The 72,089-nt window shown below is 42.1% G+C and overlaps 2 protein-coding genes and 4 non-coding genes across 6 annotated transcripts; 2 read left to right on the forward strand and 4 right to left on the reverse strand.

Moving 5' to 3' along the window:
• Positions 1 to 21,107: 21,107 nt before the first annotated feature.
• trnae-uuc (transfer RNA glutamic acid (anticodon UUC)) lies at positions 21,108 to 21,179 on the reverse strand. Its single transcript has one exon. It is a non-coding gene; the product is annotated as a tRNA-Glu (tRNA).
• A 2,953-nt stretch (positions 21,180 to 24,132) lies between these two features.
• Positions 24,133 to 24,204, reverse strand: trnaa-cgc (transfer RNA alanine (anticodon CGC)). The gene has a single exon. It is a non-coding gene; the product is annotated as a tRNA-Ala (tRNA).
• A 798-nt stretch (positions 24,205 to 25,002) lies between these two features.
• Positions 25,003 to 25,074, forward strand: trnae-cuc (transfer RNA glutamic acid (anticodon CUC)). Its single transcript has one exon. It is a non-coding gene; the product is annotated as a tRNA-Glu (tRNA).
• A 1,395-nt stretch (positions 25,075 to 26,469) lies between these two features.
• LOC147270328 (uncharacterized) lies at positions 26,470 to 29,304 on the reverse strand. The gene has a single exon (XM_086180477.1). The coding sequence runs from the start codon at positions 29,012 to 29,014 to the stop codon at positions 28,019 to 28,021; it is 996 nt and encodes a 331-aa protein (XP_086036603.1). The 5' UTR covers positions 29,015 to 29,304; the 3' UTR covers positions 26,470 to 28,018.
• A 256-nt stretch (positions 29,305 to 29,560) lies between these two features.
• On the reverse strand, positions 29,561 to 32,409 carry LOC147270329 (uncharacterized; the record flags this gene model as incomplete). The annotated part of the gene is made up of 2 exons (XM_086205184.1): positions 31,927 to 32,409; positions 29,561 to 29,709 (listed from the first exon to the last, which is right to left on the reverse strand). Coding segments are annotated over exons 1-2 (414 nt in total), but the record flags the coding sequence as incomplete, so codon positions are not given.
• An 18,280-nt stretch (positions 32,410 to 50,689) lies between these two features.
• Positions 50,690 to 50,761, forward strand: trnae-uuc (transfer RNA glutamic acid (anticodon UUC)). Its single transcript has one exon. It is a non-coding gene; the product is annotated as a tRNA-Glu (tRNA).
• Positions 50,762 to 72,089: the final 21,328 nt, after the last annotated feature.

The following is a 72,089-nucleotide window of genomic DNA, read 5'->3' on the forward strand; positions in this document are numbered from 1 at the left end:
CTGTTAGCATCATTTTGAGTTCATTAGCAATTCTTCCGACATCACTGTCGCAATATTTTGAGGTTCGTAGCAACTTTTACTACATTACTGTCGCATTATTTTGAGGTTCGTAGCAACTCTTACTACATGACTGTCAGCATCTCTTTGAGGTTATTCGAAACTTTCACTCCATTACTGTTAGCATCATTTTGAGTTCACTAGCAATTCTTACTACATCACTGTCGCATCATTTTCAGATCATTAACAATTCTTCTGACATCACTGTCACATTATTTTGAGGTTCGTAGCAACTCTTACTACATGACTGTCAGCATCACTTTGAGGTTGTTCGAAACACTTAATACATTACTGTCAGCATCACTGAGTTGATTAGCAACTATCACTTCATTACTGTTAGCATCATTTTGAGTTCATTAGCAGTTCTTCCGACATCACTGTCGCAATATTTTGAGGTTCGTATTAACTTTTACGACATGACTGTCGCAATATTTTGAGGTTCGTAGCAACTTTTACTACATTATTGTTGCATTATTTTGAGGTTCGTAGCAACTTTTACTACATTACTGTTAGCATCATCTTGAGTTCATGAGCGATTCTTCCGACATCACGGTCGCAATATTTTGAGGTTCGTAGCAACTTTTACTACATTACTGTCGCATTATTTTGAGGTTTGTAGCAACACTTACTCCATGACTGTCAGCATCATTTTGAGGTTTTTCGAAAGTTTCACTCCATCACTGTCGCATCATTTTCAGATCATTAACAATTCTGATGACATCACTGTCGCATCATTTTGAGATCATTAGCAATTCTTCTGACATCACCGTCACATTATTTTAAGGTTCGTAGCAACTCTTACTACATGACTGTCAGCATCACTTTGAGTTTATTAGCAACTATCACTACATTACTGTTCGCATCATTTTGAGTTTATGAGCAATTCTCACGACATCACTGTAGCATTGAATTGAGTTCATTAGCAACTCTTACTACATTATTGTTGCATTATTTTAAGGTTCGTAGCAACTCTTACTACATTACTGTCAGCATCACTTTGAGTTTATTAGCAACTATCACTACATTACTGTTCGCATTATTTTGAGTTCATGAGCAATTCTCACGACATCACTGTAGCATTGAATTGAGTTCATTAGCAACTCTTACTAAATGACTGTCAGCATCACTTTGAGGTTGTTCGAAACTCTTACTACATTACTGTAAGCATCACTGAGTTTCTTAGCAACTTTCACTACATTACTGTTAGCATCATCTTGAGTTCATGAGCGATTCTTCCGACATCACGGTCGCAATATTTTGAGGTTCGTAGCAACTTTTACTACATTACTGTCGCATTATTTTGAGGTTTGTAGCAACACTTACTCCATGACTGTCAGCATCATTTTGAGGTTTTTCGAAAGTTTCACTCCATTACTGTTAGCATCATTTTGAGTTCATTAGCAATTCTTACTACATCACTGTCGCATCATTTTGAGATCATTAGCAATTCTTCCGACATCACTGTCGCATTATTTTGAGGTTCGTAGCAACTCTTAGTACATGACTGTCAGCATCACTTTGAGGATATTCGAAAGTTTCACTCCATTGCTGTTAGCATCATCTTGAGTTCATTCGCAATTCTTCCGACATCACTGTCGGAATATTTTAAGGTTCGTAGCAACTCTTACTACATTACTGTCAACATCACTTTGAGTTTATTAGCAACTATCACTACATTACTGTTAGCATTATTTTGAGTTTTTGAGCAATTCCCACGACATCACTGTAGCATTGAACTGAGTTCATTAGCAACTGTTACTGAATGACTGTCAGCATCACTTTGAGGTTGTTCGAAACTCTTACTACATTATTTTAAGCATCACTTAGTTTCTTAGCAACTATCACTACATTACTGTTAGCATCATCTTGAGTTCATTAGCAATTCTTCCGACATCACTGTCGCATCATTTTGAGATCATTACCAATTCTTCTGATATCACTGTCACATTATTTTGAGGTTCGTAGCAACTCTTACTACATAACTGTAAGTATCACTTTGAGGTTATTCGAAAGTTTCACTCCATTACTGTTAGCATCATTTTGAGTTCATTAGCAATTCTTACGACATCACTGTTGCATCATTTTGAGATCATTAGCAATTCTTCCGACATCACTGTCGCAATATTTTGAGGTTCGTAGCAACTCTTACTACATTACTGCAAGCATCACTGAGTTTCTTATAAACTATAACTACATTACTGTTTGCATCATTTTGAGTTAATGAGCAATTCTCACGACATCACTGTAGCAATATTTTGAGGTTCGTAGCAACTCTTACTACATTACTGTCAGCATCACTTTGAGTTCATTAGAAACTATCACTACATTACTGTTAGCATCATTTTCAGTTAATGATTAATTCTCACGACATCACTGTAGCATTAAATTGAGTTCATTAGCAACTCTTACTAAATGACTGTCAGCATCACTTTGAGGTTGTTCGAAACTCTTACTACATTACTGTAATCATCACTGAGTTTCTTAGCAACTATCACTACATTACTGTTAACATCATCTTGAGTTCATGAGCAATTCTTACTATATCACTGTCGCATCATTTTAAGATCTTCAGCAATTCTTCTGACATCACTGTCGCATTATTTTGAGGTTCGTAGCAACTCTTACTAAATGACTGTCAGCATCACTTTGAGGTTATTCGAAACACTTACTACATTACTGTAAGCATCACTGACTTGATTAGCAACTATCACTACATTACTGTTAGCATCATTTTGAGTTCATTAGCAATTCTTCCGACATCACTGTCGCAATATTTTGAGGTTCGTAGCAACTTTTACTACATTACTGTTGCATTATTTTGAGGTTCGTAGCAACTCTTACTACATGACTGTCAGCATCACTTTGAGGTTATTGGAAACTTTCACTCCATTACTTTTAGCATCATTTTGAGTTCATTAGCAATTCTTACTAAATCACTGTCGCATCATTTTAAGATCATTAGCAATTCTTCTGACATCACTGTCACATTATTTTGAGGTTCGTAGCAACTCTAACTACATTACTTTTGCTTTATTTAAAGGTTCGTAGCAACTCTTACTACATTACTGTCAGCATTACTTTGAGTTTATTAGCAACTATCACTACATTACTTTTAGCATCATTTTGAGTTCATGAGCAATTCTCACGACATCACTGTAGCATTGATTTGAGTTCATTAGCAACTCTTATTAAATGACTGTCAGCATCACTTTGAGGTTGTTCGAAACTCTGACTACATTACTGTCAGCATCACTGAGTTTCTTAGCAACTATCACTACATTACTGTTAGCATCATTTTGAGTTCATTGGCAATCCTTCCGACATCACTGTCCCATTATTTTGAGGTTCGTAGCAACTCTTACTACATGACTGTCAGCATCACTTTGAGGTTGTTCGAATCTCTTACTACATTACTGTAAGCATCACTGACTTGATTAGCAACTACCACTACATTACTGTTAGCATCATCTTGAGTTCATTAGCAATTCTTCCGACATCACTGTCGCAATATTTTGAGGTTCGTAGCAACTTTTACTACATTACTTTCGCATTATTTTGAGGTTCGTAGCAACTTTTACTACATTACTTTCGCATTATTTTGAGTTTATTAGCAACTATCACTACATTACTGTTAGCATCATTTTGAGTTTATGAGCAATTCTCACGACATCACTGTAGCATTGAACTGAGTTCATTCGCAACTCTTACTAAATGACTGTCAGCATCACTTTGAGGTTATTCGAAACTCTTACTACATTACTGTAAGCATCACTGAGTTTCTTAGCAACTATCACTACATTGCTGTTAGCATCATCTTGAGTTCATGAACAATTCTTCCGACATCACTGTCGCAATATTTTGAGGTTCGTAGCAACTTTTACTACATTACTTTCGCATTATTTTGAGGTTTGTAGCAACACTTACTACATGACTGTCAGCATCACTTTGAGGTTATTCGAAAGTTTGACTCCATTACTGTTAGCATCATTTTGAGTGCATTTGCAATTCTTACTACATCACTGTCGCATCATTTTGAGATCATTAGCAATTCTTCCGACATCACTGTCGCAATATTTTGAGGTTCGTAGCAACTTTACTACATTACTTTCGCATTATTTTGAGGTTTGTAGCAACACTTACTACATGACTGTCAGCATCACTTTGAGGTTATTCGAAAGTTTCACTCCATTACTGTTAGCATCATTTTGAGTTCATTAGCAATTCTTACTACATCACTGTCGCATCATTTTGAGATCATTAGCAATTCTTCTGACATCACTGTCACATTATTTTGAGGTTCGTAGCAACTCTTAGTACATTATTGTTGCATTATTTTAAGGTTCGTAGCAACTCTTACTACATTACTGTCATCATCACTTTGAGTTTATTAGCAACTGTCACTACATTACTGTCGCATCATTTTGAGTTTATGAGCAATTCTCACGACATCACTGTAGCATTGAATTGAGTTCATTAGCAACTCTTACTAAATGACTGTCAGCATCACTTTGAGGTTGTTCGAAACTCTTCCTACATTACTGTAAGCATCACTGAGCTGATTAGCAACTATCAGTACATTACTGTTAGCATCATTTTGAGTTCATTAGCAATTCTTCCGACATCACTGTCGCAATATTTTGAGGTTCGTAGCAACTTTTACTACATTACTGTCGCATTATTTTGAGGTTCGTAGCAACACTTACTACATTACTGTCAACATCACTTTGAGTTTCTTAGCAACTATCACTACATTACTGTTAGCATCATTTTAAGTTCATTAGCAATTCTTACTACATCACTGTCACATCATTTTGAGATCATTAGCAGTTCTTCCGACATCACTGTAGCATTAAATTGAGTTCATTAGCAACTCTTACTAAATGACTGTCAGCATCACTTTGAGGTTGTTCGAAACTCTTACTACATTACTGTAAGCATCACTGAGTTTCTTAGCAACTATCCCTACATTACTGTTAGCATCATCTTGAGTTCATGAGCAATTGTTACTAAATCACCGTCGCATCATTTTACGATCTTTAGCAATTCTTCTGACATCACTGTCGCATTATTTTAAGGTTCATAGCAACTCTTTCTACATGACTGTCAGCATCACTTTGAGGTTGTTCGAAACACTTATTACATCACTGTAAGCATCACTGAGTTAATTAGCAACTACCACTACATTACTGTTAGCATCATCTTGAGTTCATTGGCAATTCTTCCGACATCACTGTCGCAATATTTTGAGGTTCGTAGCAACTTTTACTACATTACTGTCAGCATCACTTTGAGTTTATTAGAAACTATCACGACATTACTGTTAGCATCATTTTGAGTTAATGAGCAATTCTCACGACATCACTGTAGCATTAAATTGAGTTCATTAGCAACTGTTACTAAATGACTGTCAGCATCACTTTGAGGGTGTTCGAAACTCTTACTACATTACTGTAAGCATCACTGAGTTTCTTAGCAACTATCACTACATTACTGTTAGCATCATCTTGAGTTCATTAGCAATTCTTACTAAATCACTGTCGCATCATTTTAAGATCTTGAGCAATTCTTCTGACATCACTGTCGCATTATTTTGAGGTTCGTAGCAACTCTTAGTACAAGACTGTCAGCATCACTTTGAGGTTATTCGAAACGTTCAAGCCATTACTGTTCGCATCATTTTCAGTTCATGAGCAATTCTTACGACATCACTGTCGCATCATTTTGAGTTCATTAGCAATTCTTCCGACATCACTGTCGCATCATTTTGAGATCATGACCAATTCTTCTGACATCACTGTCACATTATTTTGAGGTTAGTAGCAACTCTTACTACATTATTGTTGCATTATTTTAAGGTTCGTAGCAACTCTTACTACATTACTGTCAGCTTCACTTTGAGTTTATTAGCAACTATCACTACATTACTGTTAGCATCATTTTGAGTTGTTGAGCAATTCTCAAGACATCACTGTAGCATTGAACTGAGTTCATTAGCAACTCTCACTAAATGACTGTCAGCATCACTTTGAGGTTATTCGAAACTCTTACTACATTACTGTAAGCATCACTGAGTTTCTTAGCAACTATCACTACATTGCTGTTAGCATCATCTTGAGTTCATTAGCAATTCTTCCGACATCACTGTCGCAATATTTTGAGGTTCGTAGCAACTTTTACTACATTACTTTCGCATTATTTTGAGGTTTGTAACAACACTTACTACATGACTGTCAGCATCACTTTGAGGTTATTCGAAAGTTTCACTCCATTACTGTGAGCATCATTTTGAGTTCATTAGCAATTCTTACTATATCACTGTCGCATCATTTTGAGATCATTAGCAATTCTTCCGACATCACTGTCGCAATATTTTGAGGTTCGTAACAACTTTTACTACATTACTTTCGCATTATTTTGAGGTTTTTAGCAACACTTACTACATGACTGTCAGCATCACTTTGAGGTTATTCGAAAGTTTCACTCCATTACTGTTTGCATCATTTTGAGTTCATTAGCAATTCTTACTACATCACTACATCACCTCATATTTTGAGGTTCGTAGCAACTTTTACTACATTACTGTCGCATTATTTGGAGGTTCGTAGCAACACTTACTACATAACTGTCAGCATCACTTTGAGGTTATTCGAAAGTTTCACTCCATTATTGTTAGCATCATTTTGAGTTCATTTGCAATTCTTCCGACATCACTGTCGCAATATTTTGACGTTCGTAGCAACTCTTTCTACATTACTGCAAGCATCACTGAGTTTCTTCGCAACCATCACTACATTACTGTTAGCATCATTTTAAGTTCATTAGCAATTCTTACTACATCACTGTCACATCATTTTGAGATCATTAGCAGTTCTTCCGACATCACTGTCGCAATATTTTGAGGTTCGTAGCAACTCTTACTACATTACTGTCAGCATCACTTTGAGTTAATGAGCAATTCTCACGACATCACTGTAGCATTAAATTGAGTTCATTAGCAACTGTTACTAAATGACTGTCAGCATCACTTTGAGGTTGTTTGAAACTCTTACTACATTACTGTAAGCATCACTGAGTTTCTTAGCAACTATCACTACATTACTGTTAGCATCATCTTGAGTTCATTAGCAATTCTTACTAAATCACTGTCGCATCATTTTAAGATCTTTAGCAATTCTTCTGACATCACTGTCGCATTATTTTGAGGTTCGTAGCAACTCTTACTACATGACTGTCAGCATCACTTTGAGGTTATTCGAAACACTTACTACATTACTGTAAGCATCACTGACTTGATTAGCAACTATCACTACATTACTGTTAGCATCATTTTGAGTTCATTAGCAATTCTTCTGACATCACTGTCGCAATATTTTGAGGTTCGTAGCAACTTTTACTACATTACTGTCGCATTGTTTTGAGGTTCGTAGCAACTCTCACTACATGACTGTCAGCATCACTTTGAGGTTATTGGAAACTTTCACTCCATTACTTTTAGCATCATTTTGAGTTCATGAGCAATTCTTACTACATCACTGTCGCATCATTTTGAGATCATGAGCAATTCTTCTGACATCACTGTCACATTATTTTGAGGTTCGTAGCAACTTTTCCTACATTACTTTCGCGTTATTTTGAGGTTCGTATAAACTCCTACTACATGACTGTCAGCATCACTTTGAGGTTATTTGAAAGTTTCACTGCATTACTGTTAGCATCACTGACTTGATTAGCAACTACCACTACATTACTGTTTGCATCATTTTGAGTTCATGAGCAATTCTTCTGACATCACTGTCACATTATTTTGAGGTTCGTAGCAACTCTTAGTACGTGACTGTCAGCATCACTTTGAGGTTATTCGAAACGTTCACTCCATTACTGTTAGCATCATTTTGAGTTCATTAGCAATTCTTACTAAATCACTGTCGCATCATTTTGAGATCATTAGCAATTCTTCTGACATCACTGTCACATTATTTTGAGGTTCGTAGCAACTCTTACTACATTATTGTTGCATTATTTTAAGGTTCGTAGCAACTCTTACTACATTACTGTCAGCATCACTTTGAGTTTATTAGCAACTATCACTACATTACTGTGAGCATCATTTTGAGTTCATGAGCAATTCTCACGACATCACTGTAGCATTGAATTGAGTTCATTAGCAACTCTTACTAAATGACTGTCAGCATCACTTTGAGGTTGTTCGAAACTCTGACTACATTACTGTAAGCATCACTGAGTTTCTTAGCAACTATCACTACATGACTGTTAGCATCATCTTGAGTTCATTAGCAATTCTTTCGACATCACTGTCGTATTTATTTTTAGGTTCGTAGCAACTTTAACTACATTACTGTCTTATTATTTTGAGGTTCGTAGCAACTCTTAGTACATGACTGTCAGCATCACTTTGAGGTTGTTCGAAACTCTTACTACATTACTGTAAGCATCACTGAGTTTCTTAGCAACTATCACTACCTTACTGTTAGCATCATCTTGAGTTCATTAGCAATTCTTCCGACATCACTGTCGCAATATTTTGACGTTCGTAGCAACTCTTACTACATGACTGTCAGCATCACTTTGAGGTTATTCGAAACACTCACTACATTACTGTAAGCATCACTGAGTTGATTAGCAAGTATCACTACATTACTGTTAGCATCATTTTGAGTTCATTAGCAATTCTTCCGACATCACTGTCGCAATATTTTGAGGTTCGTAGCAACACTTACTACATGACTGTCAGCATCACTTTGAGGTTATTCGAAAGTTTCACTCCATTACTGTTAGCATCATTTTGAGTTCATTAGCAATTCTTTCTACATCACTGTCGCATCATTTTGAGACCATTAGCAATTCTTCCGACATCACTGTCGCAATATTTTGAGGTTCGTAGCAACTCTTAATACATTACTGTTGCATTATTTTGAGGTTCGTAGCAACTCTTACTACATTAATGTTGCATTATTTTGAGGTTCGTAGCAACTCTTACTACATTACTGTCAGCATCACTTTGAGTTTATTAGCAACTATCACTACATTACTGTTAGCATCATTTTGAGTTGTTGAGAAATTCTCACGACATCACTGTAGCATTAAATTGAGTTCATTAGCAACTCTTACTAAAAGGCTGTCAGCATCACTTTGAGGTTATTCGAAAGTTTCACTCCATTACTGTTAGCATCATCTTGAGTTCATTAGCAATTCTTCCGACATCACTGTCGCAATATTTTGAGGTTCGTAGCAACTTTTACTACATTACTGTCGCATTATTTTTAGATTCGTAGCAACTCTTAGTACATGACTGTCAGCATGACTTTGAGGTTATTCGAAACTTTCACTCCATCACTGTCGCATCATTTTTAGATCTTTAGCAATTCTTCCGACATCACTGTAGTATTATTTTGTGGTAAGTAGCAACTCTTACTACATGACTGTCAGCATCACTTTGAGGTTGTTCGAAACACCTACTACATTTCTGTCAGCATCACTCTGAGATCATGAGCAACTATCACTACATTACTTTTAGCATCATTTTGAGTTTATTAGCAATTCTTACTCCATCACTGTCGCAACATTTTGAGATCATTAGCAATTCTTCCAACATCACTGTCGCATTATTTACGTTCGAAGCAACTCTCACTACATGACTGTCAGCATCACTGATTTTATTAGCAACTATCACTACATTACTCTTAGCATCATTTTGAGTTCATTAGCAATTCTTATGACATCACTGTAGCATCATTTTGAGATCATTAGCAATTCTTCCGACATTACTTTCGCATTATTTTGAGTTCATTAGCAATTCCTACGACATCACTGTAGCATTATTTTGAGGTTATTAGTAACTCTTACTACATTACTGTCAGCATCACTGAGTTTATTAGCAACTCTCACTACATTACTGTTAGCATCATTTTGAGTTCATCAGCAATTCTTCCGACATCACTGTCGCAATATTTTGAGGTTCGTAGCAACACTTACTACATGACTGTCAGCATCACTTTGAGGTTATTCAAAAGTTTCACTCCATTACTGTTAACATCATTTTGAGTTCATTAGCAATTCTTACTACATCACTGTCGCATCATTTTGAGACCATTAGCAATTCTTCCGACATCACTGTCGCAATATTTTGAGGTTCGTAGCAACTCTTACTACATTACTGTTGCATTATTTTGAGGTTCGTAGCAACTCTTACTACATTACTGTCAGCATCACTTTGAGTTTATTAGCAACTATCACTACATTACTGTTAGCATCATTTTGAGTTGTTGAGAAATTCTCACGACATCACTGTAGCATTAAATTGAGTTCATTAGCAACTCTTACTAAAAGGCTGTCAGCATCACTTTGAGGTTATTCGAAAGTTTCACTCCATTACTGTTAGCATCATCTTGAGTTCATTAGCAATTCTTTCGACATCACTGTCGTATTTATTTTTAGGTTCGTAGCAACTTTAACTACATTAATGTCGCATTATTTTGAGGTTCGTAGCAACTCTTAGTACATGACTGTCAGCATCACTTTGAGGTTATTCGAAACGTTCACTCCATTACTGTTAGCATCATTTTGAGTTCATTAGCAATTCTTACTAAATCACTGTCGCATCATTTTGAGATCATTAGCAATTCTTCCGACATCACTGTAGTATTATTTTGTGGTAAGTAGCAACTCTTACTACATGACTGTCAGCATCACTTTGAGGTTGTTCGAAACACTTTCTACATTTCTGTCAGCATCACTTTGAGATCATGAGCAACTATCACTACATTACTTTTAGCATCATTTTGAGTTTATTAGCAATTCTTACTCCATCACTGTCGCAACATTTTGAGATCATTAGCAATTCTTCCAACATCACTGTCGCATTATTTACGTTCGAAGCAACTCTCACGACATGACTGTCAGCATCACTGATTTTATTAGCAACTATCACTACATTACTCTTAGCATCATTTTGAGTTCATTAGCAATTCTTGTGACATCACTGTAGCATCATTTTGAGATCATTAGCAATTCTTCCGACATTACTTTCGCATTATTTTGAGGTTCGTAGCAACTCTTACTACATTACTGTTGCATTATTTTGAGGTTTGTAGCAACTCTTACTACATTACTGTCAGCATCACTTTGAGTTTATTAGCAACTATCACTACATTACTGTTAGCATCATTTTGAGTTGTTGAGAAATTCTCACGACATCACTGTAGCATTAAATTGAGTTCATTAGCAACTCTTACTAAAAGGCTGTCAGCATCACTTTGAGGTTATTCGAAAGTTTCACTCCATTACTGTTAGCATCATCTTGAGTTCATTAGCAATTCTTTCGACATCACTGTCGTATTTATTTTTAGGTTCGTAGCAACTTTAACTACATTACTGTCGCATTATTTTGAGGTTCGTAGCAACTCTTAGTACATGACTGTCAGCATCACTTTGAGGTTATTCGAAACGTTCACTCCATTACTGTTAGCATCATTTTGAGTTCATTAGCAATTCTTACTAAATCACTGTCGCATCATTTTGAGATCATTAGCAATTCTTCTGACATCACTGTCAAATTATTTTGAGGTTCGTAGCAAGTCTTACTACATTATTGTTGCATTATTTTAAGGTTCGTAGCAACTCTTACTACATTACTGTAAGCATCACTGAGTTTCTTAGCAACTATCACTACATGACTGTTAGCATCATCTTGAGTTCATTAGCAATTCTTCCGACATCACTGTCGTATTTATTTTTAGGTTCGTAGCAACTTTAACTACATTACTGTCTTATTATTTTGAGGTTCGTAGCAACTCTTAGTACATGACTGTCAGCATCACTTTGAGGTTGTTCGAAACTCTTACTACAATACTGTAAGCATCACTGAGTTTCTTAGCAACTATCACTACCTTACTGTTAGCATCATCTTGAGTTCATTAGCAATTCTTCCGACATCACTGTCGCAATATTTTGAGGTTCGTAGCAACTCTTACTACATGACTGTCAGCATCACTTTGAGGTTATTCGAAACACTCACTACATTACTGTAAGCATCACTGAGTTGATTAGCAAGTATCACTACATTACTGTTAGCATCAGTTTGAGTTCATTAGCAATTCTTCCGACATCACTGTCGCAATATTTTGAGGTTCGTCGCAACACTTACTACATGACTGTCAGCATCACTTTGAGGTTATTCGAAAGTTTCACTCCATTACTGTTAGCATCATTTTGAGTTCATTAGCAATTCTTTCTACATCACTGTCGCATCATTTTGAGACCATGAGCAATTCTTCCGACATCACTGTCGCAATATTTTGAGGTTCGTAGCAACTCTTACTACATTACTGTTGCATTATTTTGAGGTTCGTAGCAACTCTTACTACATTACTGTTGCATTATTTTGAGGTTCGTAGCAACTCTTACTACATTACTTTCAGCATCACTTTGAGTTTTTTAGCAACTATCACTACATTACTGTTAGCATCATTTTGAGTTGTTGAGCAATTCTCACGACATCACTGTAGCATTAAATTGAGTTCATTAGCAACTCATACTAAAAGGCTGTCAGCATCACTTTGAGGTTATTCGAAAGTTTCACTCCATTACTGTTAGCATCATCTTGAGTTCATTAGCAATTCTTCCGACATCACTGTCGCAATATTTTGAGGTTCGTAGCAACTTTTACTACATTACTGTCGCATTATTTTTAGATTCGTAGCAACTCTTAGTACATGACTGTCAGCATGACTTTGAGGTTATTCGAAACTTTCACTCCATCACTGTCGCATCATTTTGAGATCTTTAGCAATTCTTCCGACATCACTGTAGTATTATTTTGTGGTAAGTAGCAACTCTTACTACATGACTGTCAGCATCACTTTGAGGTTGTTCGAAACACTTACTACATTTCTGTCAGCATCACTTTGAGATCATGAGCAACTATCACTACATTACTGTTAGCATCATTTTGAGTTTATTAGCAATTCTTACTCCATCACTGTCGCAACATTTTGAGATCATTAGCAATTCTTCCAACATCACTGTCGCATTATTTACGTTCGAAGCAACTCTCACTACATGACTGTCAGCATCACTGATTTTATTAGCAACTATCACTACATTACTCTTAGCATCATTTTGAGTTCATTAGCAATTCTTATGACATCACTGTAGCATCATTTTGAGATCATTAGCAATTCTTCCGACATTACTTTCGCATTATTTTGAGTTCATTAGCAACTCCTACGACATCACTGTAGCATTATTTTGAGGTTATTAGTAACTCTTACTACATTACTGTCAGCATCACTGAGTTTATTAGCAACTCTCACTACATTACTGTTAGCATCATTTTGAGTTCATTAGCAATTCTTCCGACATCACTGTCGCAATATTTTGAGGTTCGTAGCAACACTTACTACATGACTGTCAGCATCACTTTGAGGTTATTCGAAAGTTTCACTCCATTACTGTTAGCATCATTTTGAGTTCATTAGCAATTCTTCCGACATCACTGTCGCAATATTTTGAGGTTCGTAGCAACTCTTACTACATTACTGTTGCATTATTTTGAGGTTCGTAGCAACTCTTACTACATTACTGTTGCATTATTTTGAGGTTCGTAGCAACTCTGACTACATTACTGTCAGCATCACTTTGAGTTTATTAGCAACTATCACTACATTACTGTTAGCATCATTTTGAGTTGTTGAGAAATTCTCACGACATCACTGTAGCATTAAATTGAGTTCATTAGCAACTCTTACTAAAAGGCTGTCAGCATCACTTTGAGGTTATTCGAAAGTTTCACTCCATTACTGTTAGCATCATCTTGAGTTCATTAGCAATTCTTCCGACATCACTGTCGCAATATTTTGAGGTTCGTAGCAACTTTTACTACATTACTGTCGCATTATTTTTAGATTCGTAGCAACTCTTAGTACCTGACTGTCAGCATGACTTTGAGGTTATTCGAAACTTTCACTCCATCACTGTTGCATCATCTTGAGTTCATTAGCAATTCTTTCGACATCACTGTCGTATTTATTTTTAGGTTCGTAGCAACTTTAACTACATTACTGTCGCATTATTTTTCGGTTCGTAGCAACTCTTAGTACATGACTGTCAGCATCACTTTGAGGTTATTCGAAACGTTCACTCCATTACTGTTAGCATCATTTTGAGTTCATTAGCAATTCTTACTAAATCACTGTCGCATCATTTTGAGATCATTAGCAATTCTTCTGACATCACTGTCACATTATTTTGAGGTTCGTAGCAACTCTTACTACATTACTGTTGCATTATTTTAAGGTTCGTAGCAACTCTTACTACATTACTGTAAGCATCACTGAGTTTCTTAGCAACTATCACTACATGACTGTTAGCATCATCTTGAGTTCATTAGCAATTCTTCCGACATCACTGTCGTATTTATTTTTAGGTTCGTAGCAACTTTAACTACATTACTGTCTTATTATTTTGAGGTTCGTCGCAACTCTTAGTACATGACTGTCAGCATCACTTTGAGGTTGTTCGAAACTCTTACTACATTACTGTAAGCATCACTGAGTTTCTTAGCAACTATCACTACCTTACTGTTAGCATCATCTTGAGTTCATTAGCAATTCTTCCGACATCACTGTCGCAATATTTTGAGGTTCGTAGCAACTCTTACTACATGACTGTCAGCATCACTTTGAGGTTATTCGAAACACTCACTACATTACTGTAAGCATCACTGAGTTGATTAGCAAGTATCACTACATTACTGTTAGCATCATTTTGAGTTCATTAGCAATTCTTCCGACATCACTGTCGCAATATTTTGAGGTTCGTAGCAACTCTTACTACATGACTGTCAGCATCACTTTGAGGTTATTCGAAAGTTTCACTCCATTACTGTTAGCATCATTTTGAGTTCATTAGCAATTCTTTCTACATCACTGTCGCATCATTTTGAGACCATTAGCAATTCTTCCGACATCACTGTCGCAATATTTTGAGGTTCGTAGCAACTCTTACTACATTACTGTTGCATTATTTTGAGGTTCGTAGCAACTCTTACTACATTACTGTTGCATTATTTTGAGGTTCGTAGCAACTCTTACTACATTACTGTCAGCATCACTTTGAGTTTATTAGCAACTATCACTACATTACTGTTAGCATCATTTTGAGTTGTTGAGAAATTCTCACGACATCACTGTAGCATTAAATTGAGTTCATTAGCAACTCTTACTAAAAGGCTGTCAGCATCACTTTGAGGTTATTCGAAAGTTTCACTCCATTACTGTTAGCATCATCTTGAGTTCATTGGCAATTCTTCCGACATCACTGTCGCAATATTTTGAGGTTCGTAGCAACTTTTACTACATTACTGTCGCATTATTTTTAGATTCGTAGCAACTCTTAGTACATGACTGTCAGCATGACTTTGAGGTTATTCGAAACTTTCACTCCATCACTGTCGCATCATTTTGAGATCTTTAGCAATTCTTCCGACATCACTGTAGTATTATTTTGTGGTAAGTTGCAACTCTTACTACATGACTGTCAGCATCACTTTGAGGTTGTTCGAAACACTTACTACATTTCTGTCAGCATCACTTTGAGATCATGAGCAACTATCACTACATTACTGTTAGCATCATTTTGAGTTTATTAGCAATTCTTACTCCATCACTGTCGCAACATTTTGAGATCATTAGCAATTCTTCCAACATCACTGTCGCATTATTTACGTTCGAAGCAACTCTCACTACATGACTGTCAGCATCACTGATTTTATTAGCAACTATCACTACATTACTCTTAGCATCATTTTGAGTTCATTAGCAATTCTTATGACATCACTGTAGCATCATTTTGAGATCATTAGCAATTCTTCCGACATTACTTTCGCATTATTTTGAGTTCATTAGCAATTCCTACGACATCACTGTAGCATTATTTTGAGGTTATTAGTAACTCTTACTACATTACTGTCAGCATCACTGAGTTTATTAGCAACTCTCACTACATTACTGTTAGCATCATTTTGAGTTCATTAGCAATTCTTCCGACATCACTGTCGCAATATTTTGAGGTTCGTAGCAACACTTACTACATGACTGTCAGTATCACTTTGAGGTTATTCGAAAGTTTCACTCCATTACTGTTAGCATCATCTTGAGTTCATTAGCAATTCTTCCGACATCACTGTCGCAATATTTTGAGGTTCGTAGCAACTCTTACTACATTACTGTTGCATTATTTTGAGGTTCGTAGCAACTCTTACTTCATTACTGTCAGCATCACTTTGAGTTTATTAGCAACTATCACTACATTACTGTTAGCATCATTTTGAGTTGTTGAGAAATTCTCACGACATCACTGTAGCATTAAATTGAGTTCATTAGCAACTCTTACTAAAAGGCTGTCAGCATCACTTTGAGGTTATTCGAAAGTTTCACTCCATTACTGTTAGCATCATCTTGAGTTCATTAGCAATTCTTCCGACATCACTGTCGCAATATTTTGAGGTTCATAGCAACTTTTACTACATTACTGTCGCATTATTTTTAGATTCGTAGCAACTCTTAGTACATGACTGTCAGCATGACTTTGAGGTTATTCGAAACTTTCACTCCATCACTGTCGCATCATTTTGAGATCTTTAGCAATTCTTCCGACATCACTGTAGTATTATTTTGTGGTAAGTAGCAACTCTTACTACATGACTGTCAGCATCACTTATAGGTTGTTCGAAACACTTACTACATTTCTTTCAGCATCACTTTGAGATCATGAGCAACTATCACTACATTACTGTGAGCATCATTTTGAGTTTATTCGCAATTCTTACTCCATCACTGTCGCAACATTTTGAGATCATTAGCAATTCTTCCAACATCACTGTCGCATTATTTACGTTCGAAGCAACTCTCACTACATGACTGTCAGCATCACTGATTTTATTAGCAACTATCACTACATTACTCTTAGCATCATTTTGAGTTCATTAGCAATTCTTATGACATCACTGTAGCATCATTTTGAGATCATTAGCAATTCTTCCGACATTACTTTCGCATTATTTTGAGTTCATTAGCAATTCCTACGACATCACTGTAGCATTATTTTGAGGTTATTAGTAACTCTTACTACATTACTGTCAGCATCACTGAGTTTATTAGCAACTCTCACTACATTACTGTTAGCATCATTTTGAGTTCATTAGCAATTCTTCCGACATCACTGTCGCAATATTTTGAGTTTCGTAGCAACACTTACTACATGACTGTCAACATCACTTTGAGGTTATTCGAAAGTTTCACTCCATTACTGTTAGCATCATTTTGAGTTCATTAGCAATTCTTACTACATCACTGTCGCATCATTTTGAGATCATTAGCAATTCTTCCGACATCACTGTCGCAATATTTTGAGGTTCGTAGCAACTCTTACTACATTACTGTCAGCATCACTTTGAGTTTATTAGCAACTATCACTACATTACTGTTAGCATAATTTTGAGTTGTTGAGCAATTCTCACAACATCACTGTAGCATTAAATTGAGTTCATTAGCAACTCTTACTAAATGACTGTCGCATTTTTTGGAGCTTCGTAGCAACTGTTACTACATCACTGTCAGCATTACTTTGAGGTTATTCGAAACTTTCACTACATTACTGTTCGCATCATTTTGAGTTCATTAGCAATTCTTCCGACATCACTGTATCATTATTTCGTGGTTAGTAGCAACTCTTACCACATGACTGTCAGCATCACTTTGAGGTTGTTCGAAACTTTCACTTCATTACTGAAAGAATCACTGAGTTTATTAGCAACTATCACTACATTACTTTTAGCATCATTTTGAGTTCATTAGTAATTCTTACTACATCACTGTCGCATCATTTTGAGATCATTGGCAATGTTTCCAACATCACTGTCGCATTATTTTGAGGTTCGTAGCAACTCTTACTACATCACTGTCAGCATTACTTTGAGGTTATTCGAAACTTTCACTACATTACTTTTAGCATCATTTTGAGTTCATTAGCAATTTTTACAACATCATTGTAGCATTATTTTGAGTTCATTAGCAACTCTTTCTCCATTACTGTCGCATCATTTTGAGATCATGAGCAATTCTTCCGACATCACTGTTTTGAGGTTTTGAGGTACCTTTGTTTGTAACCTCGTCCCCACTGATCCTGGATCTGCTCGAGGTTCCTGCCTGTTAAAAGGAAGGTTTTTATCACCACTGTTGCAGGATGTGCTGCTGATGGAGAATTGTTGGCTATAAACTCATTGAACTCACTCCAAGTCAATAGTTTTGAGCAAACTCATGACTCCTGATGTTTAACTCAATTGTTTGTTAAACACAGAGATCCAGGTGTAGTCCCTCTATGTTCATCCACTAAACTAGAATAGAGTTCTCCTCTTTCCATGGTGGAACAAAGAAGGGGGAGGGTCAATAAGAATATGATCTTTGGACGTTACAGCATCTAAAGACTCAAATCCATATTTCAGGATACATATTTGAGAGGGAGGAAACAGTGATGGGAGGCTGGAGGCTTGAAGGGCTTGATTTTTAGCGGCCAGTGAAGCCACCTTTTGCTGGCTGAGTTCCAGAGACTCATGGAGGCTCTTTGTGGAGGATTTCCACGAGAGAGTCCAGCATCGAAACTTGTTAGTTTCCTGTCAACTGAGTCCAGGATGTCCCCGAGGTCCTTATTGGGTGATGAGGGTGCGCTGGACGGTCGGCTTCTTTTGGGAAGTGGGGTCACCACGTTACCGGTCCTCCCCATGACGGGTCGGTGGCAGCACTCGTCTACGTTCTCCTGCAGACTTTCTGCGGTTCCTTCTTCCAGATTTTATTGATGAGGATTGTTGTGGATGAGAGAATTGAAAATTCTTACTGCAGTTTGAGGTTTTGATGATTCAAACTGTGTAGATTGGCGTTAAGAAGTTAGCTAGTTTGGATAAATTCAGGTGTGAGCCACCACACTGAATCAGGCACAGGTAGGACGTTCACCCTGACATAGAACATCAACAGTTTAACGTTGCTGGCAGGACTCCAACCTGAGCAGGGACACCCCAATGGATTTCTAGTCCATCGCCTTCACCACTCAGCCACAACGACCACATTCACACACACATTTGAAGAGGATGGATATTCACAAAATGATCTTAATTTCTGTCACAAGCCCATTTGTGTGAGGTCCTATTTTCTCTTTTTCAGCATTCCTTTGTTTCCAGGTCTCTAATAAGTGCAGAATTACAAAGACAAGCAAGCTGGATCCATCCTGGGCAGGTGATAGGAGCCATTGACCACTGGCCAGAGACCCTGGCACAGACGTTGGGGGTGGTGAGAGAGAGCATTTCTACAATTATATTCTACATTTATAGAAGTCTACAATCCTACAATTTCATTGAGCAGACGCTTTTGTCCACAGCCACGTACGTACATCACATGTATAGAATATATATGTTCCTCTTTCATCTACTGATTAACCACTAAATGCAGTCAAATGCCAGTAAATTCTGAGCATTTATTCATTATTCATGATTATTCATTATTTTTGAATCCATTTTCACTGTCACTCTTCTGTTCATTTTCAGTTTGATTCATAAAAATGAACAAACTTTGACGTGTTTTCTTCTCTTGTGTGTCAACAACTTTGGATTGAATCTCCTGACAAACAGACCACATGACCAGGAGGAAGTGTTGTTGGTGAGTTTGGCCCCTGAGCTCAAGACAGTTGGGACCAATAAAGGACAGCTTCCAATGCAGCTGTGAAGCCTCGTTGTCAGCTGGGAGGAACGACAGGTGTCTCCCTCTAGTGGCTCCTCACAGCAACACCAGCCTCATTTCATTCACATGCATCCACCACCTCACTACCAAAGGCCAGTTGGGCCTCCACAGACAGGAGAGTTTCAAGTGTTGGACAAAGGTCTTTAAGATGTTCTTATTAATTCTATAACATCTGAGATTAAAATCTAGGGAATTACAACCAACAAGCAGCCAAACACCTGATCAGATGCTCCTTCATGAGGCTGAGAAGAATCAATCTAAACTGGGATGAAGAAAATTAACTGAGAGGAGAAACCTCCTGATTGGATGACATGGACCCACCTGATCCATGTCAGCCTTGTTGGAGCAGAAAGAGGTGGATCAGAGGAATCAGTGGATCAAGACTCAGGTGGCAGATGAAGAATCTCTTTATTCACAATGGAGTCAGAGAAATCTTCCAACGTGAGAGAACGTGACAGACCATTTTATACTGAAGACAGGCTGTGTGTGTGTGTGTGTGTGCGTGTGCGTGTGCGTGTGCGTGTGTGTGTGTGTGTGTGTGTGTGTGTGTGTGTGTGTGTGTGTTTATGTGCAGACTTTTCCCTGGAACAACGTTTTTTATTTGAAGCAAGAAAGCAAGAGCCTCCAGATCAAAGTCAGAATTGATGATGATGTCATCAGGGCTTTGATAGTGTATTTATTTGTACCTAGAATTCTGTCTTTGATCTCAGGAGGATGTGAGAGAAACTCAACTTTAAAAAGTATATGAGAGCATTCAGCTTGGTTAGAAAACATTTTGACTGTTCAACAGTAGAGGTTGTTAGAAACAGTTTACAACACTCAGAATTAAATTGAAGATACAAAAACCTTCCACACTTAAATCCTGTCTCTAACTTCAAACTGGGGATGAACATTTTTATAATCAATCTGTCTCTATGTGATGGCCCTGCCATGGACTGGTGACCTGTCCAGGATAATCCCCGCCCCTCACCTGAGGGATAGGCTCCACCCCCACAAACCATTGCAGATCATCAATAACCAAAGCTACTAAGGAGGATTACAGAGTTTGGGAGTCAGTGACTTAATAGAGTCTAACAAAGGGTTGGACCTGAATGAGACAGTCACCCTTCAACATGGGGCCATGGCAGAGTGAACCAAGAACACTACAATGGGGGTGAGAGTGGAGCCATGATGGACTCACAGTTCATCACCTCCACCATCATGTGGACCACCTGATCACCTCTCCCTCAACCTCTAAATAACTCATTCCCTGACCGGGAATCGAACCCGGGCCGCGGCGGTGAAAGCGCCGAATCCTAGCCACTAGACCATCAGGGACCACACTGAGCTCTCCAACAACAGAGACTATAGACAATGACTCAAGAACACAGGACTCTGTGGTCTCAGCTTGAGATGCAGAAGGTCCACCAAGACCACCAGACACCTCAGCCCCCTAAAGACAGTCCACCCCCAGGATCCTGCCCCCTCTGCTCCAACTCAGCCCTCCATTCATAACGTGACTTTCGCTACGTCCGAACTGCCAAGTACCAACCTACGTTCTCCTGCTACGACCTGAACATGGCGGCACCACTCAGACACCCGAGAAGATTGGTGGGGAAGCACGACCTCTGCTGGCAGAGCACAGACACCGCAATTAGGTAGACAGCACCAACGAAAGCCCCACCTGCTGGCCTGACTGTGGTACTGCACTCCACTCTGAACGCACCCTTCACTCATTCTCTATTATTAAGCACGTTAACGCACCTGTAAAGGTGTGTTCACATTATATACATATTATATATTTATGCTTGGCCGTTTTTGATGAACTTGGGCGGTACTCTGGTGCAAAGATGAGGTCATGGAGCTGATCTGGGAGCAGTCCTGATGTTAAATGCTGTGATGAAGGACAGTGTAGAGGAAAAATGCGTCAAATTTAAATTTTAAACAGTTTAACGTTGTTGGCAGGACTCCAACCTGAGCAGGGAGACCCCAATGGATTTCTAGTCCATCGCCTTCACCACTCGGCCACAACGACCACATTCACACACTTTTGTAGGAGACTGAAATTAGACAATGAAAGTTCATGTCAGCACAGTCAAACATTTTTTGTCCTCTCTCAAAGACAAACTATTTGTGTGTGTGTGTGTGTGTGTGTGTGTGTGTGTGTGTGTGTGTGTGTGTGTGTGTGTGTGTCAGTGTTGTGACTGAGCGGTGAAGAAGACGACCTTCTGACTCCATTTTCTTTGTTGCTCTTCTATCAGTTCCTCAGTTTCTCTCATCAAGTGAAGCAGCTTTGACAGGTTTACTTCTCTGTGTGTTCACAACTTTGGTCTTTAAACTCCTGACAAACTCACCACGTCACACATTTGGTGAATTAAAGCAACAAATAATGACATCATGATGATTCAGGTTCGGGGGGCACGGCCTGGAGGAAGAGTGGCCGTCTAGCAGAGTTGTTGGTTCAGTTCTCACTTCAGCTGGTGACCATGTTGAAGTGTCCTTGAGCAAGACACTGAGCCCCTCATTGCCCCTGATGACCAGCATCCAAGACCAACAAGCTTCTGATTGGCTCTGATTCTCTGAGCCAAAATCCAACACAGGAAACAGAAACTCTTGAGGTTGTCTCACATTTTTTAAAGAAACTCAGCACAGGACAGTGATAGGAGGCTGGTTTCCTTGATGTGGGCTTCACCTCCACTGTTGTCCACATTTAAATGCTGGCTGATGCTGGTCCCCTGTTGAAACCTGGACCAGACCAGGGACCTTCAGACCTTCAGTCTAACGCTGTTCCAGCATTGGATGAAAAAGTCTGGTCCTCTCATCTTCTTCAACATTGACTTGTTCTACCAGGACAAGAGAATCTGAGCTTGGATGTCATTTAGCAGTCAAAGGCTTGTTAAACTGGTCAACATCAGCTGGTGTTCACTCTGATGATGTAGCGATGGTCTGGATTCTTCCTTCTGGAGCACCAAGCTGCTGGGAAGAAGCCTGATGATGTCAGAGTTGTGTTCAGTGGCTCCTGCTGGGTCCATTTCTGACAAATGGGCTCCAAAGAGTTCAGCTGTTTCAAAGGCTAAGAGAAAGCAGCACATCATGGCGGTCAGGAGACGAGGTGGCCGAGTGGTTAAGGTGATGGACTGCTGATCCATTGAGCTCTGCAGGCGTGGGTTCCAATCCCATCCTCATCGTAGGAGACTTTGGTTTCTGCTCCTAGATTCTGGAACGACTCTGAACTGTGAGGCTTTGCAAGAGGAGATTCTGCAGCACCTGAGAGCTGCAGTTCCAGGACCCCACAGCACCACCTACTGAATTGGATGATAAAATGCATTTGTTGGACTTTTGTTTTTTGGTGACAGCGCCACCTATCAAATTAGATGATAGCAAAATACTACTTTCTAACTGTAGTATTAAAGGTTTATTCATTCATTTTAAACTTTTTGGAGGAAACAACTGTAAATTAACCAGCAGTTACTGGTGATGCTTCACAGTTTCCAAGCTCAAACGGCCTCCTGCTTGTTGGACTCACAATTTCCAAAAAATGTAGACATCAAAAGTCAAATCATGTTTTTGTTTGGTTTTGTGTTGTTTTGTTTTTTACTGGAGGAAAACTTCAAATTGTGATGATGTGTCTGACTTAGAAACTGAACCCCCAAAAATCAAAAAGTCTCCTTCTTCTGTGCCGTGATCTCTGAGCTGATCATGATTGATCTCATCAATAATCCTTGGCAGCCGACCAGTCACACACAGCCCCCCCCCCCACACACACACACTGAGACATGCAGCAGCTCACAGTAACTGCCTCAGTCACACAGCAGATAGACTCCTTTCTATAACAAGATAAGCAGTAGAAAATGGATGGAAGTGATGATGAACTGATGAACAGGTGATTTGTCCAAAAGTCAACATCAGATTCATTTCCAATCTGTGGAAGCAGTTTCATCTTGAGGTTCCAGGTAAGAACAGCCAGCTGTGGGCTGACACACATCTCTTCAGGAGCACTTCTATGCTCCAAACTTGCCAGGTTGAATTGTGTCTGTATTCTGAGGGCAGCAGGAGGACGGAGGAGTGAGGACACACACATTTGGAACTGAGAGCAGCTGTGTGTGGGATTTCCCCAGCAAAGATAAAACCAGCTCCTTCATGCTGGCTATGAAGGCTCACAGTCACACTGACCCAGCTACAAATACTTTGATATGCAACAGACTGGTTTCTCTTCTGGTAGTTTGTTATCAACTGTTGTCACATTTATGGATCAATTTAGCTGGTAAGATGAAGGCTCCAAAGGACCAGCTGGAGATGCCGGGGATTGAACCCGGGGCCTCATACATGCGAAGCATGCCCTCTACCACTGAGCTACATCCCCTCTGTCAGAGTCACTGTTTAACTGATGCAGCAACACAAACACAGACACAACATTTTTCTCCTTCATTTTAGGGATAAAAAGGAAGTCAGCCTGTGATCTCAAAGGCTCTGTGATCTCAGTAGTTTCACTGTGATGTCAGCCCACACAGCCTTAGACCACAGAGGCAAGTAAGGCTCCAGGAAGCTGAGGCTGCTCCGTTCTCAGTCCAGTCCAGAGTGAAGGTTTTCCTCTCTGAAGCTTTCCAATCCAGCCCAGATCCTCTCTGACTAGCAGGAGTCTTTGACCAGGAAATGAGAATTATATTGAACGTCTGCTCATCCTCAGAATGAAGTAAAAGTATTTGTGTTCCTAAAATAATCTTCAGATGTTAAGATCAATTATTAACATTGATTGACAGCTCTAAACTGACCCATCATCACTATACAGTTGCAAACTGAGGACTGGAATATTTAGAAATCCACAGTTGCTCATAACAACTGGTAGTACAAGTACACAGTAGAGACGACTGTAGGAAGTAGCAGTTGTGAGCCTTGAAAAAAATGCAGTAAAGACAGGAAGCCCCCATCACATTGTCAGTGTTTCAGTGACTGGCATTGTGAAGAGACTGAGACAAAGTCACGTTATGAATGGAGGGCTGAGTTGGAGCAGAGGGGGACAGGATCCTGGGGGTGGACTGTCTTTAGGGGGCTGAGGTGTCTGGTGGTCTTGGTGGACCCTCTGCATCTCAAGCTGAGACCACAGAGTCCTGTGTTCTTGAGTCATTGTTTATAGTCTCTGTTGTTGGAGAGCTCAGTGTGGTCCCTGATGGTCTAGTGGTTAGGATTCGGCGCTCTCACCGCCGCGGCCCGGGTTCGATTCCCAGTCAGGGAATGAGTTATTTAGAGGTTGAGGGAGAGGTGATCAGGTGGTCCACATGATGGTGGAGGTGATGAACTGTGAGTCCATCATGGCTCCACTCTCACCCCCATTGTAGTGTTCTTGGTTCACTCTGCCATGGCCCCACGTTGAAGGGAAACTGTCTCATTCAGGTTCAACCCTTTGTTAGACTCTATTAAGTCACTGACTCCTGCAAGGACAAACTCTGGTCAGTGTGGTCCCTGATGGTCTAGTGGCTAGAATTGGTGCTCACACTGCCACAGCCTAGGGTTCAAGTCCTGGTCAGGGAAGCTGTGGATACCCTGAGGTTCTAGCCAACTATGGACTGATAGCTGACCTCCCCTCCTCTCTAAAATCCTGGAGAAAGCAGCTGCTAATCAGCTGAGTGACTTCCTCCATAACAAGAGTTGATTTGAGGGTTTCAGTCTGGTTTTAGAGCCCAGCACAGAGACAGCACTGGTAGAAGTCACTGGATATATAAATATATATTATAGATAAATATCGGCCGACTCATCAATGGCTGAGGAATACATTCAGTCAGTAGCATAACAGTCCTCTGAAGCTGTAACGTGAGCCCACTTCTACCGACTAGAGGAGAGGTAAAATTACACCTGAAATCTGAGGTTTGTCCCTCAAAAAGAACCGCGATGTACTAAAAGTTTCCTCCCCAGAATGATTCTATCAACAAACACTTTAAATTGATATTCTGGAGTTTTATTTCAGTCGCCTGGAATTTGCTGTGGAGTGAGTAAGATGGTATTTAAATGGCAGGCCTATCCACTCGCGCTAGCACGAGCATTGCAGATAGCGTCAGCAGGACCAGACCCAATGGGTCCAGAACTGTCTCCAGTTGCTGGGAGCACCCTGGTGAGCTGGGAAGGCCAAAGGTCCAGAAAAGTGAACCTCCACTTCAAGACTGCAGCTGCTCCAGAAAGCAGCTGCAGTCTTGAAGTGGAGGAAGAAGTGCATGGACAGGAACTAGGAGGAGAGACCACATCACCAATCCAGAACAGAGTTTAAAATCCTTCTCCTCAGTCTTAAAGCTCTGAAAGGAACATTCCAGCTAAAAAGGAACCTCAGATGTGTTCTTGTGTTTTTATTATTTCGAACGATGGCAGGGATTTGGTTTGAGAGCATCCATGTCTAACTAGGTTTTGGTGCATACTGCTAATTAGCTCCCACCGCAGGTCGTGGGGGCAGCAGATAAACAGACAAATCATAACAAGAACATCCACTCCAAATAGTCAAACACCAGGGTGGTGATCAAGTAGAGCCTCTGCATGTCAACAAAAGCACTGACAACTTTAAAAGAGAACAGAAAGTTTATTAAAAGACAAGTTTATAAGGACAGTTAAAGGTGTGTAGACGGCTGTTTACACTTTAATTCAGCTGTAGAAGAAGAAGACCTTCACTGTGAAAACTCATCCTGTGTTACAGCCGCCCCTCCAGGACGGTCAGGGACCAACTTCAGTCCTGGTCCTGATACACCGGAAATCCAACCAATCCCTCCCATAGGAACCATGTATTTGTTAAAGCAGCGCTCGCTGTGTCTGTGTAGGAGCCGGTACTGAGCGTATACTGCATGTGTACTACTACTAAAGGTACTTCACCAGAGGCTCCAGCTGATGTCACATATTTCTCCATCAGCTGGATGACATCACTGATATCAGAGACTCCGCCCACTCATTTATTTTCACACATCTCAAAGACAATTCAGTGTTTGATCAGGGATCAATACATCAATATAAAGATCAGTACTTGGTGCCAAGTGGATCTTTGATGGTGACCTCAGAGAAATCAGATCAGCCCTCACACCCTCCTGTCCAATGGTGGCTCCATGATTTCAGCTTCATCCTGTCTCTTTCCTGATGTGTTTTCCCTTCTGCTTTCAAAAACTCTTTACACCCACAACCTTCATGTCTGGCCTCCACCACCATGATTAGTTTCAGTTTCTCCTCAGCTTCAGTCACACAACACAGGATGGACAAAGGAAGTTTCTCTGTTGCGTCGTCTCAAGTTTTCCTGACCTGAGGAGCTTTGTTAACTAACTCAGCAAGACTGATGTCTCTCAGCTGTGTGTTCTCATCATTGTTCTCCATGTAGACACGTTGTCTCCACTGACCATAATCCACTCACCTTCCTTCATTCGTTGCAGTGTCCCAACCAGAGACCAGTCAGGTGGTCTCTGTTCCTGCAGTCATACTGGATATTCGCTATGTGAAGGGGACCAACAAAGTGGTGGTGGACGTGTTGTCTAGAGTTCCTCAGTGTGGTATTTGATTGTGACCGGTTTTCCTCTCTCTGGTTCTCCTCTTGTCTTTTCCTAGCCTCTTAAATTGCAACAAGAGATGCTGGACCACCGGAGCAGGCCACTGGTTCCCCTCCTGATAGTTTGACCTTATCTGAGCAGTCCAATGGGGGACGTATATGGTTTTTAGAGGTTTAGTGAATTATCATTTTGGGATTCAAGAAAAATTACATTCATGGTATTTTGGTAGCGGGATTCCCTTCAGGACCCTGTTCTTGTAGGGGGGTGTGATGGTCCCTTGGCTGATGTCTTTCATGATGTTTCTTGTGTTGCAGCAGGGAGCTGGAGAGTGGGGAGCTGTTCATTCCTCCTAGTTGGTTAGTTGCTCTCTTCATAAAGAACCCGCCTTGCCGGCCAGGAGCCGCTCTTCCTCCTCATCCATTGTCACTTTCATTTTCAGCAGCCAACATCTCTTCCTTACAGCTCCCTTACACTCATGCAACCATAACATTGACTCCATTGCCTGTCAAATCCCATGGCTCTTTTTGTTCTATTTTGTTTTGTTGTTGTTTTCTTGGTTAAAAAAAACATTATTTGGCTTCCTACCCACATCTCCCACTGTTTTGCCATTGCTTCAGAGCCAAGTCGTGAGAAATGGTTTCTCCCCAGTGTGGGTTCTCATGTGACTTTTCAGATGTCCCTATTCTGAGAATTTTTTACCACAAACTGAGCAGGGGAAGGGTTCTCCTCAGTGTGCATTCTCGTGTGTCTTTTCAGACATCCCTTTTCTGAGAATCTTTTGCCACACACAGTGCAGGGGAATGGTTTCTCCCCAGTGTGCATTTTCATATGTCTTTTCAAATGTCCCTTTTCTGGGAATCTTTTATGACATACTGAGCAAGGGAATGGTTTCTCCCCAGTGTGCACTTTCATGTGTCTTTTCAGACATCCCCTTTCTGAAAATCTTTTGCAACAAACTGAGCAGGGGAATGGTTTCTCCCCAGTGTGCATTCTCATGTGTCTTTTCAGATGTCCCTTTTCTGAGAATCTTTTACTACACACTGAGCAGGGGAATGGTTTCTCCCCAGTGTGTGCTCTCATGTGTGATTCTAGATGTGCCTTCACTGAGAATCTTGTGCCACAAACTGAGCAAGGGAATGGTTTCTCCCCAGTATGTGTTCTCATGTGTCTTTTCACACATCCCTTATCTGAAAATTTTATGCCACAAACAGAGCAGGGGAATGGTTTCTCCCCAGTGTGCGTTCTCATGTGTCTTTTCAGACATCCCTTTTCTGAAAATTTTTTGATACAAAGTAAGCATGGAAAAGGTTTCTCTCCAGTGTGTGTTCTCATGTGTCTTTTCAGACATCCCTTTTCTGAAAACGTTCTGCCACAAACTGAGCAGGGGAATGGTTTCTCCAAAGTGTGTGTTCTCATGTGTGATTTCAGATTCCCCGTTGAGAATCTTTTACCACAAACTGGGCATGGGAATGGTTTCACTCCAGTATGTGTTCTCATGTGTCTATTCAGACATCCCTTTACAGAAAATCTTTTGCCGCAAACTGAGCAGGGGAATGGTTTTTCTCCAGTATGTGTTCTCATGTGCGTTTTAAGATGTCGCTTTTCTGAGAATCTTTTGCCACACACTGAGCATGGGAATGGTTTCACACCAGAGTGTGTTCTCATGTGAGTATCCAAACTACTTCTGTAACGAAAACCTTTACTGCATGTTGAGCACCTAAATGGACGCTCATCCTCACTGACTTCTGTCTCAGATTCAGAAGGACCAAAGGTCACGTTCCTGATGATTTCTGATTCTCTTCCAGTTTTTAGTTTTTGCTCTTTTGAGCTGCAATGACTCACTTCCTGTCCTGGGCTCAGTTTCTGAAGCAAATTCCTCCTTGAGCCAAAGGGTTCCTTGTGCTCAGAGGTGGCCGTGTTATCAGGTCTGACCCAATCATCCTCACTGACTTCAGTCTCAGCTTCAGAATAGTCTGACATCTGGTCTTCAGTCTTAGGTTGTACAAGTGTATCTGGATCTACCTTGCTGGCTGGTTCTGGTTCTGGTCCTCCACTCTCTTCTCCATCAGCTTCTGTTTTCAGAGGATGAATTGGGCTCCTGCTCAGAGACTCTTCTTTCAAGTTCTCCTCAGTTAGACTCTGATGAAGCTGTGGGAACTGAGGTTTCTCTTCGTCCCCTTCACTCTTCACAGGGACCAGAGTGAAGGGGAACGTGGTGATATCAGCCTCCTCCTGCCCTTGAAGCTGCGCTCCCTCCTCACTGGTCCAGAGCTCCTCCCACTCCTCTTTAATGTGGGGGGGCTCTGGGTCCTGCAGCTCAGGGGGAACCTCTTCTTTAATCACCAGCAGCTGCTCCACATCTGCTGGACACAAACAGCAACATCAGAAATCTCTTCATTTGACTCTGAAACAGCGGAGCAACAGACAGAAACAGAAATCAACTCAATGAAAAGAGACGTCCTGCTACTGACGACCAGTCAGCAAACTGGGAACAGAAACGCTGGCTTCAGATGCTTGGATCAACGTTGTGTCACCCAGGTCAAAGGTCATAGGTCCCCTCTGCTGAATGCCTTTGTCCATTCATAATCACATTCACTCGTTGGAATGTTAGTGTCTATAATGGGACAAATGGACAATTCTTGAACGGCCAGTCCAACCCAAGGTCGCCAAGAAAAATCTTTCTTTTTTTAAGTAGGCCTTTATAATATCCGTGTCAGCCTACATCTTAATGTCAAAAAAGAAGCAACATGCACAGCATCCTGGGCCAGCCTGACACACACACACGACACGGCAAGGCTGAGTGAAGCAGTCCTAGTCCCCTATTATCCAGCTAGAACCCTTCGCTCCCAGGATGGAGGGTTACTGGTGGTTCCTAGAGTTCTAAAAGTAGAATGGGAGCCAGAGCCTTCAGCTATCAGGCTCCCCTCCTGTGGAACGGTTTGAGTCCGGGATGCCCCCCCCCCCCAAGACCTTCCTTTTTGATCAAACTTATAGTTAGGACAGCTTAAACCGGCCCTTCGATATTTTGCTGTAGGCTTCAACCTGGTTTATGCTTCTGCATGGCATCAACGCCGTACCTACACTGTCGACGCAGACCTACATGGACCCTACGCCGCAGCAGACGTGCACCTCCAAAATGTCCTGACTATTCATTGTGTCGACACGTCGTGACGTGAACATCAAGGACTGTGATTGGTCCGTTCAGAGGAGTCGCCGAATGCATTTAGAGGTGGAAGAACCTCCACGACAAAATGTGCGTCTCCGGAAGAAAATGGCCACAAGTCGTGTTTTTCATGTTCAAGGTTTTAAGTTTGATTCATGAAAACAAAGTCGTTCAAAGAGAAGCACTGGACTTTCTGTTGGAAATAGTTTTGTTTTGGAATCTGACAAGAGCCCCCGAAACCATAGAAAGACACAGCCACACCCCCTAGCAGCTTGGAGGTGAGCTGCAGAGCAACGCATTCCCTCAACACAGAACTGGGCACTGGGCTTCTCTCTCCTCCTCTCTGTCCTCCTATATGTGTCATACATAAATCACACACATTACTAACTCCTCTTCTCCCCTCATCCCAGATCCTGGTGCTGCTGAGGAGGCTGCAGACCTGAAGAGGCTCAAGCTGCCACCCGTAGCTCCACCTGCTCACGTCCCCGTCTGTCCATCAGTCTCTTCCTTTCTCTCTCTCTTTATCTCTGTCCCTCTCTTTCCTTCTGCATATCTGTCTTCCTCCATTCTCTGTCTTTGTCTCTGCCCTGCTCTCCTGCTCTCTTTCCCCCTAACCAGTCAAAGCAGAAGGCCATCCCCACTGATCCTGGATCTGCTCGACGTTCCTGCCTGTTAAAAGGAAGGTTTTCATCACCACTGTTGCAGGATGTGCTGCTGGTGGAGAATTGTTGGGTGGAGGTTCATTGAAGGAGTTTGGTTCGAGACCTGCTCTACTAGTAAAGAGTCATGAGAGAACTTTGTTGTGATTTGGTTCAAACAAATAAAATTGACTTGACTTGAACGTGATGATAGTGTGGAAAAACTGTCAAAAAGAATGAAGACAGGTGAGAAAGAAAAGGGAGGATTAAAAAGAAGAGATTAAAGAAAAGCTATGGTTCTGCTGAGTGTTGTGATGCTCATGTTTAGCTGTCAAGCTAGCAGCTCTGGACTCACTGATCTGGACTGAAACTGCATTGAAATGAAACAACAGAGCGTCACTGGTGTCTGCAGGAGGTTTGCCTTTGGATTTTGTCCCCTAAAGCTGCTGTAACATTGGTTCATTCTGACGGGACTCATTTGGATATCATGTGACTTGCTGGAGACAGAGAGACTGCTGACGTGTGTGTGTGTGTGTGTGTGTGTGTGTGTGTGTGTGTGTGTGTGTGTGTGTGTGTGTGTGTGTGTGTGTGTGTGCTGACTGAGTCCCACCAACATTGTGCTGCCTGCTCTTTGACTTTGTCTCAGGGGTTTTTCCAGCTGGTCTGGACCACTTGGTCTGATGAAGCTCCAGCTAGAATTCCTAGACTTTGTTTCTGAGCTACTAAAACCTCCCTTTATGTTGGGAACAATGCAGCAGGTCCCTGCGGGGACTCACCTGCTCTGTCCAGCCTGACTCGGGGCTTCAGCACGGCATCGAGCAGCAACCTCTGCCGGCGGTTCTCCCGCTCGTACTCCGCCACGGTTTCCTCCAGCAGAGCCACGATCTGCTCCGCGGCCGCCGCCAGCCGCTCGGTGAGCAGCGCTCTCAGCACCGGGACTCCAGCCGCTGAGTCTCCTTCTCCCAGCTGCAGCAGGAAGTCTTCAGCGGCGGCGAGGATCCGCTCCTGGACCGACACCCGCAGCAGCTGCGCGGCGCACATGTTGAGGTTCTACCGGCGCCACTCAGCCTTCAGGAGACAAAGACCGAGGCCGGGGGTTCACGGACTTCTCCTTCTTTCCTTGTTGTTTGAAAACGTCCCGCGTCTTCGTCTCGTTCTGTGAAGCGCGTATTGATGACGTATGTGGTGACGTCCAAAGCCTCGTGAGCCGGCAGTGACCACGTGACTGATTCAGGACCTCCTTCTCCGGCTTGGCCTGAGATTCTAAATGTAAAGCAGTGAAACGCCGTGGTTTCCTCCCTCCTCGTCCAAAAGCGTTCGCTATTTGATCAAAGGAAGGAGAAACAAGTGACTCGATGTTGTGGAGGCTGAACTCCGAGTTGAGAGAACTTTCATTCTGATCTGAGAGCAGCAACAAAGCCACTGAGAAAAACTGAACCACTGTCAGAGTCGGCACAGCATCAGCAGTCAGGCTGTGTTCACACTGGGAGAAACCATCGGACAGAAACCTCCCTCAGTCACACTGAAGGAACCTGAACTGACTGCTGCAGCTGGGACACACACACACACACACACACACACACACACACACACACACACACACACTCAGCAGGAAACATGAACAGAGAGATAAAAGCACAGGATGCCTCCTCCTCCTCCTTCCAGAGATCAACTGATCTCCAGATTGACTTCAATTCTTTGATCAGAATTCTTCTTCCTCCTTGATAGATTTATTGATACTTTGTCATAGACGGTCCATTCCTATTGGAGGATGTTAAAGAGCAGGAGAACCAGGTTCCCATGTATGGAACTAGAATATTTATAGACTGTATTGCAGTCGTTTCCAACATCCATCCATCCATTGTCTTCCACTTATTCCTGTTAAGGGTCATGGGGGTGGAGCCTATCGCAGAGTCTACAGGTGAGAGGCGGGGTTCACCCTGGACAGGTCAGCAGTCCATCACAGGACCAACACATAGAGACAGACAACCATTCACTCTCACAGTCACACCTACAGTCAATTTAGAGTATCAATCAGCCTCGTCCCCTCTTGATGTCTTTGGACTGTGGAGGAAGCTGGAGTACCAGAGAGAACCCACACAGGAACAGGAGAACATGCAGACTCACACAGAAAGATCCTGTGCTCCAGCCGGGACTGGAACCCTGAACCTTCTTGCTGTGAGGTATTTTTATCTCACAAGTGGAAAAATGTAGAATCTTCATGTCATTACATGTCGTTCTCCATTGGGTCACTAGGGGGCAGCACCTACCTGCATCACCAATATGAGCCTTCAGTCTGTCAGGGGGTAGAATTCAGTCACCACCAATGACATCAGAGTCAGAGTTTAGATATCAAAGACAGACATTAAAGCCTCTCTGATAAAACAAAAATATACTGCAATATTTTTTTCCAAAGTGAGACCCTCTTTATTCTCTAGTTTAATCTGCTGCAGTAATAATGAGCATCTTTGTCAGTCTACTGATGAATGTCAGATATCTTTGATGACCAAACCTGGACGTTTGTCTCAGTTTGACTGGAAGTCTCATTCATTCATTTCTCCTCCATGATTTCCTGCAACGATTTCCTGGTTCTGCTCCATTCAGGTTCAGAGAGCTGAGATTAAAATCACTCAGGAATAAAAGAGGAGACACCAACAAGTCAGCATGGAAGAGGAGCAGCTTTTCAAACTGGTCACCCTGGCTGCTGGTCTGGGCCTCCCTTTGCCTCGGTGCTCCTTGAACCAGTGAAGGTCCTGGTCCAGTCTTCTCCACTGAGTCCTCGTGAACAGGGAGCACCTCCCCACCAGAGAGGTGCAGGGCAAAGGAAAGGAAAACTCCAACCAGAATGAACGCTGCACTAAAAACTGCCCTCCATTTCTTGAGGGGAACGTTGGGTCTTCCTCAGGCAAATGGCAGTCAGCAGTGGCTCAACATCTGAACTGAGCCCAGACCTGGTCAGCTGATCATTCACCAGCTCAGCCCCTCCCACTCATGACGAAGACCTTGAAAACCCCAACATCACCTCCTCCACCTCAGTCTGGCGTGTGTGGATGGAGGGCTGTGACGTCAGCGGCGATGACATCACTGACACAAACACACTGATCTCTGACTGGTTTGGTCTGAGTGGGATTCAGTGACATCACACCACCTGCACCAGATGAAGGGGCGGGGCATCCAGGAGCTGTGACATCACTGGTGACTCTTGTTGGGCCGCCTTCTTGGCCAAAGTGGAGGAGAACAGGACCCAAATACAGACGGGGGAGAGGAGCGTTCAACAAAAGGAGGCTTGAATGATGAAAAGACAAAGAACAACAAAGGAACTCAAAGCACCAACAGAGGAGAAAAGACAAAGTAGCAAACAAAAGCCAAACTTCCACTGGAAACTTGGAGGAGCTGGAACAGGAGGGAGAGAACATGAGGCTGAGAACCCTGGAGAATGAGAGGTGGACAAATCCACCAGCGCAGCATCAGGAGAGCAAAGAAACCAGAAGGAGCTTTGAGGAGCTGCTGACATGCAGCCAGGGAGCGTCTGCCTGAGATGGGAGGAGCTGCTCATCCACCCAGATGGAGAAGCAGCCATCTTGCTCTTCTGACGCCGACTCAGAAGGAACAGAGGAGGTGAGGGGCCTCACGTTGTCATGGCGACATGGAAACATTCCACTCTGTCAGCGGTGCCTCCATCAGACGCACTTTGTCTTTGTGAAGATCAAAGTGAAAGGAAATAATAAAATAAAACAATGAAGGCTGCATGAACTGAGTGACACACTTGAGGATGACATCAGCAAAATGTGTGATGTCACACTGCTGAGTCGTGAGGTCACCACCAGAGAACAAATGAGTGATGAGATGCTGATTATTGACTCTCTACTTTAAATGATCTCACTCTCTTCCAGCTGGAAGAAGTTTGAGGATGAATGAAGTCAAGAACTGGAAAAATGGAGAACATTCATGTCATTACATGTTGTTCTCCACTGGGTCACTAGGGGGCAGCACCTACCTGCAACTCCTGGGAGCCCTCAGTCTCACCTCATTTTCAGGCTCCAACTAAAATGAAGCTTCAACTCTTCTGAATCCTCTCCACCTGTCAGATCTGTTTGAAACTTCCAGGTTTGATCAACATCCCAGTCTGAACACATCTACAGGTCAGCAGTGACCACAGCACCACCTACTGGCAGCAGGAAATGACAGATTTGACACTGAGATGTCCTCGTCACGGCGTGATGGAGAGTTCTGATGATTCATCAGCACAATCAAACTCTGAGAGCTCCTCCCTGCATGGTTGATGAGGGTCAAAGTTCCCATGTGGCTCACTTCAGGTGGAGGACCAGAGATTTTAGGCTCATGTGAGTGGTTGATTCTAATGTAAGAATAACAGACCACAGACTAGTCAGTGAATAAAACTGCCGACTTCTTTATAGACAGAAAATGTCAGAAAAACAAAAACTATTGGTTCCAAACCCTTTACATCCACACACATTCAATAAAGGAGTCTCCCTCCAACCAACAGACAGAAACCAAACCTCAGGAGAATCAGGTTATTGACCTCTTTTGAGTCTTATTTGAAGTTAACCCGACTTATTTGAGTTGAGGTTTAATTTGGTGGCTGGATTTCTATGATTGTTTGTTTACTTCACGGTGTCTATTTGAGTTTCCTCAGTCTAGGTTCTCATTTGATCTTGGTTCAGCCTATTGATGAGTTTTAGTTCTACGTTCCCTCTTCCTGTTGGGTTGTTTCACCGGCTCTATCCAAGCTTGAACTCCCTTTCAACAACCCACTCATGGAACACCGATTTGGCACACAATCAGGAAACGTGAACAAAACAAAGTCATAAAAATAAAACTCAGGGCCAAAGTATTTCAATTTACAACTCAATCTCACAAATCAATGATCAGAGTCTCTCCCGTTCATCACCAGTCTTTTCGTTCAGTCCGTTATCAGTCCAAAAGCAATTCAAGGTGTCTCTGTGAAACCTGTCAGTTCTGTCCTACCACAATCCCACCGTCAGGGTCAGTGTCACCTGGGTGGGTGAGGTTTGCAGCGCCATTTTCCACTCCGACTGTCTCTCTCCTGTGGGTGGCTCGCCATCTTTTCTCCACAGCGTCAGGTGTGTTTGCACACCAGTGATCCCGCCTACAAAACCTGGCCAAATCCTTGTTCACAACGCAATCAACACAATCCAGAATCATGGACAGCAGTTGAGTCCAGTGTCTTCTCAAAAAATGAAGGGACCAAGGAGAAGACCTCAAAAGAGTCTGCTTTGTTTACTCTTTCCTCTCTCATTCTCGAGTCGTCCGTCTGCTTTAGTTTACTTTATTTATATTTGTACAGCACTTTTCATCCAGAGACTGCAACACAAAGTGCTTCACAGAACTGAGAGAAAACAGGCAACATTCAATAAAATATAAAACAATACAATAAATACATGTTAAGAACCCGGCCTTCCCAACCCACATGACCTCATACATGCACACACCACCCCCCCCACACACACAAATACACACACGCATACACACATACACACACTGACTGTCAGTAGGAACATGGCAGGGCACTGAAAATCCTAGTGAGGAAAGACCACCTATGGGGGCCATCCTCACCAGGAGGTGCCACAGCCCACAACCACAGGGAGCGCCGCCACCCAGACCCCCCGACCCGGACAGACCGGGTACACTCCACATATAATGCAGAGCCCCCCAGCTCTCCGGGCCTGGACGATCCCAAGGACGACGCCCCTCCCAGTGTGGAGGGCCCCCACCAGGACACACTGGAGCTAAAAACTAAAAGACTCAAAGAAGGTAGAGTAGGAAAGAACAGAAATTACAATGATATTAAAGTATCAGAATGACATAAAATATATATAAAATCTAAAAGTTTTAAGAACTAATAAAAAAGTAGAATAAAATAATTAAAAGACTAAAGTAACAATAAGATATTGTGATAAAATGAAAGGATAAGAGAGACTAAGTCAGTTAAAAGCTAAGCTAAAAAGGGGAGTCTTGAGCCTCCTTTTAAAAACATCAACAGTCTCGCGGTCCTTCAACACCTCACTGGCGCTGTCACCTGTCCCCACCTGCCTAAAGACTGCCACTATTGTCCCTGTCCCCAAGTGCTCCACAGTGACAGGCCTAAATGACTACCGACCCATTGCACTCACCCCAGTAGTCATGAAGTACTTGGAGAGGCTGGTCAAGGCCCACATAGAGGCCTCCATCGACGTCTCTGTGGACCCCCACCAGTACGCCTACAGGCAACACCGCTCCACTGATGACGCCATTTCACCAGTGGTCCACACAGCCCTCACCCATCTGGAGAGCAGGAACTCCTATGTCCACCTTCTCTTCCTGGACTTCTCCTCTGCCTTCAACACCATCATCCCACATGGGGGACCTGTTCAGTGGACCTGAGGACTGGTGACCTGTTCAGGGTGAACCCTGCTCTCACCAAATGTCACCCCCCCATAACCTTTAACAAATCAGTGGTACAGAAAATGGATGGAGTGACTGATTCACTGCAGAGGCACAGTGATGTTATTAATGGAGGAGTCTTTTCATTAAAGACTGAAGCTCCATACAAGACAGAGTCTGTAGACAAGAACATCACAACCTGGGAAGCTTTCACTTCTTTGGACAGACAGCTTTGATTTCAGCTTCTACCTCTGTAAAATTGAAAGTAAAGTAAATGGAGCACCTGTGAAGGTAAAACTGATGATGTCATGACTTGTTCAGTCCTGCAACGTTAAAGTCCAACACGCTTTTGATTGTCTCTGATTCTCTGTGGCAAAATCCTACAAGAGGAAACAGAAAATCTTGAGGTTGTCTCACTTTTTTTTAAAAGAAACTCTGCATAGGACAGTGATAGGAGGCTTGTTTCCTTGATGAAAGAGACTGGTCCTCTCATCTTCTTCAACATTGACTTGTTCTACCAGGACAAGAGAATCTGATCTTGGATGTCATTTAGCAGTCAAAGGCTTGTTAAACTGGTCAACATCAGCTGGTGTTCACTCTGATGATGTAGCGATGGTCTGGATTCTTCCTTCTGGAGCACCAAGCTGCTGGGAAGAAGCCTGATGATGTCAGAGTTGTGTTCAGTGGCTCCTGCTGGGTCCATTTCTGACAACTGGGCTCCAAAGAGTTCACTGTTTAAAAGGCTCAGAGAAAGCAGCACCTCATGGTGGTCAGGAGACGAGGTGGCCGAGTGGTTAAGGTGATGGACTGCTGATCCATTGAGCTCTGCAGGCGTGGGTTCCAATCCCATCCTCGTTGCAGGAGACTTTGGTTTCTACCCCTAGATTATGGAATTGCTGTGAGGCTTTTAACTGACACAGATACCAGTTGAGTCAACTTCCCTTTCACAACCTGACCAAAACAACTCTGACACCCAGAGCTCACATGTGTCAATCACCTCTGGAGAAGGTCCCGCCCCCTTAGAGCCATAAATCCTCCCATCAGTGAAGAAAACTGAAGACACCTCTTGGATGAGAGCTGAAGCGTCTTCTAGAAACCTGAAACAGTCCACTTGGAACGTTTAAATAATTCTACAATCCTACAGTTTCATTGAGCATTTGTCCAAAGCCACGTGCATGTCTCACATGTATATAATATATATGTGACACTCTTTCATCTACTCATTAACCAAAAATGCAGTCTCATACCAGTAAATTTGTGCAGAAGAAAACGTTATTTGTGCTGCTTCTTTATTCATTTATTTAGTTTAGTTCGTATTTTTTAATGTGTTTTCTTTCAAGTCACATTTTGTCCATTAACTTCATAATCAGAGTCACCATCTCATCACATGACTAAAGTCTGGGTTCTGTATTGGTGGTAAAATATCCTTCCATGCCCCTCACTAGTTTGCACACAGAAAAGCATATTTTACTGGTTTCAGATCTCTTAGCTTGTTCTCTCTCTTAAACCAGCTGAGGCAGCTTTCATTGTGTGATCGTTGTCGTCGTCTTCCGTTTACTCCTTACTAGTAAGGGTCGCGGGGGGGCTGGAGCCTATCCCAGCATCTACGGGCAAGAGGTGGGGTTCACCCTAGACAGGTCACCAGTCCATCGCAGGGCCAACATACAGAGACGAACAACCATTCACACTCACATTCACACCTACGGTCAATTTAGAGAATCAATCAGCCTCGTCCCCTCTTGATGTCTTTCGACTGTGGTAGGAAGCTGGAGTACCCGGAGAGAACCCATGCAGGCACGGGGAGAACATGGAGACTCACACAGAAAGATACTGCGCCCGAGCCGGGACCAGATTGATGGAAATCAAGTGTCTGAGGCTGTTAGCAGCCATGAAGTTGATCTGGTTGGCACTGGTATTTGTTCTTGCTGCAGCTCAGGAGTGATTCAGGAGAAGAGTTTCAGAACAGCCCAGGTTGGGGACTGGAATTCTAAAATTTCCCCTGGAACCAGACAACCTTGGGAGGTAAAACCTCCAATCATAGCCACTCAGATGCAGCAGCAGAAGAAGCTGTCATCCACCCTGACAGTCAGAGCATCAAGTCAAGGAAACATCACCATCTTGTAGTTCCAAACCTCCACCTGTCAGATTCAGCTACTTCTGATTGTGGGACTTTAAACTTGAACACAATGGAATTTGGACAAGGAGTTTTCCTTCCAGTCCAAACATCATCGTCCAGCCTCCAACCAGAGGTCCATCAGTTATCATGGAGCCACAGGTGGAGTCTGGATTCTTTTCTGGAATGAGACGGCAATGACAGTCCTGCCAAGTGACATCACTGACATGACTGGATGACTTCAGTCACGTGACTGGATGACTTCAGTCACATGACTGGATGACCTCAGTCACATGACTGGATGACAGTGTAGATGCCAATGTAGAGGTTGGGGAAATAGTCTCTGAGAATCCAGCTTGAACCCACAGCCTCCTTGTTTTCCAAAAACCCAAACAGCGACCATCAGTCTCCCTCCAATCCTGTACTTGGGTAAACAACAAAAACAGAGTAAAAGTATCTGGCAACATATTTGTTTCCTGTAGGGTTTCTTCATGTATGAGTGGTGTACTTGCTCTCCCAGAGGACTGCCATCTTTGTTCTGTGGGCTGACATGTTTTAGTGTCAGCACAGGTCATAGCGCTGAGACTGAACTCTCATTCTCCTCCAAGTAGTATTTCCACCTCACACTCCTGCAGATATTCAAGTGAACAGGGAACACAAATTTATGCACAACTTCTCCTGTGTATTCATCCACAGTCACTAAACAACAACCAAACCAAACAAAAGAGGTTTGCTAGCATGGCGATCAGCTGTAGTTCACCATCTTATCCAGGTCACATGACTCAGGAGTAGCGTGGCCGTCTGGCAACCAAAGGGTGGCTGGTTTGATCCTCACTTTCTCCAGTGACCATGTCAAAGTGTCCTTGAGTGAGAGACTGAACCCCTAAATACTTCTGATGAGTAGGTTGGCTCCTTGCATGGCAGCCTTCAGCATCAGTGTGTGAGTGTGTGTGAATGAGAGGACATTGTTCAGCTCCTTGAGTGCTGCTGAGGTAGAAAGGCTCTGTACAAACTGAGTCCTTTTACCATTTCTTTCCTGCTTCTAGCGGCGCTGTTGTCACTTCCTGTGACCGTGGGGGGAAAGGGGTCCCCCTTCAGAATAAGTTTGATATCATTGTTACTTCCTCTTCAACATGCCTTTAGCAGACCAACTCAGAGAACAGCTCAGTGAGGTAGTGTGGCCGAGCGGTCTAAGGCGCTGGATTAAGGTTCCAGTCTCTGAGGAGGGTGGAGGAGGCGGGGGTGGGGGTGGAGAGGTGTGGCAGGTCTCTCACAGCCTCTCCTCTCTCTTTCACTGATATCTTCAAACCTGTGACCAAAAGAAGAACCCTCCTCTGAGTCCACAGACCTGAGCACCACTGCTCTGACTACCAGGTTACCTCCTGGTTATCAGGGTGAAGTCATGGTGAGGTAGTCAGTTGTTCCTTTGTTTTATGACAGAGGCCTCATTGTGAATTAAATAATTTTAATTCTTTACTTGAAGTTTCACACTGTTTCGATTGAAAAAGGCCAGTTCCTGGAGAAGATCTTCTAGGGGTCCAGGTTAAAGCGGTGCCCCAGCTGGCACCAGGCGCTGACCCAGGTCCTGCATGGGAGATACTGTCAGTTCTGTTCTGCCCTGCTCACAACCACAGGCTGGTGTTGAGGCCTGCAGCAACCAGGGCTCCAGTCACCAAGAGTATAAAGGCTGGTCATTGTGGCAGTGGGAGGAGTCAAAATGAAGACAGACCAATGAGAGCAGGACGTTCCTGGAGAAGTCAGAAGAACTTGACCATGTTTCCTACAGTACCCAGGAGGCCTGGTAGTTGTTGAAGGAAGCTCCAAAAGCAAAGAGCAGACAGCAGGACATCAAAAGAAAAGATCCAGACACTAAAACTACAAGTAGAAACAGGAAGAAATACTAAAAGCTTTGGAAAGATACTACAAGGTTGGATATACATTATTATATACACTACTATTCTCATTGACTCCTAAAGAGGGACAGGAAACATTAGAATGTGGATCAGATCAGCTGATTTCAGTGTTGAGTCCATCCCTCCATCCACTTTCTGTTCTTATCCTTTAAGGGTCACGGGGGGGCGATCCCAGGTGACATTGGACAAGAGGCAGGGTTCACCCTGGACAGGTCAGAATTCCTAATGATGTCATCAGGGCTTTGACAGTAGCTAGAATTCTGTCTTTGATGTCAGGAGGACATGAAAGAAACACAACTGAGGAAAGTAGAGGAGAACATTCAGCTTCATTAGAAACACTTGAACTGTTGAACAGTAGAATTTGTTTGAAACAGTTTACAACACTGAGTGACAGGATTGAAGAGGGAAGAGTTTTCTAATTTAAATTTAATTCTAACTTTAAACTGTGCATGAACATTTTTAGTGGTTCATATTCTAACATACAGAGGAAGTCATGTCATTCCCTTTTGGAAAACAAAACAAGAAAACAAACATGTGAAGCTCCTCCCCCCAGCTCCAGATGGACAGACAGACATGAGAGTGGCCAGGAAGCAAAGAAGTGTTGTGCTCCTCTCCAGTGCTCTGGTGTTGTTGTGTTCTTCTCAGCTTCATCATGAAGACCTGCTGGCACTGGGCGCTGGTGGAAGTTTGCAGCTCTCACTGGAAAGTCCTGAGGCTCCTCCCACTCTGAAGCAGGCAGTTGCTCCCAGCCAGCCCACACTTTCACTCTCTGATTGTCTAAATATCAGGTTTAGATCATCAAATTAACACTGGAACATCAAAACAGAATACAGTAATTAATAAAAGATGATCAACTTTTTTAATAAACATTAATTATTTAACATGAAACTACTGACTTTTTTAAGAAGAAAATAAGAAAGAGAACCTGCATCATCCCAGCCATGAAGACCTCAACACAGTTGAAGAGAAAGTCTTGGGGTGGATTCTTGTGTTTTGCAGCATCCTTGATGAGTCTGCATAGAAACATTGGTGTTGTGGACCCACATCCACCAGGAGTGGAGCTCAACCAAGAAGAGCAAGAGGGGAATGTTTCTGGAGGAGCCGGGAAGTTCCCTGGTCAAGCCACACACTGAGGGAAGGGAACGGACGCCCCGAGACCCAGACGCTGCAGCCTTGCTCAGACAGCTGCAGAGCTCAGCAGCACTCCATCCATGCCATCAGCAACACAGAGAGCATCCACACCAGCGTCCTCCTCAGCAGCCCTGCCTCAACACCAACCAGAACAGCCACAGCCACAACCCCCTCAGGACCTGGTTCAAGACGAAAGAGGGTCAGGACTGCCCAAGCAGTCAAGACAGCAGGACGGACGGATGGTGCTTCAACTGCAGGAACATCTCTGGAAAGAACACACAGAAGTGACACACAAGCATCTGAACTTTAAACGACTCTTACTCTGTTTTTGTTTTTTCCTGGTTTTGAACCAGTAACTGGTTTCTGTTGGTTTGGTTTGCTTGACTGGTTGTTGTTTGTTGACCTTGAAAATCCATATTTTGGGTTCTGGCTTGTTCTGCTTTTCATTTTGTGTTTGTATTAAAGTTCTGTTGCTGAAAAAGAGACTTTTTTGCCTTTTTCTTGAAGTAAATATATGAGGGTCTAAACTGACCCGTAACACCATGGATGTTCCAATAGTTAATGATATTAAAATGAATACTAAATCAAACCAGTCCATGTCAGAGATGTGTTCTAACACCCTCAGTAACGGTCAGCAAACACAACAACCTTTGGTTTATTTCTAGGATTTTCTTGAGGTTCATTTTGCCATTTTTTTTAACTGAAATTGAAGATTTAGTGACTAAAAAAAGGTCCAGAGGCCCACAACTAAATATTCAAACCAATATTTCCATGGATAAGGAAGCCTGACAAGGTCACCAAGAGATGGAAACAACTTGGAGGATAGAAAATTGTTTTATTTTATTTGACAGCTGATTGAAGACGTGGGTCAAAACTGACCGTTACCATGGAGATGGGAACAGGAAGCTGACACAAGAGGAAGGTTCCAGCTCTGAAAAAGGAGTTTGATCAAAATCTTGAACTGCCAGTAGAAATATCCTTTTGTATGTTGACCTTTGTTGACAGAAGTCACTTTAGCTTGGCAGTGAAAAGAATGGCTGTTAGCTTGACAAAGAACTGCACAAACCAGGTTCAAGCTGGACTTTGGACCCTGGTATCTGCAACGACTCCATCAACTCCTAATCTAGCAGCTCTGCTGGGTCCAACTATTTTACAGAACATTTGACAGACCTGTGGAGCAGTGAGGACAGACATGAGTTGATCACATGATCCACTGAAGCACCATTTTACCTGCCACTGAGGTCACCAACATGAGCTGGAGTTGGGACTCTTGAACTGAACCTGGTATCACAGCGACACCTGCTGCTGCAAAATGGAACAGCAACATTGAACCAAGTACAGGATTGGAGGGAGACTAATGGTCGCTGTTTGGGTTTTTGAAGAACAAGGAGGGCGTGGGTTCAAGCTGGATTCTCAGAGACTATTTCCCCAACCTCTACATTGGCATCCACACTGTCATCCAGTCATGTGACTGAAGTCATCCAGTCATGTGACTGAAGTCATCAGTCATGTCAGTGATGTCACTCTGCAGGACTGTCACTGCCATCACATTATAGAAAAGAATCCAGACTCCACATTTATGGGGCAGTTTTGGTCTTTAAACACTTGACAGTTCCAGGAGATTTAGTCTGGCTCAAGATCTTCAGATCAACCCAGGACAGAAGGCTATGACTCCATTGGATTGTGTAGTTGGAGCATTCAGAGATCTGGTGGATCTCAGTAGGAGCTGTATTTATCCACTGAATGATCCTGGTCAATGTGATCCTGCTCCTCCATCTCTCAGGCTGACAGAGCAGGAGGACCTGACTGAGAAGAAAGCTGCCCTTGAGCAGCTTCAGTCTCTGAGTGACAACACACAGGCCAGAAAACCAGTTTCTACTCTTGAACGTGAGAATAAAAGAGCAATCCAGGAGCTACAGAACCTCACTGCTGTGGTGGCCAACCTCCAAACGGTCCAGGACAAGAACCAGACTCAGATAGAAGATCTGAACGTAACAGTCCACAGTCTTCAGTGTGAGGGGAGGAAGGTTGATGGAGAGAACAATGTGCTCAGAAAAGAGCTGACCCAGGTTCAGTCTCTGAGGGAGAGAGAACTGGTGGAGATGAAATGTCTTGAGGAAGACCTGACTGAGAAGAAAAGTGCACTTGATCAGCTTCAGTCTCTGTGTGACAAGAGATGGACAGAAAACCAGAATTTGTGGGGACAGGTTTCTAGTCTTGGACAAGAGAAGATCATTGCATATCAGCTGGTAGAGAACATGTCTGCCATGGTGGGCAACCTTGAATCTGTGAGGGAGGAGAACCAGACTCAGATCAGAGACCTGAACACACAAGTCCACAATCTTCAGCTTGAGGTGAAGATGGTTTACAAGGAGAAGTGTGACCTCAAGTGTGAGCTCAACTCCATCCAGGCAGAGAAGAACAAAATGAGAGAAGAACTCACTGAGAAGAAGACGACTCTTGAACAGCTGAGATCCCAGAGTGAGGACAGAGAGGCAGAAAATGGATGTTTGAGGAGACGAGTTTCTACTGCATCTCAGGAGACAGAGACCTTCACTGCTGAGTTGGCCCACCTTGAATCAAGGAAGGACCAGGACCCCACAAAGAGTGACAGTCTGAACGGTGAAGTTCAGAGTCTTCTATATGCAGTGAGAACACAAAAGAAGAAAAGGAGCAGTGCTCAGTGGGAAATCCTGGGAAATCTTCATGATTTAAAAAGCTGTTTGAAAGAGGAAAATCATGACCTTCAAGTGAAGGTCCAGCAAACTTCTGAAGAGCAAGCAGACTCTCCCCTACGTCCAGCCAGGGAAGAGCAAACAGACTCTCCCCTACGTCCAGCCAGAGAAGAGCAAACAGACTCTCCCCTACGTCCAGCCAGAGAAGAGCAAGCAGACTCTCCCCTACGTCCAGCTAGAGAAGAGCAAGCAGACTCTCCCCTACGTCCAGCCAGAGAAGAGCAAGCGGACTCTCCCCTACGTCCAGCCAGAGGAGAGCAAACAGACTCTCCCCTACGTCCAGCCAGAGAAGAGCAAACAGACTCTCCCCTACGTCCAGCCAGAGAAGAGCAAACAGACTCTCCCCTACGTCCAGCCAGAGAAGAGCAAGCAGACTCTCCCCTACGTCCAGCCAGAGAAGAGCAAACAGACTCTCCCCTACGTCCAGCCAGAGAAGAGCAAGCAGACTCTCCCCTACGTCCAGCCAGAGAAGAGCAAACAGACTCTCCCCTACGTCCAGCCAGAGAAGAGCAAACAGACTCTCCCCGACGTCCAGCCAGAGAAGAGCAAGCAGACTCTCCCCTACGTCCAGCCAGAGAAGAGCAAGCAGACGCTCTCATATGTTCTTCTGCAGAGGAGCGATGGGATTCTGCTGCATGTCCTGCAACTGAAAAGCAGAATGATGGGGGCACCCTGGAGACTGGACCTGCTGCGGGTCAAACCAGAAGTCTACTGAGCCGTGTGACATCTGGTGTAGAAGATGCTCTGTTTATGTTCATCGTTTTTTCTTTGTGTGCTTTTCCTCAACTTTGTTTTCTTTGTTTGTTATATATGATGATACCTTGATCACCACAGCAGTTGATCCCAGCTTGATTAGCTGAGTGCTTTGCAGTCTAAAGCACTTTAGTGATACCTGTGGGGTCCCTTATCCTCCCTGACCACAGGGATTCAGCCTCACTGAAGGAGAGGGAACCTTCCAGGTTGCAGCTCCGAGACTCTGGAACGCTCTCCCACTGGACATGAGGACGCTGAGGACGCCTTCAGAAAGAAGCTAAAGACCCATTTGTTTAGTAATATTATTTTTCATGATGGAATCGTCCCTCTGTACCTGCCCACACAGGTCAAGAGGTCAAATGATTCCCTGTTTAAAACAGCTCTTCATCACATGGATGTGCATCCCAACAGTCAGAGCTCACAGATGCTCCTATTCCCTCCAGTGTGAGGCACTACGAGTGACTGATGAGGGTCAGGGGGGTCAGGCTAGTCCAGATAGTGGGTCTGTATGAGGTTGTTAGGGAGGGATAAGGTAGTGGCAGAGTTCAGGCTGTAGTTGTGCTCCAACAGTTGAGACAGGGCAGGACAAAAAATGACACCCTGATGGCGTTAGGAGTGATTCTTACAAGAACCAATCAATAAAAGTGGGTGGTGACCTGCTCATGTGACGCTTGTGTTGATGATTACTGGGTCTCCTCCATGCTCATTTATCATGAATGAATCCCTCTGAGTAAAACACCTGATGACTCCTGAGTTGTTTCACAAAATGTGTGTGTGTGTGTGTGTGTATGTGTGTGTGTGTGTGTGTGTCTGTGTGTGTGTGTGTGTGTGGGCAATAACTACAAGTTATCTATGTATAAATCAAACAATTATTCATCAATTGGATACATTGACAGTGGAAGTTCAGGTTTCCTGTAATTCAGTTTGCAGACAACACAGAAAACTGCCCCTGACCCCTCCCCTCATTCTGGAGGCTTTAACATGAAAATGAAAATGCTGACAGACACAAATGCAAATCAGGGTATCTGACCAGAGGTGACATATCTTTTAATGCTTTTCTTGTTATATTTGTTATATATGTTCTGTATGGTTATATTTGTTATGGTTGTTATGGAGTTTATGGTTATTATCTCTGTTTCTTGTGTCTTTGTCTTTGTTGTCCTGCCATTCGTCCGTCCTGGATTTTAGACCTTGGTTGCAGGAAGCGTGTGACCTCAACTCCTTTTTCTGTGTTGCTGAACGTTCCTGTTCAGGAAATGGAAATTTAGCTGCTATGTTGAATCAGAAAAACCTTTTGAAGTCTACTTTTGCTTCAGTCAGAAAGTGGACTGTTGTTAACTCTCACAATGGTTGGTGATTGTGGAGGAAGACAAAATCCTTATGAACCTCTTTTTAACAGACACACATTTCTAAAGACACTGGTTCATTTTATTTTTCTTCTTCTAGCAGAGGATGGTTTCGATCCATCGACCTCTGGGTTCTGGGCCCAGCACGCTTCCTCTGCTCCACTCTGCTCTACCATTGACCGAACAGTCCTTGTTTTAGGAGAGCATTCTCTGTGTTTGTCTCTGCCCTGCTCTCCTGCTCTCTTTCCCCCCAACCGGTCAAAGCAGAAGGCCGTCCCCACTGATCCTGGATCTGCTCCACGTTCCTGCCTGTTAAAAGGAAGGTTTTCATCACCACTGTTGCAGGATGTGCTGCTGATGGAGAATTGTTGATGTAGATTCATTGAAGGAGTTTGGTGCTGGACCTGCTCTACTCGTAAAGAGTCATGAGAGAACTTTTGTTGTGACTTGACACACACACACACACACACACACACACACACACACACACACACACACATTCATTTCTTCCTGCCATGAACGCAGACTGTGTGTTTAATGTTAACAAAAATTCTACTTTGTCAGTGAATTAATTCAGTCTGCAACTGTCAGTGTCTTTCAGGATGGCCGAGCAGTCTAAGGCGCTGCGGTCAGGTTGCAGTCTCTCCTGGAGGCGTGGGTTCAAATCCCACTTCTGACAAAAGACATTTTCTCCACATTCCTATGCATCCACAGTGGTAAATTCCAAACCCAGTTGAAGCTGCTCTCCACTGATGGGAGTGAGTGGTTGAACTGGCAGCAGAGGAGGCAAAGGAGCTTCCCTGTGACGTCCTAACATCGCCTGGTTTCCTCCAACATGGAGCAGCCACCAAACTCTAACTTCAATGTTGGATCAAAGTCTACTGAAGGAATGTGTTTGGTTCAAAAACCCATTTGTGTTCATCCTTCAATTCACATTTTGTCCATTAACTTCATCATCAGAGTCACCATCTCATCACATGACTAAAGTCTGGGTTCTGTGTTGGTGGTAAACATCCTTCCACTCACCCAGGCTCCTCACTGGTCTGCACACAGAAATGCATATTTTACTGGTTTAACCAGTTCCTCAAGTAGTTTAGGAAAAAAGACACTTTGTTAGCTCCTGTAAAGGTCCCACTTTGGGTCGTAACACTTTTTTCCTGACTGCTTGATGTCTCAGTCAGAACAGCTGAGATGAGAACTGAATGTCTGGATTTCTTCCTGACATCATCAGGGTCTGAGGAGCTCATTAAAAAAAGGATTCAGTCAGATGGGAGTTAGAACTTGGAGACCAAAGAAGGAACCTCCAAATTCAGGACCCTGAGATCAAAGTGAGCGCTCTGATCTCAGAGGTCTGGGATATTTCACATCCTGATGGCCCTCCAAAATAAGAGCCCTGTGTCACTGTCTAAAAATCATCATTTGTTTGTGAAAAAATCAGGGTATGTTTGTCAGACTTTGTCAGACCTTTCCCCAAATCATCATTTGTTTGTGGAAATTAGATCCAGAAAACCACTGCAGTCCCTCATACATGATTAGTGCCATAGTTTGTCTCACACCTTTCATCTTTGATGGTTCCATGGTGGAATGGTAAGCACTCTGGACTCTGAATCCAGTGATCCCAGTTCAAACCTCAGTGGGGCCTCCAGCAGGTCTCTGACAGGTGTTGATAGAGGAGTTGTGGCTGCTGACTACAGTGGAAGACACCATCAACAATGATGTTTAGCTCTCAGCTCCTTCAGTCACATGACTGGGCCATCCTGTCATGTCAGTGATGTCACTTGGCAGGACTGCCATTGCATTATTAATTCTGTAACATCTGAGATTAAAATCTATGGAATTACAACCAACAAGCAGTCAAACACCTGATCAGATGCTCCTTCATCAGGCTGAGGAGAATCAATCTAAACTGGGATGAAGAAAATTAACTGAGAGGAGAAACCTCCTGGTTGGCTGACATGGACCCACCTGATCCATGTCAGACTTGTTGGAGCAGAAAGAGGTGGATCAGAGGAATCAGTGGATCAAGACTCAGGTGGCAGATGAAGAATCTCTTTATTCACAATGGAGTCAGAGAAATCTTCCAACGTGAGAGAACCTGACAGACCATTTTATACCAAAGACAGGCTGTGTGTGTGTGTGTGTGTGTGTGTGTGTGTGTGTGTGTGTGTTTGTGTGTGTGTGTGTGTGTGTCCCTACTGACTGGAAACTGAATAATAACCAGACTAACTTTTATCATTGACCAAGTCTGGTTGACTCACTAAATTCATAACTGAAGCGATTATTTAATTAATAAACAGAACATGTGTCTAAAGTCATGATCAAATTCATGTAAAATCTGAAAATGTTCCAATGAGCCAAACCAATGGCTGGGAGGTGGGAATCCAACCAGGGACCTTTAGATCCACACCAATCTTCCCTGACCTCATAGAAACTGGAACATTTCAACAAATAAATTCAAATTCAACTCAGCAGCAACTCTAGAACCGTTGCTAACTTGCTAATTCCTGTTAGCTCCAGATCAGACAATGCAGGCTCACCTTCACGCTTGGTTGTACGACCGCCACCAGTTGAAGCTTCTCTGGTTCAACAAACTCTGGGGACTCAAGACACAAGTCAGCACCGGTGCAGGTCCAGATCCAGATGTTTGCTGAGGGGAACAATGGCTTACGGGAGCTCCAGGGAGCTGGTTTGAACTGGTCCCTCATCTCTGTGAGTAGAAACCATCTGAGGTGGAAGGTCTGCTTTGACCTCCTGACCTCCCAGTAAAGCCAGTATAGATGTTGAGCTTGGAGGAGTTGATGGCCTCCTTCATCTTCTTGTTGGAGGTGTTTGCTAAACTCAGCACCACCACAGATCAGAGGAAAGTCCACTTGTCAGCTGGACACTGGAGTTCTAGTGACCTGCAGGATCTTAGTTGTGGTGGCAGCAGGCCTGTTCCAAGAGCTTTGCTCACATTCCTGATCAGGCTTCATCATGGTCCTGGACCACTGAGTGATAGAAGCTGATCCTGGGGGTGGACTGTCTTTAGGGGGCTGAGGTGTCTGGTGGTCTTGGTGGACCCTCTGTATCTCAAGCTGAGACCACAGAGTCCTGTGTTCTTGAGTCATTGTCTATAGTCTCTGTTGTTGGACAGCTCGGTGTGGTCCCTGATGGTCTAGTGGCTAGGATTTGGCGCTTTCACCGCCGCGGCCCGGGTTCGATTCCCGGTCAGGGAATGAGTTATTTAGAGGTTGAGGGAGAGGTGATCAGGTGGTCCACATGATGGTGGAGGTGATGAACTGTGAATCCATCATGGCTCCACTCTCACCCCCATTGTAGTGTTCTTGGTTCACTCTGCCATGGCCCCATGTTGAAGGGTGACTGTCTCATTCAGGTTCAACCCTTTGTTAGACCCTATTAAGTCACTGACTCCTGCAAGGACAAACTGTAATCCTCCTTCGTAGCTTTGGTTCCTTGCAGCACAGAAAGTCCATTCACTGATGTAGGAACTGGAAAACTTAGAGCTCCAGTCCTCGGTTCCTTGCACCAAAGAAAGGAGGGAAATGCAATCAATGTTGAATTCATTTACATTTCTTATATTTGATCAAAGCTAGAACTTAATAAGCTGCCATCGACCTTGATGACCAACTCCTTCACTGTGTAGTTCAAAGTCCCTGGTTTGATTTGTGTCAGGACTTCAGAAGCTCCAATCCTCTCTTAGTTCTAGTGAGAGTGGAAGAGATTATAAATGAGAGAAGCAGGGCCCTCCCTCAGAACTGAACCAGCTCAGTTGGGAGAGCCTTAGACTGAAGATCTAAAGGTCCCTGGTCCGATCCCAGGTTTCAGCAGAGGAACAGCATTGACTTTACTTTCCAGTGGAGGAACTGCAGACATGAAGGAAACTAACATCTTGTCCTGTGCATTCTTGTGACATTCAGGACATTTTTGGAGCCTCTTGTTGGATTTTTCCACAGAGAATCAGAGCCAATCAAAAGCATGGAGGACTTTAACATGGAGGACTGAACAAGTCAAGAAAGCATCAGTTTGACCTTCACAGGTGTTTCTTTTCCTGTCTCAATGCTGTAGAAAGAGCCTGAGTAGCTCAGATGGTAGAGCATCAGACTTTTAATGTGAGGGTCCAGGGTTCAAGTCCCTGTTCAGGTGCTGTGGAGGTTCCAGTGTTTGACAACATGGTACTGGATGAAGTTCAGTGTTGAACAAACTGTCATCATCAAAAGTAGAAGTGTTCTTGTCTTGCTACTGTGAGACAGTCGCTAGAAAAGTGACCACTAATAATTTCATGTGGCATGCAATTAACAAAACACCCACGTTGATGGTCGAGGGGTCTGGAGCCTATCCCAGCATCTACGGGCCAGAGGCGGGGTTCACCCTGGACAGGTCGCCAAAACCATTCACACTCACATCTACAGTTAATTTAGAGTGTCCAATCAGCCTCATCCCAAATTACATGTCTTTGGACGGTGGGAAGAAGCCGGAGTACCCAGAGAGAACCCACGCATGCACGGGGAGAACATGCAGATTCTGCACCCGAGCCTGGACTCAAATCCAGAACCTTCTTGCTGTGAGGCCACAGTGCTCACCACTGCACCATCATGCTGCCGTGGTCTCATATACTTTTCTAAATTGTGTTTCTTTCATGTCCTCCTGAGATCAAACACAGAATTCTAGTTACTGTCAAAGCCCTGATGACATCATCAGGAATTCTGACTTTGATCTGGAGACTCTTGCTTTAATCTGAATTTGATCCGACTAATGTTTTAGTTTAGGTTGCATGAAACCGACCACCTCATTTCTCCTGATGGACTGGTGACCTGTCCGGGGTGAACCCTGCCTCTTGAACAATGTCACCTGGGATCGCCCCCCCCCCCCCCCATGACCCTTAAAGGATAAGAACAGAAAGTGGATGGAGGGATGGACTCAACACTGAAATCAGCTGATCTGATCCACATTCTAATGTTTCCTGTCCCTCTTTAGGAGTCAATGAGAATAGTAGTGTATATAATAATGTATATCCAACCTTGTAGTATCTTTCCAAAGCTTTTAGTATTTCTTCTTCTTTCTACTTGTAGTTTTAATATTTGGATCTTTTCTTTTGATGTCCTGCTGTCTGCTCTTTGCTTTTGGAGCTTCCTTCAACAACTACCAGGCCTCCTGGGTACTGTAGGAAACATGGTCAAGTTCTTCTGACTTCTCCAGGAACGTCCTGCTCACATTGGTCTGTCTTCATTTTGACTCCTCCCACTGCCACAATGACCAGCCTTTATACTCTTGGTGACTGGGGCCCTGGTTGCTGCAGGCCTCAACACCAGCCTGTGGTTGTGAGCAGGGCAGAACAGAACTGACAGTATCTCCCATGCAGGACCTGGGTCAGCGCCTGGTGCCAGCTGGGGCACCGCTTTAACCTGGACCCCTAGAAGATCTTCTCCAGGAACTGGCCTTTTTGGTTCCATCAAGGCCTGAGAGGATGGTGAAGAGTGATCCTCCACCAGGCAGCACAGTCAGCAGCAGCCATTTTGTTCCACTAGAATCAAGTATGATAGTGACAGACTGGTGAGTACTTGCTAACTGACACTTCCTGTTTTTACTGCTATTCTTCCATGAATGTGCTCATGTTGGCTGGTCCCCAACCACAGTTTCAAAGCCATGATGACATCTTTCATCAACAATCAGACTTATTTTTTCTCTATTTGGACAAAAAAGGTTCCAACTGACACGGCCGGCCAACGTCCTGGAGTTCATTCAGCCTGGAGAACCAGGTGCTGGTTCCTTCTTTTACCAGGCAGGAACGGGCAGCAGATCCAAGATCAGTAGGTGAAGATGTCTGCTTTGACTGGTAGGAGGAAAGAGAGCAGGAGAGCTGGTCAGAGACTCTCCGACCAGGGTCAGTAGTAAGTGTTGCTAAAAACCTCAAAATAATGCGACAGTAATGTAGTAAAAATTGCTACGAACCTCAAAATATTGCGACAGTGATGTCGGAAGAATTGCTAATGAACTCAAGATGATGCTAACACTAACGTAGTGATAGTTGCTATAAACTCAGTGATGCTTACAGTAATGTAGTAAGTGTTGTGTTTTGAACAACTTCAAAGTGATGCTGACAGTCATGTGGTCAGAGAGAACCTCAAAATAATGCTACAGTGATGTCGTAAGAATTGCTAATCATCTAAAAATGATGCGACAGTGATGTCGTAAGAATTGCTAATGAACTCAAAATGATGCTAACAGTAATGGAGTGAAAGTTGCCAATGAACTCAAAGTGATGCTGACTAATGTAGTAAGAGTTGCTACGAACCTCAAAATAATGCGACACTGATTTTTGGAAGAATTGCTAATGATCTCAAAATGATGCGACAGTGATGTAGTCAGAATTGCTAATGAACTCAAAATGATGCGACAGTGACGTAGTAAGAATTGTAATGAACTCAAAATGATGCTAACGGCGATGTAGTGAAAGTTTCGAATAACCTCAAAGTGATGCTGACAGTCATGTAGTAAGAGTTGCTACTAACCTCTAAATAATGCAACAGTAATGTAGTAAGAGTTACTACGAACTTCAAAATGATGTGACAGTGATGTAGTAAGAATTGCTTATGATATGAAATGATGGGACAGTGATGTAGTGAGAATTGCAAATGAACTCAAAATGATGCTAACAGTAATGGAGTGAAAGTTTCGAATAACCTCAAAGTGATGCTGACAGTCATGTAGTCAGAGTTGCAACGAACCTCAAAATGATGCGACAGTGATTGAGTAAGAATTGCTAATGAACTCAAAATGATGCGACAGTGATGTAGTGACAGTTGCTAATAAACTCAAAGTGATGCTGACAGTAATGTTGTAAGAGTTGCTACGAACCTTAAAATAATGCAACAATAATGTAGTAAGATGATATTTTGTAAGGTAGTGGGAGGTAGTCTTCAGGAGCGTACGCGTGCTCGCCACTGGTCTCAGTCTGAAACGGAGCCCCGCACGGCCCGCAGCCGATCTGCTCGGTGAGGAGTGTGTGTTGTTTACGAACCTCAAAATAATGTTACAGTGATGTCAGAAGAATTGCTAATGAACTCAAGATGATGCTAACAGTAATGGAGTGAAACTTTCGAATAACCTCAAAGTTATGCTTACAGTCATGTAGTAAGTGTTGCTTCGAACCTCGAAATAATGCGACAGTAATGTAGTAAAAGTTGGAAGGAACCTCAAAATATTGCGACAGTGATGTCGGAAGAATTGCTAATGAACTCAAAATGATGCTAACAGTAATGTAGTGATAGTTGCTAATCAAGTCAGTGATGCTGACAGTCATGTAGTAAGTGTTGCTACAAACCTCAATATAATGCGACAGTAATGTAGTAAAAGTCGCTACGAACCTCAAAATAATGCGACAGTGATGTCAGAAGAATTGCTAAAGATCTCAAAATGATGCGACTGTGATTTTGTAAGAATTGCTCATGAACTCAAAATGATGCTAACAGTAATGGAGTGAAGGTTTCGAATAACCTCAAAGTGATGCTGACAGTCTTGTACTAAGAGTTGCTACGAACCTCAAAATAATGTGACAGTGATGTCGGAAGAATTGCTAATTAACTCAAGATTATGCTAACAGTAATGTAGTGACAGTTGCTAAGAAACTCAGTGATGCTTTCAGTAATGTAGTAAGAGTTTCGAACAACCTCAAAGTGATGCTGACAGTCATTTAGTAAGAGTTGCTAATGAACTCAATTTAATGCTACAGTGATGTCGTAAGAATTGCTAAAAAACTCAAAATGATGCGAACAGTAATGTAGTGATAGTTGCTAATAAACTCAAAGTGATGCTGACAGTAATGTAGTAAGAGTTGCTACGAACTTTAACATAATGCAAAAATAATGTAGTAAGAGTTGCTACGAACCTCAAAATATTGCGACAGTGATGTCGGAAGAATTGCTAATGATCTCAAAATGATGCGACAGTGATGTAGTAAGAATTGCTAATGAACTCAAAATGATGCTAACAGTAATGTACTGATAATTGCTATTCAACTCAGTGATGCTAACAGTAATGGTGTGAACGTTTCGAATAACCTCAAAGTGATGCTGAAAGTCATGTCGTAAGAGTTGCTACGAACCTCAAAATAATGCGACAGTGATGTCGGAAGAATTGCTAATGATCTCAAAATGATGTGACAGTGATGTAGTAAGAATTGCTAATGAACTCAAAATGATGCTAACAGTAATGGAGTGAAAGTTTCGAAAAACCTCAAAGTGATGCTGACAGTCATGTGGTTTGAGTTGCGAGTAAATTAAAAATGATCCTGACAGTGATGTCGTACGAATTGCTTTTGACCTCAAAACGATGCTAACAGTAACGTAATGATAGTTACTAATAAACTCAGTGATGCTTACAGTAATGTAGTAAGTGTTTTGAACAACCTCAAAGTGATGCTGACAGTCATGTAGAAAGAGTTCCTACTAACCTCAAAATAATGCGACAGTGATGTCGTAAGAATTGCTAAAAAACTCAAAATGATGCTAACAGTAATGTAGTGATAGTTGCTAATAAACTCAAAGTGATGCTGACAGTAATGTAGTAAGAGTTGCTACGAACCTTTAAATAATGCAACAATAATGTAGTAAGAGTTGCTATGAACCTCAAAATAATGCGACAGTAATGTAGTAAAAGTTGCTACGAACCTAAAAATATTGAGACAGTGATGTCAGAAGAATTGCTAAAGATCTCAAAATGATGCGACAGTGATTTAGGAAGAATTGCTAATAAACTCAAAATGATGCTAACAGTAATGTAGTGAGAGTTGCTACGAACCTTTAAATAATGCAAAAATAATGTAGTAAGAGTTGCTACGAACATCAAAATAATGCGAAAGTGATGTCGGAAGAATTGCTAATGATCTCAAAATGATGCGACACTGATGTAGTAAGAATTGCTAATGAACTCAAAATGATGCTAACAACAAAGGAGTGAAAGTTTCGAATAACCTCAAAGTGATGCTGACAGTCATGTAGTTAGAGTTGCTACTAACCTCAATTTAATGCTGCAGTGATGTGTGAGAGTTGATAGTAATTTCAAAATCACGCTAAAGTGATGTAATGAGAGTTGCTACATACCTAAGAAATGATGCTAAAGTGATGTGGTGAGAGTTGCTACTTACCTAATAAATGATGCTACAGTGATGTGGTGAGAGTTGCTACGAACCTCAAAATGATGCTACAGTAATGTCGTGAGAGTTGCGACGATCCTCAAAATGATGCTAAAGTGATGTAATGAGAGTTGCGACAAACCGAAGAAGTGATGCTACAGTGATGTCGTGAGAGTTGCAACTTACCTCAGAAATGATGCTACAGTGATGTGGTGAGAGTTGCTACGAACCTAAAAATGATGCGACAGTGATGTAATGAGAGTTGCTAGGAATCTCAAAATGATGCTCCAGTAATGTCGTGAGAGTTGCGACTATCCTCAAAATTATGCTACAGTGATGTAATGAGAGTTGCTACAAATGTCCAAATGATGCTAGAGTGATGTAATGAGAGTTGCTACAAACCTAAGAAATGATGCTACAGTGATGTGGTGAGAGTTGATAGTAATTTCAAAATCACGCTGAAGTGATGTAATGAGGGTTGCTATTTAACTAAGAAATGATGCTACAGTAATGTCGTGAGAGTTGCTACGATCCTCAAAATGATTCTACAGTGATGTTATGACAGTTGCTACTAACCTAAGAAATTATGCTGACAGTGTTGTGGTGACAGTTGATAGTAATTTCAAAATCATGCTAAAGCGATGTCATGAGAGTTGCTTCTAACCAAACAAATGATGCTACAGTGATGTGGTGAGAGTTGCTACGAACCTCAAACTGATACTTCCAGTAATGTCGTGAGAGTTGCTACAAACCTCAAAATGATGCTGCAGTGATGTCATGGGAGTTGCTACTAACCTAAGAAATGATGCTACAGTTATATAATGAGAGTTGCTACAAATGTCAAAATGATGCAACAGTGATGTAGTGAGAGTTGATAGTAATTTCAAAATCACGCTAAAGTGATGTCGTGAGAGTTGCTACGATCCTCAAAATGATGCTCCAGCGATGTGGTGAGAGTTGATAGTAATTTCAAAATCACGCTAAAGTGATGTCTTGAGAGTTGCAACGATCCTCAAAATGATGCTAAAGTGATGTAATGAGAGTTGCTACTTACCTAAGAAATGATGTTACAGTGATGTGGTGAGAGTTGCTAGGAACTTCAAAATGATGCTAAAGTGATGTAATGAGAGTTGCTCCGAATCTCAAAATGATTCTAGAGTGATGTATTGAGAGTTGCTACTTACCTCAGAAATGATGCTGCAGTGATGTGGTGAGAGTTGCCACGAATCCTAAAATGATGCTACAGTAATGTCGTGAGAGTTGCGACTATCCTCAAAATGATGCGACAGTGATGTAATGGGAGTTCCTACGAATCTCAAAATGATGCTGCAGTAATGTTGCGAGAGTTGCGACTATCCTCAAAATGATGCGACAGTGATGTAGTGAGAGTTGCTACGATCCTCAAAATGAGGTGGCAATGATGTAGTGAGAGTTGAAACAAATCTCAAAATGATGCTGACAGTGATGTAGTGAGAGTTGATACTAATCTCAAAATGATGCTAAAGTGATGTAATGAGAGTTGCTACAAATCTAAGAAGTAATGCGACAGTGATGTGGTGAGAGTTGATAGTAATTTCAAAATAACGCTAAAGCGGTGTAATGAGAGTTGCTACTTCCCTAAGAAATGATGCTACAGTGATGTAATGAGAGTTGCTACTAATCTCAAAATGATGCTAGAGTGATGTAATGAGATTTGCTACAAACCTAAGAAATGATGCTACAGTGATGTGGTGAGAGTTGATAGTAATTTCAAAATCATGCTAAAGTGATGTAATGAGAGTTGCTACTTACCTAAGAAATGATGCTACAGTGATGTCATGGGAGTTGCTACTGACCTAAGAAATGATGCTACAGTGATGAATTGAGAGTTGCTACAAATGTCAAAATGATGCGACTGATGTAGTGAGAGTTGCTACGATCCTCAAAATGATGCTACATTCATGTGGTGAGAGTTGATAGTAATTTCAAAATCATGCTAAAGTGATGTAATGAAAGTTGCTACAAACCTAAGAAATGATGCTACAGTGATGTGGTGAGAGTTGATAGTAATTTCAAAATCATGCTAAAGTGATGTAATGAAAGTTGCTACATACCTAAGAAATGATGCTACAGTGATGTGGTGAGAGTTGCTACGAACCTCAAAATGATTCAACAGTGATGTAATGAGAGTTGCTACTAACCGAAGAAATGATGCTACAGTGATGTAGTGAGAGTTGCTACGAATCTCAAAATGATGCTACAGTAATGACGTGAGAGTTGCTACTATCCTAAAAATGATGCGACAGTGATGTGGTAATTACGATGAAGCTCATAATGAAATTACAGTGATGTAGTGAGAGTTGCTACTAACCTCAGAAATGATGTTGAAAGTGATGTAGTGAGAGTGGCTAAAAACCTCAAAAACGATGCTATAGTGATGTCTTAAGAATTGCTACTAACCAAAGAAATGATGCTCCAGTGATGTGGTGAGAGTTGTTAATTACCTGAAAATGATGCGACAGTGATGTAATGAGAGCTGCTACGATCCTCAAAATGAGGTGGCAGTGATGTAGTGAGAGTTGATACTAATCTCAAAATGATGCTGACAGTGATGTGGTGAGAGTTGATAGTAATTTAAAAATCACGCTAAAGTGATGTAATGAGAGTTGCTACTTATCTAAGAAATGATGCTACAGTGATGTGGTGAGAGTTGCGACTATCCTCAAAATTATGCTACAGTGATGTAATGAGAGTTGCTACGAATCTCAAAATGATGCTGCAGTGATGTGGTGAGAGTTGCGACTATCCTCAAAATGATGCGACAGTGATGTAATGAGAGTTGCTACGATCCTCAAAATGATGCTAAAGTGATGTGGTGAGAGTTGCTACTATCCTCAAAATGAGGTGACAGTGATGTAGTGAGAGTTGCTACGAATCTCAAAATGATGCTACAGTGATGTAGTGGGAGTTGCTACGAATCTCAAAATGATGCTACAGTAATGTCATGGGAGTTGCTACTTACCTAAGAAATGATGCTACAGTGATGTAATGAGAGTTGCTACGAATCTCAAAACGATGCTACAGTGATGTCGTGAGAGTTGCGACTATCCTCAAAATGATGCTACAGTGATGTGGTGAGACTTGCTACGAATCTCAAAATGATGCTACAGTAATGTCGTGAGAGTTGCTACGATCCTCAAAATGATGCTACAGTGATGCGATAATTGCGATGAAGCTCAAAATGAAACTACAGTGATGTATTAAGAGTTGCTTAAAACCTCAAAATGATGCAGGGTGACTTTGTGGAAAGACTTGCACTCCCAACACAATCATTCTCACGAATGCAGTGACAGGTCAGAGCCAAGGGAGCCTCCATGTCCACAGATGTCCACATGGCAGCTGGACTTCCTTTTTCACTCCTTCCCGTTCCTCCTGGTACTTTTTGGCCACCGTTTGTTTGATGGTCTGAAAATGACACCCAGAGTAAATCAATACATTGAAATTAGAGATGAAATAAACTGGAGATATCAACTACTGCTTTAGATCATTTCCACACAAACCTTTCTGGTTGGCAAACATATGAGGCTCAAGGACCTGAACCAGTTCCCTGAACCCTTCCCTCTCAACAGTGCTGAGGGGCTGGCAGTCCTTCAGGATGAAATTCAGCAGAGCCTCATCCAGCATCTGCTTCCTGGAAGCTGGATGGTTAAAGATGAAGGAGAGAAGAAATGAATAGGAATTAATTCTCCATGAAGCAACTGTGAGTCAGTTGGAGAGTGGCTGTATACCTGAGTTCATCCTGGTGGATCTGGGACTTCATTCTCATGCCTGGCCCCATCATGCCTCAGCACTGAAGAGGTGCTTTTGTTGAGATGAGACGCTTCTGTCCAACAAATGCCACATTCAACCTGCAGAAAAGAACATGAGTACTCAGCTAAAAGTTCCTTTCTTCATGGTGACTGGTGTTTCTTAGTCTTAGACCACCAGGTTTCCAATGAGGTGTATCGGATACGTTGTTGTGTGCCGCTGAAATCCGTCCAATTCCGGCGTTGTTTCCTCATGAAATATGTTTGCCTTAAAGCTCATTAAAGTGTTGAACCACAATATCGTTCACCATAACTTAGTCAACTTCAAGATAACCTACTTCTACATTCCAGTCCCGGCTGCTCCTGTTCTGCTGCAGTCCAGAAAACAACAACCCGATACAATTGGCGCTCCTTCCCACAGCTCCGGCCCGGATCCGCATGGTTCCGCTGACTGACTGTGAGACGCGCTCCCTCCAGAGTGGCACAGCCCGATGGGGGTCCTTATCTGGCACGGGGGCGTAAAACAGGTGCGACTGGAAAGCCTGGTTTATTCTGCGTCGAGGGAACGCGTTGCTCTGCAATACACCGCCAAGCCGCTAGGGGGTGTGGCTTTGTCTTTGTATTGTTTACGGGCTCTTGTCGGATTCCTTGGTTTTCTTCCGGTCACAGACAACAATTGTTGGCCATTTGTCAGTCTTTGTAGTGCCGCGAAGAGGCGTTGTAGAGGTGGTCGTACTTGAGCACCTCCTCGATAATCCTTTCTTCAGCTTGGTCCATTTTTTCTTGGAGCCTTCACCACAGAAACTTTGAAAATGGCGGTGTTGTGCTGCGACTGAACCAGAAATGACGTTCTGAGCGGACCAATCACAGTCCTCGACGTTGACGTCACCACGCGTCGACGCGATGCGTAAGCAGGATTTTTTGGAGGCGCGTGTCAGGCTACAGCGTCTTTAGGGGTCTGCGTCGACGGCGGAGGTACGAATACTACGCGACGCAGAAGCATAAATCAGGCTGAAATTAGGCTTGAAAGTCGAAAAGGTAGTTAGCATGTCAGGGATGAGACACCCTGATTGTCCAACAGGTAGTTAGCATGTCAGGGATGAGACACGCTTATCGTCCAACAGGAAGTTAGCATGTCAGGGATGAGACACGCTTATCGTCCAACAGGAAGTTAGCATGTCAGGGATGAGACACGCTTCTCGTCCAACAGGAAGTTAGCATGTCAGGGATGAGACACGCTTATCGTCCAACAGGAAGTTAGCATGTCAGGGATGAGACACCCTGATCGTCCAACAGGAAGTTAGCATGTCAGGGATGAGACACCCTGATAGTCCAACAGGAAGTTAGCATGTCAGGGATGAGACACCCTTATCGTCCAACAGGAAGTTAGCATCTCCATGGTTCCCTTGACCAGAAACCAGTGGGATCGTTCCATTCTGACATCTTGATTGACATTTGTCCTTCTCTTAGCTAAATAGCTGGCAATCATTTGAAGAAAAACTTGATTTACTTTTTGTATTTTGATCTTCAGCTCATTTGCATACTTTTGTTAAAATTCTCCCCTTTTTGTCTTTTTTTTCTGCTGTTTTTAGCACAAAGTCCACCTGGTGCCTAAAGACCAGTTCAGCATGGACTACGTTGAACCTTCAGTCCGCTGCATCAGCACCCATGGACGGTTCCCCCCTGACAGGAGGATTCTGGTGAGGAACATTAGTGGGACAGCGCTCTTGTTAGAAGGGTTCTGATCCACCTTCCCTCCCCCTGTAGCTCCTCCTGTGTCCCCTCAGGCTCTTGTTAGAAGGGTTCTGATCCACCTTCCCTCCCCCTGTAGCTCCTCCTGTGACCCCTCAGCGCTCTTGTTAGAACGGTTCTGATCCACCTTCCCTCCCCCTGTAGCTCCTCCTGTGTCCCCTCAGGCTCTTGTTAGAACGGTTCTGATCCACCTTCCCTCCCCCTGTAGCTCCTCCTGTGTCCCCTCAGCGCTCTTGTTAGAAGGGTTCTGATCCACCTTCCCTCCCCCTGTAGCTCCTCCTGTGTCCCCTCGATTCGTGATTGGAAACATCGGCGGTTCAGGAAAGAAAACATGTACCATTGAACATCGCTCTCATCCTTCTACTCAGAACGCTGCGGTGGACTCCACCGTGTCCAGGCTTTGGGCAGATACGTCTTCATCCTCCACCACCACCAGCCGCTCCACCCCACCCACCCTGTGCAGGTCTACATTACCAGGGTCGGATCTGGCAGGGTGGAGGATCTTTGATTCATCTTAGCTTTCCTGCTCCGGCTGTTTGAGAAACATTCAAATGGAGATGGTTGTTTGTGTCTTTCAGGCCACGCCAACGCCTCCTTCTGTCCCCACGCTTACGGCTGCCGAAACGTGCCGGTGTCTGAAAACCAGATCATTCTGGATGTGCCGGACCACCAGGTCCTCCTCACCTGCAGGTTCCTGCAGGCAGAGCCCTGTGGTGGTAGGTTTCCTGCTCCTCTGCTGGACTGATACCCTCTCCCTTTCCCCACACGTATCTGCTGTTTCTACTCTGTGCCTCCTTCTCCTCTGTCAGGCCTGGACTTCTTCCTTCTGTCTCTCCAGGATTACGTCCTGGTGGTGCCTGAGAGCAGCTCCAGCTCCAGCTCCCTGAACCAAGAACCACTGGAGAAATCTGACCACTTCATCAGCAACTGTGGCCTCAACAGCTTTCATGTCAAGTCGGTGTCTCTCAGCCTGAGTTGGTCCATGTTCTGTATCCCTGAATGTTCTAGAGGAACTAAACTGGGCCTGACTGGGACGCTTCTGTCTGCTCAGATTTGGGTTGTGAATGCATTCAGATGTCATTTACAAGCATTGGAACTAAAGACCTGAGCCTCAAGAATATTTAGTTCTTGATTTACTTTCTCTTGCAGGGTTTCATTTTGTGCTAATTTTCTTGTTAAGATCTTGTTTTTTTTGTTGTCCTTCCATTTAGCAAGTTTGGCTAAGAACCGTTTCCCCACTAAACTAATTTTCCTAAAATGTCTCGCTAACATTTCCTTTTTCTCTGTCGTCCCTCCTGTCCTTCGTCTCCATTCTGTCTCAGCTCAGCTGTGTCTCTTGGGCTCTCTTCAACAACGGCGCCCTGCCTTGTGCCTGCCATGAGGTTGGAGCTGAGAGTGACACCTGCGAGTCATTTGGTGGTCGGTGCCGCTGCAGGCCCCACGTGATTGGCCGAGACTGCTCCATGTGGGCCGCGGGTTGCTGGGGATTCCCCACTGCAGACGTGAGTGTCAGATTGGATGAATGATTAGTAATAAGGGCTTTTAATGATGAGTGAGAGGACGGACCAAAGCAACCTGTCCAACCATCAGAGGACAGTTTGTTGTTCTAGTTTCAACTCTTACTACATGACTCTCAGCATCATTTTTAGGTTATTCGCAACTTTCACTACATCACTGTCGCATCATTTTGAGATCGTTAGAAATTCTTCCGACATCACTGTCGCATTATTTTAAGGTTCGTAGCAACTCTTACTACATGACTGTCAGCATCACTTTGAGGTCATTTGAAACTTTCACTCAATTATTTTTAGCATCATTTCGAGTTCATTAGCAATTCTTACGACATCATTGTCACATTTTTTTGGGATCATTAGAAATTCTTCCGACATAACTGTCGCATTATTTTAAGGTTCGTAGCAACTCTTACTACATTACTGTCAGCATCATTTTGAGTTCATAAGTAATTCTTACTACATCACTGTTGCATCATTTTGAGATCATTAGCAATTCTTACTACATCACTGTCGCATCATTTTGAGATCATTAGCAATTCTTCCGACATCAGTTTCGCATTATTTTGAGGTTTGTAGCAACTCTAACTAAATGACTGTCAGCATCACTTTGAGGTTATTCAAAACTTTCACTACATTACTGTCAGCATCATTTTGAGTTCATAAGTAATTCTTACTACATCACTGTCGCATCATTTTGAGATCATTAGCAATTCTTACTACAACACTGTTGCATCATTTTGAGATCATTAGCAATTCTTCCGACATCACTGTAGCATTATTTTGAGGTTATCAGCAGCTCTTACTACATGACTGTCAGCATCATTTTTAGGTTACTCGCAACTTTCAAGACATTACTGTTAGCATCGTTTCGAGTTCATTAGCAATTCTTACTCAATCACTGTCGCATCATTTTGAGGTTCGTTGCAACTCTGAGTACATGACTGTCAGCATCACTTTGAGGTAATTCGAAACTTTCACTACATTACTGTTAGCATCATTTTGAGTTCATTTGCAATTCTTACTACATCACTGTCCCATCATTTCATATCACAAGCAATTCTTACTACATCACTGTCGCATCATTTTGAGATCATTAGCAATTCTTCTGACATCACTGTAGCATTATTTTGAGGTTTGTAGCAACTCTTCCGACATGACTGTCAGTACATTTTGAGTTTATTGGCAACTTTCACTACATTACTGTGAGCATTATTTTGAGTTCATTAGCAATTCTTACTCCATCACTGTCGCATCATTTTGAGGTTCGTTGCAACTCTGACTACATGACTGTCAGCATCACTTGGAGGTTGTTCGAAACTTTCACTTCATTACTGTTAGCATCATTTTGAGTTCATTAGCAATTCTTACTCAATCACTGTCGCATCATTTTGAGGTTCGTTGCAACTCTGACTACATGACTGTCAGCATCACTTTGAGGTTATTCGAAAAACTTACTACATTACTGTAAGCATCACTGACTTGATTAGCAACTATCACTACATGACTGTTAGCATCATTTTGAGTTCATTAGCAATTCTTCCGACATCACTGTCGCAATATTTTGAGGTTCGTAGCAACTTTTACTACATTACTGTCGCATTATTTTGAGGTTCGTAGCAACTCTTACTACATGACTGTCAGCATCACTTTGAGGTTGTTCGAAACACTTACTACATTACTGTAAGCATCACTGACTTGATTAGCAACTACAACTCCATTACTGTTAGCATCATTTTGAGTTCATGAGCAATTCTTACTACATCACTGTCGCATCATTTTTAGATCTTGAGCAATTCTTCTGACATCACTGTCGTATTATTTTGAGGTTCGTAGCAACTCTTCCTAATGATTGTCACCATCACTTTGAGGTTATTCGAAACACCTACTACATTACTGTAAGCATCACTGAGTTGATTAGCAACAATCACTACATTACTGTTAGCATCATTTTTAGTTGATTAGCAATTCTTCCGACATCACTGGCGAAATATTTTGAGGTTCGTAGCGACTTTTACTACATTACTGTCGCATTATATTGAGGTCCGTAGCAACTCTTACTACATGACTGTCAGCATCACTTTGAGGTTATTCGAAACTCTTACCACATTACTGTAAGCATCACTGAGTTGATTAGCAACTATCACTCCATTACTGTTAGCATCATTTTGAGTTCATTAGCAATTCTTACTAAATCACTGTCGCATCATTTTGAGATCATTAGCAATTCTTCTGACATCACTGTCGCATTATTTTGAGGTTCGTAGCAACTCTTCCTACATGACTGTCAGCATCACTTTGAGGTTATTCAAAACTTTCACTCCATTACTGTTAGCATCATTTTGATTTCATTCGCAATTCTTACTACATCACTGTCGCATCATTTTGAGATCATTAGCAATTCTTCTTATGTAACTGTCACATTATTTTGAGGTTCGTAGCAACTTTTACTACATTACTGTCGCATTATTTTGAGGTTCGTAGCAACTCTTAGTACATCACTGTCAGCATCACTTTGAGGTTATTCGAAACGTTCACTCCATTCCTGTTAGCATCATTTTGAGTTCATTAGCAATTCTTACTAAATCACTGTCGCATCATTTTGAGATCAATAGCAATTCTTCTGACATAACTGTCGCATTATATTGAGGTTCGTAGCAACTCTGAGTACATGACTGTCAGCATCACTTTGAGGTTATTCGAAACGTTCACTCCATTACTGTTAGCATCATTTTGAGTTCATTAGCAATTCTTACTAAATCACTGTCGCATCATTTTGAGATCATTAGCAATTCTTCTGACATCACTGTAACATTATTTTGAGGTTCGTAGCGACTCTTTCTACATTATTGTTGCATTATTTTAAGGTTCGTAGCAACTCTTACTACATTACTGTCAGCATCACTTTGAGTTTATTAGCAACTGTCACTACATTACTGTTAGCATCATTTTGAGTTCATGAGCAATTCTCACGACATCACTGTAGCATTGAATTGAGTTCATTCGCAACTCTTACTAAATGACTGTCAGCATCACTTTGAGGTTGTTCGAAACTCTTACTACATTACTGTAAGCATCACTGAGTTTCTTAGCAACTATCACTACATTACTGTTAGCATCACTTTGAGATCATTACCAATTCTTCTGACATCACTGTCGCATCATTTTGAGATCTTTAGCAATTCTTCCAACATCACTGTCGCATTATTTTAAGGTTCGCAGCAACTTTTACTACATGACTGTCAGCATCGCTTTGAGGTATTTCGAAACACTTACTACATTACTGTCAGCATCACTGACTTGATTAGCGACTACAACTACATAACTGTTAGCATCATTTTAAGTTCATTAGCAATTCTTCCGACATCACTGTCGCAATATTTTGAGGTTCGTAGCAACTTTTACTACATGACTGTCAGCATCACTTTGAGGTTATTCGAAACGTTCACTCCATTACTGTTAGCATCATTTTGAGTTCATGAGCAATTCTTACTAAATCACTGTCGCATCATTTTGAGATCTTTAGCAATTCTTCTGACATCACTGTCGTATTATTTTGAGGTTCGTAGCAACTCTTCCTAATGACTGTCAGCATCACTTTGAGGTTATTCGAAACACTTACTATATTACTGTAAGCATCACTAAGTTGATTAGCAACTATCACTACATTACTGTTAGCATCATTTTGAGTTCATTAGCAATTCTTCCGACATCACTGTCGCAATATTTTGAGGTTCGTAGCAACTTTTACGACATTACTGTCGCATTATTTTGAGGTTCATAGCAACACTTACAACATGACTGTCAGCATCACTTTGAGGTTATTCGAAAGTTTCACTCCATTACTGTTAGCATCATCTTGAGTTCATTAGCAATTCTTCCGACATCACTGTCGCAATATTTTGAGGTTCGTAGCAACTTTTTCTACATTTCTGTTGCATTATTTTGAGATTCGTAGCAACTCTTAGTACATGACTGTCAGCATCACTTTGAGGTTATTGGAAACGTTCACTCCATTACTGTTAGCATCATTTTGAGATCATTTCCAATTCTTCTGACATCACTGTCGCATCATTTTGAGATCTTTAGCAATTCTTCCAACATCACTGTCGCATTATTTTAAAGTTCGCAGCAACTCTTACTACATGACTGTCAGCATCACTTTGAGGTTATTCGAAACACTTACCACATTACTGTACGCATCACTGAGTTGATTAGCAACTATCACTCCTTTACTGTTTGCATCATTTTGAGTTCATTAGCAATTCTTACTAAATCACTGTCGCATCATTTTGAGATCATTCGCAATTCTTCTGACATCACTGTCACATTATTTTGAGGTTCGTAGCAACTCTTCCTACATGACTGTCAGCATCACTTTGAGGTTATTCGAAACTTTCACTCCATTACTGTTAGCATCATTTTGATTTCATTAGCAATTCTTACTACATCACTGTCGCATCATTTTGAGATCATTAGCAATTCTTCTTACGTAACTGTCACATTATTTTTAGGTTCGTAGCAACTTTTACTACATTACTGTCGCATTATTTTGAGGTTCGTAGCAACTCTTAGTACATGACTGTCAGCATCACTTTGAGGTTATTCGAAACGTTCACTCCATTCCTGTTAGCATCATTTTGAGTTCATTAGCAATTCTTACTAAATCACTGTCGCATCATTTTGAGATCATGAGCAATTCTTCTGACATCACTGTCGCATTATATTGAGGTTTGTAGCAACACTTACTACATGACTGTCAGCATCACTTTTAGGTTGTTCGAAACACTTACTACATTACTGTAAGCATCACTGACTTGATTAGCAACTATCACTACATGACTGTTAGCATCATTTTGAGTTCATTAGCAATTCTTCCGACATCACTGTCGCAATATTTTGAGGTTCGTAGCAACTTTTACTACATTACTGTCGCATTATTTTTAGGTTCGTAGCAACTCTTACTACATGACTGTCAGCATCACTTTGAGGTTATTCGAAACGTTCACTCCATTACTGTTAGCATCATTTTGAGTTCATTAGCAATTCTTACTAAATCACTGTCGCATCATTTTGAGATCATTAGCAATTCTTCTGACATCACTGTAACATTATTTTGAGGTTCGTAGCAACTCTTACTACATTACTGTCAGCATCACTTTGAGTTTATTAGCAACTGTCACTACATTACTGTTAGCATCATTTTAGTTCATGAGCAATTCTCACGACATCATTGTAGCATTGAATTGAGTTCATTAGCAACTCTTACTAAATGACTGTCAGCATCACTTTGAGGTTGTTCGAAACTCTTACTACATTACTGTAAGCATCACTGAGTTTCTTAGCAACTATCACTACATTACTGTTAGCATCATCTTGAGTTCATTAGCAATTCTTCCGACATCACTGTCGCAATATTTTGAGGTTCGTAGCAACTTTTCTACATTACTGTCGCATCATTTTGAGATCTTTAGAAATTCTTCCAACATCACTGTCGCATTATTTTAAAGTTCGCAGCAACTCTTACTACATGACTGTCAGCATCACTTTGAGTTATTTCGAAACACTTACTACATTACTGTAAGCATCACTGACTTGATTAGCGACTACAACTACATAACTGTGAGCATCATTTTAAGTTCATTAGCAATTCTTCCGACATCACTGTCGCAATATTTTGAGGTTCGTAGCAACTTTTACTACATGACTGTCAGCATCACTTTGAGGTTATTCGAAACGTTCACTCCATTACTGTTAGCATCATTTTGAGTTCATGAGCAATTCTTACTAAATCACTGTCGCATCATTTTGAGATCTTGAGCAATTCTTCTGACATCACTGTCGTATTATTTTGAGGTTCGTAGCAACTCTTCCTAATGACTGTCACCATCACTTTGAGGTTATTCGAAAAACTTACTACATTACTGTAAGCATCACTGAGTTGATTAGCAACTATCACTACATTACTGTTAGCATCATTTTGAGTTCATTAGCAATTCTTCCGACATCACTGTCACAATATTTTGAGGTTCGTAGCAACTTTTACTACATTACTGTCGCATTATTTTGAGGTTCGTAGCAACACTTACAACATGACTGTCAGCATCACTTTGAGGTTATTCGAAAGTTTCACTCCATTACTGTTGGCATCATCTTGAGTTCATTAGCAATTCTTCCGACATCACTGTCGCAATATTTTGAGGTTCGTCGCAACTTTTTCTACATTACTGTTGCATTATTTTGAGATTCGTAGCAACTCTTAGTACATGACTGTCAGCATCACTTTGAGGTTATTGGAAACGTTCACTCCATTACTGTTAGCATCATTTTGAGATCATTTCCAATTCTTCTGACATCACTGTCGCATCATTTTGAGATCTTTAGCAATTCTTCCAACATCACTGTCGCATTATTTTAAAGTTCGCAGCAACTCTTACTACATGACTGTCAGCATCACTTTGAGGTTATTCGAAACACTTACCACATTACTGTACGTATCACTGAGTTGATTAGCAACTATCACTCCTTTACTGTTTGCATCATTTTGAGTTCATTAGCAATTCTTACTAAATCACTGTCGCATCATTTTGAGATCATTAGCAATTCTTCTGACATCACTGTCACATTATTTTGAGGTTCGTAGCAACTCTTCCTCCATGACTGTCAGCATCACTTTGAGGTTATTCGAAACTTTCACTTTTTGATTTCATTAGCAATTCTTACTACATCACTGTCGCATCATTTTGAGATCATTAGCAATTCTTCTTACGTAACTGTCACATTATTTTTAGGTTCGTAGCAACTTTTACTACATTACTGTCGCATTATTTTGAGGTTCGTAGCAACTCTTAGTACATGACTGTCAGCATCACTTTGAGGTTATTCGAAACGTTCACTCCATTCCTGTTAGCATCATTTTGAGTTCATTAGCAATTCTTACTAAATCACTGTCGCATCATTTTGAGATCATGAGCAATTCTTCTGACATCACTGTCGCATTATATTGAGGTTCGTAGCAACACTTACTACATGACTGTCAGCATCACTTTTAGGTTATTCGAAACACTTACTACATTACTGTAAGCATCACTGACTTGATTAGCAACTATCACTACATGACTGTTAGCATCATTTTGAGTTTATTAGCAATTCTTCCGACATCACTGTCGCAATATTTTGAGGTTCGTAGCAACTTTTACTACATTACTGTCGCATCATTTTTAGGTTCGTAGCAACTCTTACTACATGACTGTCAGCATCACTTTGAGGTTATTCGAAACGTTCACTCCATTACTGTTAGCATCATTTTGAGTTCATTAGCAATTCTTACTAAATCACTGTCGCATCATTTTGAGATCATTAGCAATTCTTCTGACATCACTGTAACATTATTTTGAGGTTCGTAGCAACTCTTACTACATTACTGTCAGCATCACTTTGAGTTTATTAGCAACTGTCACTACATTACTGTTAGCATCATTTTAGTTCATGAGCAATTCTCACGACATCACTGTAGCATTGAATTGAGTTCATAAGCAACTCTTACTAAATGACTGTCAGCATCACTTTGAGGTTGTTCGAAACTCTTACTACATTACTGTAAGCATCACTGAGTTTCTTAGCAACTATCACTACATTACTGTTAGCATCATCTTGAGTTCATTAGCAATTCTTCCGACATCACTGTCGCAATATTTTGAGGTTCGTAGCAACTTTTACTACATTACTGTCGCATCATTTTGAGATCTTTAGAAATTCTTCCAACATCACTGTCGCAATATTTTAAAGTTCGCAGCAACTCTTACTACATGACTGTCAGCATCACTTTGAGTTATTTCGAAACACTTACTACATTACTGCAAGCATCACTGACTTGATTAGCGACTACAACTACATAACTGTTAGCATCATTTTAAGTTCATTAGCAATTCTTCCGACATCACTGTCGCAATATTTTGAGGTTCGTAGCAACTTTTACGACATGACTGTCAGCATCACTTTGAGGTTATTCGAAACGTTCACTCCATTACTGTTAGCATCATTTTTAGTTCATTAGCAATTCTTCCGACATCACTGTCGAAATATTTTGAGGTTCGTAGCGACTTTTACTACATTACTGTCGCATTATATTGAGGTCCGTAGCAACTCTTACTACATGACTGTCAGCATCACTTTGAGGTTATTCGAAAGTTTCACTCCATTACTGTTATCATCATCTTGAGTTCATTAGCAATTCTTCCGACATCACTGTCGCAATATTTTGAGGTTCGTAGCAATTCTTACTACATGACTGTCAGCATCACTTTGAGGTTATTGGAAACACTTACTATATTACTGTAAGCATCACTGAGTTGATTAGCAACTG

This window comes from Aulostomus chinensis, chromosome 1 (genome assembly GCF_037954235.1).
Source record: "Aulostomus chinensis isolate RoL2024-O1b breed Wild chromosome 1, RoL_Achi_v1.0, whole genome shotgun sequence".
NCBI lineage: Eukaryota > Metazoa > Chordata > Actinopteri > Syngnathiformes > Aulostomidae > Aulostomus > Aulostomus chinensis.

Excerpts from the sequence above, each read along its gene's own strand:
- LOC147270328 (XM_086180477.1), bottom strand. The coding sequence starts at position 29,014 with ATGAGAACACACTCTGGTGTGAAACCATTCCCATGCTCAGTGTGTGGC.